Raw genomic sequence first — 72,089 nt, 5'->3', positions numbered from 1 at the left:
AGTTTTTTTACTCAACGACTTTATTCAGGCGAGATTGAGACCTTATAGTCCCTTCTTCCACCTAGCCCTTAAGCATCGCATTAAGAACAGCTAACACTCAGGCCCAAGGAGGAGAAATCCACCCAGGCGGGAATCGAACCGGCGACCTCTAAATTGGCAGGTAAGGATGTTACCACACAGTCACCAAGGTCAGTCACCTATCATTTAGAATAGAATAATGCTGAAACCTGGATTTCTCCCCTCCATCTCCTGAACATCCTACACCTACCTATTAATAAGGACCTTAGCTGTCAGTTGCCCACCCTAATAACTATTCCCACCCAGAGTAGACTGGAGTGTTACTTGTGATTATTTGAGTGATTCCGTACTTAGTGCCGAGGAGAAACATTCCATCCTGACTCCCTCATCCCTAACCCTTAAAAGTACAGTGTCACAAATTATAAATAGATCTATAGTACGAGGGTGGTACGATAAGTCCTTAGAAAATCCAAGAGATGGCGCTCGCAGTATCTAAAATAAATTTTTTCCATTAAATAACCCTCCTAACTAGTCAGCTGTTTAAGTTTCAGCTGTATCCGTCATATAGTTTCATTGTTGTCGATTGAAGTAAACAACTTTAATTTTTCTATAAAAATGGATAAAAATGAGTTTTGAGCATTAATTAAACACTTGTATTTGAAAGGGTTGACGCCGAAAGAAATCAAAGCTGAGTTGGACGAAGTTCATGGCACATCTGCTCCTGCGTTTGCAACTGTTTATAATTGGACGAATGAGTTTAAACGTGGTCGCACATCCACAAAAGATGAATGCAGATCCGGACGCCCTGTGGAAGTTTCTACCCCCGAAATGATTGACAAAATCCACGATATGATTTTAAGTGATCGACGACTCAAAGTTCGCGAAATAGTAGAAGCCATAGGCCTATCACAAGGTACAGTAGGTTCAATTTTGCACGAAAAATTGGGCGTGAAAAAAATCTCGGCAAGATGGGTGCCGCGTTTACTCACAGCAGAGAATAAACGCAATCTTGTGGTCGACTATGAGGTTGTTTTGGCGCTTTCCATCGCAACCCTGATGATTTTCTGCGTCGATATATAACTGTTGATGAAACATGGATACACCACTACACTCCAGAGACAAAGCAACAGTCAAAACAGTGGATTTATAAAGGCGAACGGGCTCCGAAGAAGGCGAAGACGGTCAAGTCGGCCGGTAAGGTTATGGCCACGGTCTTTTGGGATGCTCGTAATCATCTGCATTGATTACTTGAAAAAGGGAACAACGATAACAGGAGAGTATTATGCGTCATTATTGGAACGGCTGAGCAAATAAATCAGGGAGAAGCGTCCTCATCTGAAAAAGATTCTCTTTCATCAAGACAATGCACGGGTGCACACCTGCACAGTTTCGATGGCCAAAATTATGGAATTAAAGTTCCAATTATTACAACATCCACCGTTTTCGCCAGATTTGGCCCCTAGAGACTATTTCTAATTTCCAGACTTAAAGAAATGGCTTGGCGAACGAGGTTTACAGGTATGTCTAACGAGGTAACGGAATGTCTAACGGAAGTAATCGATCAAACAAATGCCTATTTTGAGGAGCTCCCAAAATCCTACTTTTTATACGGCCTGAAAAAATTGGAAAAACGCGAAGACAAATGGATTGAGTTGAAAGGAGATTATGTTGAAAAATAAAAAAAACATTTGCCCAAAAAAATTGTTTTTTCTACTTTTTTTCTAAGGACTTATTTTACCACCCTCATATAAATGATTACATTTACAACAATAAATTAAAAATATGTAAACAATTTAGAATCTTTCTTTTTCAATTTATTGTGAATTTAAAATGTTTTCGATTTTATACAACATCCCTCTCAATCACACTTCAAGGACCTAAGGAGAAAGTAGATTCTACAGAGATTGACTGTTGTTTTCACATCAAAATGTTATCAAGGCATAGGACTCGTGAGATTGGTGGCAGTTTGCGTGCCTGAATGGTGGTAGTATATTGATTCTCAGGTGGACCAACGCCCAAGTTAATACCGTATTATGAAATCAACTCAATATAGAGTACATGAAAAAAAACAAAGTGAAAAGAGAAGAAGAAAGAGAAGTAAGTGAGGTTAATGAAATTATTGTTATGACATATTTTTTATTTCATACATTTTTTCAGGTACTGACACAAGTCCTTCATAAAAATAATAGACAATTCCATAGTTAAATGAACCATGAATAATAACCTGGAATATAATGGGAGGAAGAAATCACCATGTGCTGCAGAGGTTTGCATAAAGAAGACCAACAAACCGTAATCGACACAAAAATGTCAGAAGTTCCCACATCAGCAGAAATTAAACAAACTAATTAAATTACCAGCTCATATAGACAAGAGGACACAATGTGGAATATCAACTTGAAGATATTTATTCAGCAAACACTGAATCAAAACACAGCTTCAAGAACAAGTCCAGCAGTAGTAACATGGAGGATTAAACTTGAGGATAGTTATCTTGAGCCAATAATTTAAGCTCAAATATCCATTTGCAATAGTTATTATGGAATAAGTCAATTTCATCACAATCTCAACAGTGGCCTATATTAAAACTTATAACTCATAAAATTTGCAGACCTATGCCTACAACCGATGGCCCATTGCTTCCTGTACATCACTTCAAAGAGCAAGGATACATGCTTTAAATTTAAATGAAATTTAATGTTCAAATATGGGTACAAAACCTGACATTTCAATACAAGCCCACATTTTATGTTGGAATGCTAACACATCCCATTTGAAGCCACACTGATCACAGAACATCGCACTGTCTGAATAACAGAACTATGTTGAACATGAATTCCAGTTGAAAGCTCCAAGCATTAACGCTGAGTACTTTTAGCTATTTGCTCCTTGAGGACCAAGATACTCTGCCTCTGCTCTGGAGGAAGCATTGATATTTGGTCATCAGAAAGCTTTAGCACCTGCATGATGAGGGCAGCCTGTTTTTAAAAGAAAGAAAATAATCATAAGAGCATTATGCATAAGTTATGTACAGTACAATCCCCTCCTTAATGGGGGAAAATTCTACATACTCGTTTACATATCCTGAAAACATAAACAAGTGAATACATAGTTTCAGGAAGTAGAAGCAAGTAGTCTAATAATCACACAAAACAAAAGTCTTCTCTTCCTGTGGTTCTTGATCGGTAGAGTTTTCTTTGAAATAAACATCCTTATGAGTCTGAGTCACAAAAGAAAATAAAGCACCAAGTCTTAAAATTTTCTATCGAAATTAAACTACAAGCAACCCTTTCAAGACCTTACTAGATTAACCACAATTAGTGTTCTATGCAATATTGTATAAAACCATCATTATTGGACTATCTGTGTTTACACAAAAAAATACATGATACAAGGTGTGGCAACATAACTTCCATTTTTCAAATGCAGAACGCTAACAACTAACTAACAACGCTAACTAGCAAAAGCAAACTTAACCTGCTCTATGCAAGATCCTCACCATCCAGCTAACCAAATTTATGATAAACTTACAAAATGAATTAAATCTATTATTTCTGCCAAAACTTTTAAAATGAAAGTGTGCACTGTTACAGTTAAAGTTGTATTACAGTGTGGATGAGTTCTTTGATGAGAAACTCAAAATGTGAATCTTCAGCTATCTATACCTGCAGTATTGTTTATTATCTACTCGTATCTGTTTTAATTTTCTTATGCAAGGTGCGGCTACATAACTTCCTTTTTTGAAAATGTTTTGGACTTGAAAAACGGAAGTTATGTCGCCACACCCTGTATCATGTATCTTTCTGTGTAAACACAGATAGCCCAATAATGATGAGTTCAATGTCTTTTGACCACTTTGAACAATAAAGTATTATTATTATTGCTACATATATATCATATTTTTCATCATGCTTCCATATATTATAAAGCATGCACAAATTCTTAACATCCCCCTCTCCTTATTCCAGCAATATTCCTATTATTAATTATGATACCACTTAGATTGAACATGTTCTTCACAATCGATGCTCACCTTTTCCTGATCAGTGGCTCCTCCAGTTGAAATAGATGAGGGCATTATTGGTCGTGTTGGTCCTGGTGGGGGGACTGGATCTCTTGAAATAGGTGGAGGCACAGCTGCATCAATGAAAATCAAAATAAGTCAGATTAATTAAACAAAATTAAAAGCAAAAGTGATTTTCACAGACATAAATATACAGGTTAATATAAAGAGGTAGACTAAAATGTATAGAAGTGCGCCTTATGAGTAAGCAATGAAGTCCCATTTAAGCAATGAATATTATATTTGTAGGAGGGTAACAGTGGTGACCCTCCTACATTTTAATATACGAGGATGGTCCCAGAAGTACCCGGCCTGACCTAGAAATGGCAGTAGTTGTTTGAAAAATATCACTGTAGCAGAAAGTATGCAATCTATAAAGCATATGTTTCAAGTTTGAAGATGCTAAGTAGTTTAGTGTTTGTTTGGCAGCCAGTTATAGTGAACGTGATGTTAAAAGCAACGGAGTAATTCATTTGGAAAACTATAATTTAAAAAATTTAATTTGAGGCTAAGTTTTTACTACATTTATGAAGCTTTCAAAATATGTAAAATACTTTGCTCTTAAAAAAAGTTACCAGAGTAATACAGTTTTAATGTTGCATAGCTCCTACCATTTTGTAACTAAAAATGAACTATTTTATACATTTTCAACATTGAAAATGTAAAGGAAATCTGCAGCTTGTTATCATGAATTAAATTACAATCTGTCTCTATATTAAACTGCTTACATGCTGAGGATATGTGAATATATCACTGTATTCTACTGACCATACATTATTAAAACAATTTTGTGGATAATTATAATTTTTTTGTTCAATTGAGCGGAACTTCCTTTTCCACTTTCTAATATATTGCTGACGTTTGTTTAAAAAACATGGTGGTAGGAAGGGAATAAAAATTTCACAAATGTACACATTGTATTTATAACATTTGAATCACCACTTCCTTCCCTCAATTTGTTCTTTCTCATCTTGCACAAAAAAAATCGATCAGAGACCATATCATCAGTAGCACCTCACTGCTAGTTAATCAGACGAATGATTAAATTAACAAATATGTCATCTTTGCGTGTCATGCCATCATGTACCTCTAGGAATATAAACCTAAATTAAATCTGATCATCAACAAAGATCTACATAATTATCATCCTAGAATATGCAGGATTTAACTGCAACACCTAAAAATATTACTTTGAAGAGTAATGGGTATTGTAAAGATTGCATGTATTGTATAATATTAAGCAGTTTACCTTCATAGTCCTATTTAAGATGAGAACAGGCTAGTTAGTTTAAAATGAAAATGGAAAAAGTCTTTACAGGATAATTGCTCTTACAGTTGTTGAATTTATGAGCTCGTAATAAATATTAGATTCTTTTAACTAATTGTATATGAACAGTTATATTGTATACTGACTTTTTTATGGTCTTAATTATGCATTTACATATCTTACATTAACAATTAATCCATTATTATTATTCCCTTGTCAAAATCAATATTTAACTGAAGTTTATTTAAACTTAATTAACAAGGAGAATATGTACCACACTACTTGATATTACACAAGATATGTTTCCTAATATTAGTGCATGGGGCTATTTATAATACTAATCCCTCCTCAGAAGATGGTTTTAACTCGAAACTTAATTCCCAAATTTAACATTGTTTACCAACTTGAACAAATAGATCGAAAGAACAAACCTTTACTGCGTGGATCAGATCTTTGCTCCACATAAGCGGGAGAAGCTTGCGGTCTTGGATCCCTGACAGGAAATCTATCTGGTGCAATAGCTGCTGCATTTCGTGGATCTCGTGGAAAACTAGAATAATAATTTTTTTGTTAAATTTGAACACAAACAAGAGGATATAAAAACTTACATTAAAAGTAGTTCGAGTAAGAAGAAAATGGTTGCGGCTTTTTCAATCATGTGCACACATCCTTGTGTAACTATGAATAATCTACTAAATAATACTAATTTTGATAAAAAGAACGATAAAATATCAAACAAAGTACTATTATTCAAAAGAAAAACCACCAATACATATTTAAATCATAAACCTACATAATGACTATCACTGAAAGGGCAAGAAAAACAATGCTTTAGAGATATACATGTGTGGAAATGTTTTTAGAAAGTAGGTAATTAATGGATGGAAAATCAATTTAAACATTATGAGCACAAGTATAGCGGGAAAAACAAAATAGCCAAGACAGTAAACTTTTAAGAATTCTTCTCTGAAGAGGCCTGCTTGGCAGGCAAAACTACTAGTGTCAGGTTTCCCCTTGCGTTTACCTATTTCCGCCAAATACCACCTTCCTTAGTGTGACTTGCAGGTGCCTGGCATCGGAGAAACCCTTGCAACCCTCAAGTGTGTGAGCAAGCGGGATTCACAAAGGTTACTATTTCCAAACACACCCGAGTGATTTGAGTGACTGAGGGCTTGTCCTTTCTTTGTGAATATTTCATTCCTGCATGATACTGATGGATATAGGAAAAATCCTTGCAAACCCTGAGTGTTTGTAAGAATGCAATTCATGAGAGCCATTGCTAATCAAAACAACCTTGTGATCGAGTGGTTGTGAGTCTGTTTCCTTTTATTTATGTTTGCATTAATTGTGTGTGATTGAGGTACACATGGGTCACTGTTTCTCAAACAGACCTGAGTGATCGAGTGCGTGATTTTCAATTTTCCTCTTACTTGTCACCAGCTTATTTTTACCTACCCCCTTCAACAAACCCAGAGCCAATCAAGTTTATGGCCTTGACTATTTTATTTTGCCATTGTTTCATGGCCTTAGGTATGTTTGTTTTACATTTACATTATACAAGCATAGTTTTCTTCATTATTTTAAACTCTAGGAGTACCAAGGCAATAAAATAGGAAAATGGGAAGTAAAGAGCTTCCACCAAAACAAGAAACTATTGATAAATGAACGAGAAAAAAAACTATACACATTCTTAGATATTAAAACAGGCCTATAAACAAGCAATATATACAAGCAATCATCAGATAATTACATCCAGGACTCACCTATCAGCACTTTCCAAATGCTGAATTCTGTACGTGAAAAGGAAGAAACAGTGTATAATTGGCCAATTAATAAACAGATACTCTAAGTAATCTCTTGGATTTAATGTCATATTTTATACACCCTAACTATTCTACACTTAAACATGATCATATTGAGCATTATTAACTACTTTTTAATTAATTTTAAACGATGGATTCACAAAGTCATACATCCTAATGAATCAAATAACAATAGTGTACTAATTAATTTAATAAAAACTAATAATTTACAAAAATTGAGCCAGATATGAATTTTTCTGCATGATTAAGTGCAATTAAACCACAAACACTCTTAAGATATAGCAGCTTGAGATTCAGAGTAATGCTATAACGAAACTATGTATTAGCAAAATCAGTAGAAAAATAGATTTTGGGTATTCTTTTTTCATTTTTCAAAATAATCTAATTTCAGCTCAATACACTTGTCCTTGTGTTTCTCTAACTTTTTAAGCCATCAAAAAAGTAGGATTTCAGAAGCTCTCCAAAATAGACATTATGTTGGTAATGGCCTCCTCGTTCAATGTGAATCTTTTTTCCACTGTGACATCTTTTCAAGCCTGGAATATTAAAAGTCACTAGGGGCAACATCTGGTGAACACAGTGGATGTTATAATAATCTGACCAAAAATGCCATTATTTTCTCCATCAAAACTGCATAGTTGTGCATTGCCTTGATGGGAGAGAATTTTTTTATCGCCAAATGATTTGATTTGGATTTTCAAAGGAGTACCAGGTACCAGAAGTATACCAGGTATTTTTAGATTAACTAAAAGCATGTATAGAGAAGACCCAATTTCAGTATATCATCAGGAATTAAAATGGGTCATTGGCCAAGACTCGAGAAAGATATCCCCATGTAGTATTTCTCCATGCCTAACTTCTAAATTGACAGCCATTGAAACAAGGAACAAATTTTCTCCCTTACACTTATCACTAAATTGCATCACCACCTACGGAAGTCTTTCTTAATATTAGGTGATGAAGCAATACAATGCCTAAATTAAGTTTTGCCAGAAAATTATGCATCAATAATAGGATATAACAACCACAACCTCTATATTTAAATTTGAAAAAATTCATGTAGTAATGGAGACATGGTTTCACATTTCTATATTAAATGGATAATTCTAGTGCCAGCAAAAAAGCATTTTGGAATATTGTATACTATGGACAAACTCTCGATTATCTGTGCTATGGATGCACAATGTGGCACAGATAATAGAAAAACATGGATGATCAAAATTCACAGCAAATATGATTGGGATATAAATGAATATATATGGGAACTCCACTTTATCACTCTCCACATTCTGTATAATTAATTAGAGTTGTTTTAGCAATGGAAAGTATATTTTTTCTTGGGTGAATTCTTCTCGGGTCTTCCACCGGGTCAATGGCTCCATAGCTGCTGACGTTTTGATTCCCGACTCGGTCATCGTCATCAGGGCTGATTGCCGTTCTGCCAAAAAGTTTCAAATATTTTAAATATGAATATATTTGAAACTTTTTGGCGGAACGGCAATCAGCCCTGATGACGATGACCGAGTCAGGAATCGAAACGTCGGCAGCTATGGAGCCATTGACCCGGTGGAAGACCCGAGAAGAATTCACCCAACTAATACGCCGGGAAAGCACCAGATCTTTCATTATATTTTTTCTGTTTTTCAACCATTTTACAAGGGCAGAATTGTAGATTTACAAGTACCATAACTATCATAAAGGGAATAGCAAACTATTTTTCACAGAAAGCTAAACCAATCTGGAAGAAACAAATGATAGGTGAAAGACTTTTTTAAAAAAGAATCAATGGTACAGATTCATCGTAAATTTATCGAATGAAACAATGCAGCGTACATAGTTCATAGACTATTTGTTGCATAGCAAAGCAATGTATTTACTTGTCTTATAGGAGAATATGGAATTCACAGTGGTAACCAATGCGAGGAAAAAAATTATGGGAAAGTATGAGGTGTGCTCAAAAAGTAAGGTGACTTTTCAAATTTTGCGGGCAACACACCTTTGATTTTCGGTTTTTTTGTTTTGTTGTGTTGGTACATATGTCCCAAACATTTGCTTAGAGTTTCAACAATATAGCATATTTAGCTTGTTATTGACAGATGCAAATGCTAGATGTGTTTTGGTGTGCTCGGCGATTTTCTGCTATCAAAATAAAATGGATCAAAGAATTTGCATCAAATTTTGTGTAAAAAATAAAGTGCTCCAAAACACTTGAAATATTGACAGTGGCATATGGTCTGTCTGCTCTGAGTAAAAAATTGTCCATTTGTGGTACAAGCTCTTCCAAAATGGCCAAGAAGATGCCTATGACGAACCTTCATCTAGACGGCCCAGCACGTCAACAACAGATGAAAACATTGAAGCAGTGAAGAAAATTGTCATGAAAAATCATCTAATCATTATTAGAAAAGTTTCTGAGGATGTTGGCATAGGAGCAGGCTCATGCCATGTACTTTTTTCAGATGTTTCAGACATGAGATGTGTGTCAGCAAAGTATGTTCCAAAACTGCTTAATTTTGACTCCAAAACTCCTTTGCAGAAGAGGATAATTATTTTAAAAACTTCATATTCAATGAAATCATCATGAATAATGCAGAAGGACTAAAACATAGACTTCATCACATTCACAGATCAGCGATGTATGAACAATGTTGGAATTCACTTTCTTCTACTAAACATGCACACCCAGAAAAATATATTTTAAAATTCAGTCAAAGTATATCCATCAAATAATGAGAAACAGCTAAAAAAAATTAACAAACTTACTGATCAGTTAGAATTTCCCTTTCTCTTGGATCTCTAATGCCTACAGGCGGCAGGGGTGGTGCCACTGGTATGGGGCTGGCGACAACTGGGTGCAAAGCCCTGAGGTCTTGGTCCATAATCATGGCCCTCGGATCCATTTGTCTTAAATCAAGATCTTGGGCCACTAAAAATTAGAAGGAATAATTAAAACACAATTTATTTGTAACGTTGACTATTATTTTGCTTAATGAAGTCACTGAGAAACTGTGTTTACATATTGTTACATATCCCAAAGTAAAATAGAAGAGGCTGGAATATTCAGCTACAAGTGACATAGATTGCAACATGTAGCTGAAAAAGCAATGTAAGAATTGTTCTATTCTATTCTTGTTTCTGTAAAGTTTGAACATGAGGCTAGTAAACCTTTCATGAAAATATTGATTGAGGCACTCAGGACTGAAATGATGCCCTGCATCACCAATGATATACAGTGGAACCTCGTTTAGTGAACACCTCACACAGCGAACAATGCTGCGAGCAAAAATATTGTTCCTGAAAACGACTCAATTAACAAGTGACTCACCGCATCATGAGTGACAAGGAGAGGGGAATTTCCATATTTATTGTGCGTCTGCTACTGCAGTTAGTCTCTAACATTTGTTCCGCTAGTAACTTAGCATCTCTATTGATCACAAATTCTTCCAAACTTATATTCAAACATATTATTAGTGATTTTTTTGTACAAAGTTTAACAATACTTTGTGCTTAGTTTTAAAATTGGCCTTGAAGAAAAAGTCATAAGAGAATAAAAATAATAGTTGAAGTGATAAGTAAAATCACTGAAAATCACCATCACGGTGTGAGGCTGGCTGATCTAGAATACACATTAACATTCATTTGACATCAACAACTGGTCTTTTCTTCAAGAACATGGACAAGACTAGAGGCTTCAAATAGAGCGCCACGAGCATCTACGCAACAGTTGCGTATTCTCAACGATGCTGAAAGGTTGCTTCTCATATGCATTAACAAAAAGCAATTTCAGTGCAGCACCATTAACAAGAATATTAATTAACGATTTATTTTGATTCCTTTTTTTGCTTTTACTAATCGAATACACAATCCCAGTTGCTTCACTCCATGACAGAAGAAAATGTGAACATGACCCAAATTCCTCAAAAATATACACACAACATTCTTTGAATAAAACTTGTGCATATTTATTTTTTTCTGCATGGAACACATTATTGTATTTTATATTAATTTATGTGCAAAAAGTTGTTTCACTAAATGTGTGTTTCCCTTAACGAGAAAGATTGTGGCCTGTATTACGAGGTTCCACTGTACACATAGAGCACGAAACTAAAATGTGCATTGAAAAACCAAAAGAGCAACCTGGCCAACTACTGCTAATAATAATTGTAAGAAAACAAATATATTACAATACAAAGAACTCAATTACCAGCTGTTGGTATCCTAGCTGGTGCGGGCACTGGAGGAACTGCAGGTGCTGTAAGGCTAACTGGCAGAATCCCAACAGCTGGCCTTGGGGGTGGTGGGACAGCAGTTGGAGCCCGCACTGGAAGGGGTACTGGTGCTGGAACAGGTGCTATTGTAGTGGGTATTGGTACACTTGTGCTTACAGCACCCACTGTGGTCTTCTCTGGAGGAAGGTACAGAGCAGTTTGTGCGGGTGGGGCCTTGTGCAGCATGCTCTGGAAATATTAACATTTTTTTACTTAGGATAGACTCTCAGATCTACATCTACATCTACATAATACCCCGCAAGCCGCCGCAAGGGCGTGTGGCGAGGGGTGTTAGGTCACCAACCGTAAAAAAGAAAAATTACGGAAAAGAAAAAATAATCTACGAAGATATAAAGAAAGACTCATCACTCATATGAAATTTGATGAATGCACTTATACCATATTACCACCATCAAAGGTATTGCATTTTATTAGAGTCAAACTTCAGTTCAAAGTCGAAATGACTGAGATAAATGAATTTGAAAACTCATTTCTTATGATTCCATTTTTGGACAGTGGAACCACAACAGTGTTTTATCTTTCCATTTAAAATACTATGCAAGTTGACCAGGAATGTTAGAAACTTCAATTCATTACACTGAAACATCTCTTTATGTGTAGAAATGAAGTACTATATGACAAGAGGAATAAAAATGCATCAAAAAAATACCCATCACTTTAGGTAACAACACCAAGTGAATACATCAAATTCTTAAAAACCTAATCAAATCTATTGCTAACCCTTCTCCAAATTCTGACAAAAAGTACATTAAATCTCTTTTTACAATCTTTAACCTATGGCTTTCCTTTTATTTAAAAAATATAACATCAATTTCTTTCTTGAACAAATCCAAATTAAAACACCAGATTCCCGGAGTCAAAGATGGTACCCTCCCCCACCCGTACCACTTCAGATATCTGGCATCTACCAAACTTATTGCCATCCCGTTGCAACAAAACATTAACAACACAAACTAATTACCTAATCTGAATCAGATTAAAGAACACTAAGCACATTTTAGATACAAAAGACTGGAACTATCCAGCATTGCCAAATATTTAATAGATACCAACTACTCAATGTTTCTCACAACCTTGCAACTCTTAAAGAGCCTCTCAGACCATCTCATTGACCCCTATAAATACATTCATCAGCGAATTTAAGGAGTTTACATTGAAACCTCGGCTCCATTTTTTCCTTACCCCTTCCAATCAATCTAAACAGATTTGAACCTACCCTTACTTACCCGTACCCCCTTCCCCTACCTTAATCCTTTTCCTTTCCCATTCTGCCTTACTTCCCATCAATCTCTTATGTGATCATTCAGTAATCAATTTTCCGGAGGAAGATGGCCTTGCCTTTATAACAGCTTGCATCTCCCTCTTTTACTTTCACCTTCCCCTCCTTAAATATGTTTCATCCCTAACTAACTACCCTTGCCTTTCATCACACTACATCCCTACCCCAGTGATAACTCATTAACTTGTACCATTTGGACACTGCAAGTGCCACAAACATTCAACTGGTCATGCAAGCACCATTCGTAGAAGGATTTTCAAGCCAGAAATTGAGCCCCATGAGTCACCATTTCCCTGTTTAATCCTCTCTCATCTCTTTTCTTCTCCAGTTCACTATCATTGGCCATTGAAATCCCTCCCCAAATAATACTTCCATATTTAGCCAGTCAGTTAGTTAGTTCAACATAGTCCATCATAGTTCATTTAGAACTATGATGGACAGAATGGAATCCTACTTAGGATACAGAAAGTTTGTTCAAATGATATACTTTTTCATAAAATGAGTAGTGAGCACAAGACCTAAAAGAGTATCACACCCAAAAATTACCGTGAGTATGAGGTGTTCAAATTATGCGTAGCATTCACTGTTTTCTCGGATATGCACAATACATTTCCCCTATCCCTCTTCTAACAAGGAGAAATACATTTTACCATTCACTGTCAGATAGATGTAGTGCCATGCTATGCAGTTTTTTGACACAAGCAGAAAGCACAAACAATACTGGACGTTAGGAAACTTTTAACGTGCTATTACTTAAGACAGTGTCCCAAGAAAATAGTTTGAAATACAATATGTTTACAAGCAAGGGTCTAGATTATTGCTTGGAATTTCATTGTAGATGTAATACAACACATAAAGTATAATTAGTCCTATGCTTTTGGTCAGGAACTGCTCTTAGATGCAAATTGCATGAAATTTTGAATTATTCAGAATAAGTTAATGGGGCATTACTATATTTAGATATTTTTGTACTTAATTAGGCATTTCCTTTCCGTAATCCTTTATTCAGTCCTCCATAGGGAATTAAAACCAACTGAACTCAAATTATGCATGATTATAAAAATGCCTTGGATATTTATCATATTATATTTTTATCAGAAATGAGCCTTAATTTAAATCTATTATCTATAATAATAATAATATATTCATGAATAATTATTTTTCCAAGACTGAAGCAAAAAATTATGTATCCTTATTTTGCACTAGTATATGATCAATATATAAATGAATGAATATATATAACTGTGTAAAATCTCAGAACTTAAAAAATAAACACCTCCATACACAAAATTACTTACCACAGCAGTGTGAGGATCAAGAACTTTCATCACAACCAGTGCTTGTAGGAGGGCATAGGTCAATTGTGGGTTTTGAAGTAGCATCTGATGTGCCTCCGTTGGGTTATTCTACAAAAGAGCAAACATAATTACTCAGTATTATTTCATCTGGAATAGCCAGGGCTGGATGCTGTCATTTCCTGATCATTGATGGTATAAAGTTAATATTGATCAGCAACCATTCACTCTTGAGAAAGATTTATTCAAGGTAAATGCCAATGTAATAAATTCCAAGAAACTGTGGGAGATGCTGCAACAGTAACTTAACAGAGTCATCCGCTACATGTGCATTAGAATGCAACAATTTCAGGAGGTAAAAATCATTCGCCTTGACCAGGATACCTACTTCAGAGCTCATTGATTACAGTGGAACCTCGTATAAGGAGCATAAATCGTTTCTGGATATTCCTTGTAAAGCGAAACACTGTTTATAGAAACAATTTTCCCATACACACTAATGTAAAATACGATTATGCGTGCCATGCTGAAAAAAAATTGCGTACAAGGTTTATTCAAAGAAAATTATATATACATTGTTTAAGATCGTGGTCTACCTTTAATTCTAACAAGGAATGAAAATTAAAAACAAAAATAACCTAAATATTACTTTATTATTTATGATTTGTACCCAATTCCTTTTTACTAGAAAGCTGTCTAGAGACATTTCTTTTCACCAATACTTCAATGCCGTAAAAACAAAACTCAGCATTATCATTTAATAAATTTCTAGAGCACATAGCCATTGCTTCAATTAGGCAACGCTTTATACACATGGTACGATGCAACAGTTTCCTATCTCCTCCATATCGCAATCAGCCTGCTCTCCTGAACTTTACACTCCATCTATGGTTTTTGGAGTTTCTGAATAGTAAACAAGCAGGAGTTTAATTTTCAAATTACAGTCTGCATTGCCAAAAAAAAGCATTTTGAGACAGTCTTTCATTGGTTTGTGGCCGGGCAATGCATTTGCTTCTGTTTTTATGGGCACAGATATAGGTCTGCTTTTTGCATCTTCTTTCAGGAGAGACCAGTCTCGTCAACATAAATATTGTTGCAGCAGGTAACCCTCACAATCTATGAGCTTCTCGAAGCCACCAATGAAGTTCTCTGCTGTATATGATTGGGAGCTTGCTTCTTCACCATGCATCACACAATGCCTAACCTAACCATGGCAAACGGTTCTTCTCTTAAACTTCTCAAAACACGCTGGGCTTCCCTAAAATACTTGTTTGGCCATTGATGATCCAGGCATCTTCTTTATGAGGTCAGCGAAAATCACTTTTGCCTTCTTGAAAGTGATATTCTCATTAATAGGATCACATTGCAATTGCTTATCGTTTATCCATATGAGAAGCAATCTTTCAACATCATTGAGAATATGTTACCCTGGTATAGATAGTCTTGTGACTCCCTTTGAAGCATTTATGTCTCCTTAAATTTGTCCATTCATTTGAGATTACAGCAAATCGCTGAAGTAGACTGATTATGAGCATTCCAAAATTCAAAACATTACCCTCTTCTTCCTATGCATCTCTGCAGTTTAATGCATCATATACCAATGATGAAAGTTATAAATTCCATACGTATCTGTCTCTACCTTAATAATGAAATCTTTCCTAGTGTGGTTTAAATTTAATAGAATTTTCTTCGGCCTGTTTAATTTTCCTTGGGAATAATTCTTTAATCATTTCATACGATCTAATTGGCCCCAATAATTTTCAGCATAATTAGGGTTGGGCAGAATTCATACACAAAAAGTGACAAAAATAACTAGCTTTTAAATTTCTATAAAACAGACATTTAGCAAAACAAATTCAGTAAGATAATCTTAACATGATTTCATTGATCCTAAATGAAATTTTAACTCATTACATGATGAAAATTTTAATTAATTATTCCTACCAAAATGATCACTAGACTAAAACAAAAGCTTTCACACCTACATTCATTGGTCAACAGCAGTTAACTTTCTCTGGTATGTAGAATCCTGCTGCAGTAAATTAAATTCAATGAAATGCAATTGCCATTTACCATATCATATTTGTACATGGAAAACCGTGAGCTATCATATGTTTAAATATTTCAACATAATACGTTAGTCATTAGCAAATATGTTTCTTCTGCAGGTGGTATAACTTAAGTTTGCCTGAGAACAGGGTTGAATGAGCTTTGCATCACTACTACTAGATTTATACAAGAAATCCGGTACAATTTTCTAGGTTGAACACATTTATTAAATAAAAACCACATTGATTCACTTGTTGTATGTAAATACATCAAATAATTGAGATAATATCACTGAAAAAGTAGCTAAAAGCACATTATCTTAGTTGATTGAAGTTTTCTAAGAATTTCTAACCTAGCTATTTTCTTAAGCCATTCAGAATGTATTATATTGAAATAGGATTTTTTCACCTTCACATTAGATGTGTTTACACTTGAGGCTCCCCATTCAGCAGAGCCATTTTTAAGTCATCGGCAATTGAGTGAACACAAAAATACTTAGTGGGGCTACATGTGTAATTTTCTTTAATTTAATATTGAGGTTTTAAGTGAAAGAAGGGACTGTTAAGTCGCAATCTTGCCCCAAATAAGTCATTAAATAAATATTTTTTTTTATTTGTCAAATCCCTCTGTAATCCGAATTTTGCTGGATCCTGGCTACCACTGGCCAATAGCTTAGATTAGTAAGGGTTTACCGTATGTATTTCTATATCATTATTATAAATGTTTGGGTGCAGCATTGAACTGCATAATGCACTGGTAGTAGAAGGTTCCAGCGCACAAGAATAGTACAGTGCTTAGTTATCAGGGACTCTTTACAGCTGGGATATTGTGGACTGTATCCACGATACTCCAACAAAACTTAATTAAATTGAACAAGCCATCTAAGCTTTCATTAGAAGTTGTTTTACCAATACTCAATTAGAAGGGTTTTAAAGTCCATTATTCATTATCTCTCACCTGTATACACAACCTCATTTGCTTCATAAGTTCATACATTTGTTCTGGAGGAAGGGAGGCAACAGCTTTGCTTATGGCCTCTGGCGCTTTCTCAGGGGCGACTGGATCACCATATGGATTCTCCACCACTGGCCCCTGCAACAGGCCTTAAACGGAAAAAATGTTTCTCTAAAGCTTACTCCACAGAAAAGCTCTTTTCTTCAGCATAAAAATAAACCCGAATACAATAGGATATTTTAGGAGAAAAGAAAAATTTACTTTAAATTAGGTGCTTTGAAATTTTTGACTAATGTCAAAAACTATTGCAATCAGGGGGGTTTTAAGAGCTGGAAAAATACAAATAATCAGACGTATTTAACACGCATATTTGAATCAAGGGGCATTTACACTTAAAATATAAAATACGTCCAGCAGAAGACTTTAAATATATTTTAATTTTTTTAAATTATTTTTCTTGGAAATATTTGATAAATTTAAATACCAATTGTCCCTCAAACAATGTTAGAGGACTACATTCTGAATATAATGGGGGGCAAGAATATTCTCCTAAGACTCCAAAGTCGCACAACAATACAATTTCAGCGATTTTCTCACTTTGCATTTCCATTCTCGATTTCTCTGTACAGGCATTATCCACTCTCAATGTCCTTCCTCCTATCTCGTAGCCATTTAGATTACGCATCGCACTTAATGCAGTTTCTTGGTCTTTGTATTCACAAAACCCATAGCCCTTGGGCTTCCCAGTCTCTCTGTCGTAGACGAGTCTGGAAAAAAATGAAATCACTAATTAGCTCCGCGCGGTATTTCCCGTTAAAAATAGGGTACCTAATGGGTTGTACTTACTTAAAAGAAAGAACAGGACCAACTTCGCTGAAGATTTCTTTTAACTTTTCTTCGGTAGCTTCATACGGAATGTTTCCCACTGTTAAAGGGTAAACCAAATTAGACTAATTTGCAAGTGTTTTCACTCACGTGCAAACTTTAAGAATCAATTCCATAATTACCAAATACTGATCTTAATGACTTGTCCATTAACGACTGGTCTGCCATGTTGAATGTATACAATCACTGAAATTACTAATTAACACAGATAAACTATTATAAGCGTCACGTAATAAAGTTATCAACAGCAAACACAATTCGCCTAAACACCGCTCCACAGGACACCCAGCACCTTACTCACGTAAACAAGATGAAAAACAGTTGAGGCTAGATTTTTATTGGCGCTCATTTGATTGAGACCGTTGCGGCAGAATGAATAGACGAACCTTGGTTAGCGTTGTAGGACTACTAACGATAGCTTTGCATGAAAAATAAATACAACGCAGAAATTATGCATATTTCATTTGTAGAAATTTTCCAATCACATAAAAATTTGCTCACACTATGTTTTGAACAGCACTGGGAATTAGGGATTTTTTTTTCAAATTAGGTTGATATGTTCCCACAATCGGCTCGACTACAATTTGGGGCTGTTAAATTAGAGAGTGGAGTCACTCTGTCGGGCGGAATTTACTGATGCCACACTTTGTAACTCCACCACCCCGTTATTACGAGTGAGGAGGCCGGAATCTGACCACCTGTCACTTTGTTAACTTTAGGGGTCGGAGTTTAATTAGTAACTTGAAGCTTAGTATCTATGAAAATTGTCGCGTTCATACAGTCCAAAAATAATTTAAGCCTATGGTGATTAGCAGTTTAATTTACAGACGAAATAGTGCGCGGGAACTTTTAAAGAAATATATTTATGCATAATAATTATTAATTAGGTAAAAATGAATGACGTGAGAAAGAATACCAAATTATCACTTGTAAATTTGTTGATTAACGAACGCGGTGGAGTAGATAGTAAAATGCATTGACTTCTTAGACGAGAACATAGGGACTAACATTTATTTTAGGCAAAAGAACCAAATGAGGTAAAGTGAACTATAATCATGCACCATCAATTGTCACTTATATGGTTCATAACATGTTATTTGCACAGACTCTGGAGAGAAAATGTGATTTTCTAGTATTTTAGGTAATTTCCTAGACATTTTTGAACAATGCTTTCCTAAAAAAGTACTAAACCCTATGCCCACTAAAAATAAGAATAATCTCTGGTATACTGGGGAATTATTAGCTCTTAGAAATGATTAGTTACTATCTGTTTTTTGTTGTATCTGCTACTATTCTTAGTTACTATCACTCTTACAAAACCAGTGAAAGCCTGCATGACAGAGGCTTACTTGAAATACAAAAGAGATAATAATATAATTCAGTTAGGTGTGCAAAAAGTAAAGCTTATAAGGATTTTATACTGAATGCAAAAAATAAACAAAAGGCAGCATGGAGAGTAATCAATGAAGAAGTTAGTCATAGTAATGGAAAAGAAAATCTTCCTTTTACCCCAGATGCTGTAAATAATTTTTTCTTAAAAGCTGTTGAAAACGATTTGTTCTCTTGAAACGTTGATGCTGCCAATATTGGAAGTTTGCTGAAAAATCTTTCTCTGAATAATTTAAATTTTAAATGGAATTTTGTTACTCCATTTGATATTATATTAATTGTTAAAAAAATTTCAAAATCTAACTTTAAGGATATTTATGGTCGGTCTAATTACCCTGTAAAGGACATTATTGTGTTCATTGCAGAACCATTAGCAATGTTAGTCAACTTATGCTCTGAGACAGGAGATTTTCCAACAGCTCTAAAATATTCCAAAACAGTATCTGTCTATAAGACAGGTGATAAAGATGATTTAGCTAACTATCGCCCCATTTCCATAGTCCCAGTTTTTGGTAAAATTTTTGAAGCTATCATAAAAGATCAAATATGTAATTTTTTTGAGTCAAATAATCTCTTTTCCAAATCACAGTATGGCTTTTGATCTGGGAAATCTACAATTTTGACAGTAGAGTCCATAGTTAATTATGTCATTAATGTATTTGAAGAGAAGGAGTCAGTCTCTGTGACACTATGCGATCTTAGTAAGGCTTTCGACTGTGTTAATCATTCACTATTACTCTATTTAACATATGGGTCATTCCCCATATGTTAAACAAATTTTGCTACTACAAAAGAGAGCTACTCGCTCTCTTGCTAATATACCACCACATGATTCCAGCAAACCTTTTTTTATTAGGTTTGAAATAATGACTGTATTTAGTTTATATATCTTTAAGGCTCATATTCATGTGAATGTCAATATAGAAACTTCCCAATTAAGATCTAATATCGATAACTACTCCCCAAGAGGTAAATCAAATCTAAATACACTTATTGTAGATTGTCATCAACTTGCAACACATTTCACAATATGAACATATGACTGTATAACTATCTGCCTACTCAGTTGAAATCAGACGGTATCCAGAGTTTCACGAATAGGGTATATACCTGGTTACTTGCTCACTCACTTTACTGATTGGATGAATTCTTTTGTGACAATTTTCATCACGTTTAAGAACTTATGTTTATATGTTAAATAATATTTATATTGATGACATTTAATATGGTTGTACCATTTTTCAAAATGAATAAATTATTATTATTATTATACTTTGTTCCTTGGGATAATATATAGTATGCATGATAATATTTATTATGTTTATTATTAAGTTGAATTTTGATCTAATTATCCAATTTAGACATTTTTCTCTCATTTTAGGAACATATTTGTGGTGGCTATCTATCTTATAAAAGTTCTCTTATTAACTTAATGCCAGTTTTTATTTTTGCTGACTCGCTCAACATCAAGCAAAATCCATCAGTGGTCTGAGAGGCCAGAGTCCGTGGTATTAATATAATAATTATCTAAATTGGTCATCACCTGATCTATTAATGTTCTGCTAGTAGTTTTTACCCTAGTTTCTTCGGTTACTACTGCATGAATGTTAAAGAAGTCCATTACTGAATAAATTTGCTTCACTTTTTTACTACATTAATTTGAGAAGTTAACATTGAAGTCAATGCATAAAACAATGAGCCTGGTAGCATTTAAATATTCTCAAATAAAATCATTAAATTTTCCATTGAAGTGTCAAAATTTCCATCATGGGATCTGTACAGACAGACAAAAGTAAATTTATCCTTTGGTATTTGAACAATGGAAATTTCGAAATTTTTTCCCCCTGAAGGTTGGTCTCGATGGGTGTTCCTTGATATTTTTCCATGAAGTTCAAATAACCATTAAATTTTACAACTGATCCACTAAACTTAACTCACAACTTACCCATCGAACATTTTCATGTCACGGGTTCAAGTCTGAGATATTAAGATGAGTCTGTTTAGATGTGGCTGGACTTGGACTGATATAAATGAGCAAGCTGGTCAGTGAGTCCACTTATTTTTAGAGGAAATAGTATCACTTTTCTATAGGCTACAGAAGCAGCATTTTCCACATTTTCTTTGACTCTTACAGAGGGGAGTGTATGTGGCAGAAAGAGGTGTAGCAGTTGTCCCCCAACTCTAACCTACAATGACTATCTACATAAGTCTGGTGAAAACTTTCAACATTAGTTTCAGAAGAGAGGAAGGTATTAAATGTCTGGCCTAGGCATAAAATTAAATGCTACTGCTATGCCAGTTAAACCTTGCAGTTTTACTCAGGACATGGATGCTATAGGTGAGAAAAATTAGGAACTCACAACCCTTTAATAAATTTTTCTTCTCACAGTTCAAGATCAACTTTTCTAATTCTTCATCTCCTATCCTGCACTCCATTAATTGCTGCAATATTCCTTTCAATAACACAGCTCCACGCTCTGCCATCCTCTCACTTGCAATCTGATCTCTCCCCCTCCAGAGCTGACTCATTTTACTTTATACTTCAGTCCCATTACATTTCAAAATACTTAATGCTCCTCCATGATTTTATATGACTCAAGCTGGCAATGCTTTAATGCTCATGCTCAACTAACACTTTTGCGATGAGGCTTAGCATGGAATCCATACGAAAAACACAAAAGTTGCATTTCAAAGTTAATCCTTTGGAAATCTTAAATGAGATTTAAAATATTAAACTCCTAAAAATATTTTTGTATGCTCAAACTCTTTACCTTATAGCTGAACTGAAGACAATTTGGGAGATTATTTATTTACTATTGTATGTATCATTGCTTTTCATTTATTAATATCATTCTAAATATATATTGCAATTATCATAAACTTTCACAATTACTTTTGAAGTAAATAATTTTTCATATTAACTGTGAATAGCTCATTTCCATCTACAATCACAAGTGGAAAGTCTCCTTAAAAACCTAATTAGTTAAGTGAATTACTTACTATTTCAAGTTTCTGTGAATTTTGAACAGAGTATAGTTTTAGCATGACAACATTCATGTGCCATGTCATCAGCATGCTTTGTTCCCAACCCATTAATTAGGGAAGTAGGCTATGGCACTGAATGGAAGGCGTAATTCAGCAAGCTTTCACATAATGTGAGAGTTCGACAGGAAGTTGGGTGTGAGAAATTGTAATCCCAAAATACAAGTGAGGCACAATTAATTAAATGATCATGGCAGAAGATAATACAACAACAATTGTATCATAGTGCAGAATGTTGGCCCCTGACTATTGATAATATTTCAAACACATTTTCAAATTTGGCATACACTTCTTCAAGGAAAACGGGATGTGATTATTAAAGAAAAAGGGCGTGTTTTCGGAAAAGTTTGAAAGAATAAAATCAGAAGAAGAGAATTTTCATAGTAACGTTTTACATGCTCAAAATTTGGTCAATTATTCATTTATTGTAGTAAACGTTTTCTAACATGCTCTTAATTTTCGAACAAATCAATTCAAGTGTGTTATTGTAGACCATTAAATACATTTTTGGCATAAAAGAGGTGATTTTAACATTCATGAAGCATCTCATATCTGTTTATTTTTGTGTAATTTGTTGAGTGCTTCTTCTGATTTGTTTTATCTATTTGAGCTACACAAAGAATAATCATTAATATTTGCTGACACCAGATGGTTGTCCGCAAAAGAAAAGTGTAGAAAAGTGTAGTATCTTATCTAAATAAGCTGAATTTGACGACTGCCGGTTATCATGCTATCGTGTTGTGATGAATAGTTATTTCAAGTCACAGAAAGAAGCTGTTATAAATTAAATTAAAGTTTATTTTGTTTAGCCTACCACGCATATTAAAAAATAAATATAAAATAAAAACTAATTAATTTTAAATGAAAAGCTTCCACATATTTCAAATTTTTTAGGAACAAAGAGCAGCAATACATCATTTTTCTTCGCATGATAAACCATTTTTATTAAATTGAAAGAGACGAAGGAATGTAACCTTCAAATTCATACTCGTTGATAGGTATAAAAATCCCGACAATTTTGAGTTATCAGTAATATAAGGTTGTTTCGGGTGTACTTTACTGAAAAATTACTCCAGAAATCAATGGAATAGGGTTAATATTAAATTTTAACATCTCATTTGGTTTTAATGTCCCGCCGTCGGCCATCTACCGTGCAAATTCAATACCTCAAAGACAGCTGTGATACGTGGCCGGTGTTAACATTTAAGGAATTCTGGCTGATAAATGTTGTTTTTCTTCTATACGTGATCAAAGCAGACATAGCGTCATGTTACTGTACAGAAGGTGCTGTAGTTGCGTTTAACGGTTCATTCACTATAGACAGTCACAATGGGTTTATGTAAGTGTCCCAAGAGGATCGTCACGAATTTATTTTGTTATGAGCACCGTGTTAATGTTTGCGAGCATTGTATGGTAGCAAGTCATGCTAAGGTAAAGGTTTTTATCTCCGAGAGGATCTAATTTGCGACATTTTCAATTGTCCGCGTTGATACATTGTATTCTAATATAAAACCTACATTTTCAGTGCATTGTCCAGTCTTATTTAAAATGGTTACACGATAGTGATTACAACCCAATTTGTGAATTGTGCTCTAAAGATTTAGCGAGCGAAGATTGTCTCAGGCTAAAATGCTATCGTAAGTTCATTTCAACTCTTTTAGACTCAGAAAATATTTTTCTTGAGTTTAACTCATCCCTGTTAATTACTCTTTCAGATGTTTATCATTGGGCATGCTTAGACCGTTACGCTCGGCAGTTACCGCCCACCACAGCTCCTGCAGGTTACACTTGCCCAACCTGCAAAGAAGCAATATTTCCGTCACCAAACTTAGTATCACCAGTTGCTGACGTCCTGCGCCAAGTTCTTGCAGGTGTCAACTGGGCGAGGACAGGTCTTGGTCTGCCATTAGTATGTCATTTTTACGGTTGTAAGTAGTGTTTATTTTAAATACAAAAAAATGTGCTTGAACTGATTATGATTTTACAGTTGAGTGAAGAAAGGGAGCAAAAGACTCAAGTTGAAGTGAATGAGGTTTCGGTCGGTGAAGATAGAGATGCTGACAAGGATGCTGCAGTCAGCGAAACCCCTCAGAATGCAGTTGCACCTCAACTGACTTACACGCACCCGCCGCCTAATAGGCAAGCTACTGGCTCTAATTCTGCATTTAGTTCTGTTCACTCAGACTCTCCACCGGGAAGCTCCGTGATACATGTGGACGATGGCATTTCTGAATATATTAGATCCGACAGTTTTCCAGTCTCTTCAGGTTAGTATTTCGTGCAATATTCTTTGATCATTTACATGTGTATTTATTTACCATAAATTTGTTAGAGGAAGAAATTTAAATTAGGGTTTTCAAATTGTTCGGTATAAGGTAAATGACTCAGTTTATTTCAAATAGCTGTGCATGTGAGATTAATTTTTTAGCTACCAATTGATATTCGGATTGACATGATATTAATATTATTCCACTCGGACGAAGTTATGCCTTATATAATGCATGCGGTGTATATAATTATTCTGCCATTGGTATTCTGGCCCTTCCAATTTTATTAGTGCTGCCTAAGGCTCATATGAATAATTAGGAAGTGTAAACTAATGTTTGGCAATTTACTGTAAAACATTAAAAATATTTTACTTCATCACATTGGAAGTGTTAAATATTCATACCAATTCTGTTATGTGTGCTGGCGTAGTTTAATATTTTTTGTGCACACTAATATGATTCGTAATTCAGGAAGTGTATTGCATAAATACCCATGGTTTTAGGATAGTTTTCTGTCCACTTATGAACTAATGGTGAATATTTGAATGTTTCGGCTTATGTCGGACTTTAATTCTATTCTGTGACGATTCTTGTCTGCCCATTGATGTTTTTGTAGATATGGCTAAAGTTGAGTATTTTTCAATTGATGACTAGCACATCATTGAACATATAGCTGCTGAAGACTTCAGAAATGTGATTAGGCATGCAGATGTAGGCTCAGCAATGATCTCTTGACAACAGCTCACACATCTGTTTCAGTACAATTACAAGCACATGCAGTCACATATTACTGTGTGTAGAAAGTCTGAAATTGTAGAACAATTCTGAGAATCTTATTTTTCATTCTTCTGGTACTTCACAGACAAAGCATAATTGCACAGCTATTCATAGTTAATACTTGGGCTCTTTTCAGATCAGCCACCAAAACGTGTTTTTGAAGCATTAGATGTCTCCAAGGGAGAGCAGTTTGATCATGATGAGAACAAATATAAAAGGAGATCGGCTATCGAGTGGTTTTCGCGATGGTGGAAGTAAGTTTTTAATGAAATATTTAATGTTGAGTGTATGCACCTGATGGCTGCTACATTATCATTCTTGTCTTACAAGGGTGGTCTGAAAAGTTTTTGACAATTTCAGAAAAAATGTCTGTATCTTTGTTAGGTTGGAAACTTTTCAGACCACCCTCAAAATTATGATATTGCACCATAGGGTCCTCCACAAAGTACTTCGATTAGGGATCGAGATACCTCTGAAAATATTCAACACTGCCGGGATTTGAACCCAGGCCCTCTGGGTAGGAAACCAGTATGATAACCACCGCTCCAACTTGATTCCATCTTATTTTTAAGGAAAACTCATTGGTTTCTATTTACATGACCCCAAAATCATGAATTGAGAAAATCTATAGAAAGTTATCTAATCAGTTGAAATACATGAAAAGTGATTGTTTATCGGTTTGGTCATTGAACACCTTATAAGCTTTTGATTTAAGTATAAATTGACTTAAGTAAAGATTTAAATGAGAAATGCAAAGATTGCTGTGTTAGCTATAATTAAAAAAAAACAGAGGTACCACAGGCCTCAATGGTCAGTCAAGTCATTATAGAAGATATGGTTAGGTAATGATATTTCAGGCAACTAGTTGGCCCTTATCAGAGAGGCATATTTTGAGGGTGTTGATTGGTAAAAAGGTGAGTGAACCTTAATCTTTAGTCAACTGGCTGTACACCGACCTCAATCATGTACTTTCTTCTTTTAGGCTATAGAAATTATATTGTACAGAGTAGGCAATTTGGGGGAAAATGTGCTCTGTGAGTGTTTTCTGAGAATTCACCATGAGATCTTGACTTCCAGTGCTACTTAGGATTTACATAGGCATTTTTAGGTTTTTCAGATTGATACTCCTGTTAAAATTAATACATTCTGAAACTATGTGTTGTGGACTATTGTTAGCATGTTATTGAAAGGACCCAGAATATTGAAGGTGCTAATGGAGTAAAGCATTCAAACTAGATTCGACCATCTATTGAACGGTAAAATGTAATGCAGATTGCAAAACTTAGGGTGGGTATTATTTAGCAAGTCGTTAATGTTCATTCCATAGCTCAATAGTGTTCATATTCACGTTCATGATGCATCATCCATGGAAATACCATATTCTACACTTTTCATTAACTTTCTTTTTCTGAAAATGGATCCCGTGCAAATGACCACAGTCGTCGAGGCACACATAAATGCAATAACTATTAAAAGTTTTAGTGGTAACATACGGCAAAATTATCTTTGCCAATATTGGGAAATATTTATTATGCATATATTTTTTTGTAAATGCATCCCCAATGCCTATATTCTTCAAAATTGTATGAATCTCTGCTTTAATAACTTGTAATTCTTATTATCACAAAAATTGAATTCATATATACCAACTAATGTCGCTAAGCCTAATGCTAGAAATGAGTCTGTTTGCTTTACACTCATAACAACTGAAGTGTTAACCTTAAACAAGTTCAAGACATTTATGCCATATTACTAACTCATTTCTTGGAAGTCTAAGGAGCATTACAAGTATTATTTGTCTGCTATTTAAGGTGGGTTTCAGATGGACACCCACTTATCGCTTTATTTCATAGCTTCATCTATCTGAACAACCCTACACCCCACAATGCAGCAAACCATTGATCTTTATACCATATGTACCACACTGATTTTCTAATGCAGTTAGTATTGATTATAATGCCTTGTGTGACTAGCTAATGATGAGGGTTTTAATTAATTTTAATTAAATTTAAACCATAAAATTCGGAGAATTTTATGGTTTAAATTTGTCTTTTAAACAGCACTGTTCTTCCTAGTTGATATTACAGCTCATTACTTACTAAGTTCCAGTGCTTCTTACAACACAAAATCCATGTACCTTGTAGACTTGACCTTGGGGCTTCTTAAAGAGTTATGCTTCCAGATCTAACTGTACACTTGAATTACAGGAACAGGCAGCCTGCAAGGAATTCCAGGGGTGGTGGACATCTATACCGGCGATACTGGATGGCTGCTCTCCTCTTCGCCATTGGTCTACTAACCCTTGTCGTCATCTTTTCCAAGCTGGGGAGAATTGCAACTGCGGACGACCCAAATCTTGATCCCCTTCAGAATCCCAATATACATATAAACAACAATAACAACAACAAGTGAAATAGACCATCATTGCATGTTTGAACTTATTTCTTTGAGAGGGGATGAAGAGAGTTACATTTGAAATATAACATTGATGGTGCGATTTCCATTTTTATGTTGTGAAAAATTGGCTGTAAGTAAATGAATGAGGGCACTGGTCATCATGGAACCTCAAATGAATGATAAAATCATTGTCTTTAATCTGAGTTCTTTCTTGTATGTGTCAAGGGAATGATTTTTTCAAGGGCAATTTGCCCATAGTGCTATTGCATTCCTTATTAAATCTCTGTAATCAAAGTAATGGCTATGATGCTGAATCCTGTGTAAAATTCAATATAAAAAAATCAAATCACCATATATTTTTAAAATATTTTTATCATACCTACAACAACACCATTAATATAAAAATATCATTTTTAAGAATATTAAACCTCAGATAATTCTAACAACAGAGGTACATAAATGAGTAACAAGGAAAACTATAAACTGTACAATAATTACCAATATGAAGTAACATTTTGGATTGCACAAGGTTCTTCTGCTTGAAGCAGAAATAAATGCAAATCTGCTGCAAAACACTATATGGGTGCCTTAATACATAGATAGTAACAGCCTTGCTTAAAACTAGACAATGCTATATTAAAATGATTCCTATGAAGTGGGAATGCATAGATCTCAATTTCAGTGTATGCATGAATGCACACGTCAGAATACAGCATGCAGAGTAGGTTAATTATTAACAGTAGGAGATACACCATTTAGGGTTGATGGGATTTCCAAAAAATCCCTGATATGTAAACATCTAATAAAATAATAAACGTAGGGGATTAATTTTTTTTGCATTCAGCGCTAATAGACACTAAGTAAAGTGTACTTTTTATCACACTATTGCATCCTATATGCTCCAAACAATATTATACACAGATGCTTCACTACTGTATGCACAAGTCGTCTACGTATTATTTTATTTATCCAAGAGGTGACTGATGCAAAAAGGAAGCCCTAGAAACTGATATAACTGCATGCCACAAAGCCAAAACAGGTTAGACTTGAGCTAAATTATGATAAGTTTACTAACTGTGTCGCTTGAAATGATATGCAGATTTTATCTTGACATGGTTAATCGCAATGTAAGTTGTATGATAAATTAAGAACTTCAATAGTTATATTTTAATAAAATTATTTTGTATCAAGTGAATTTTTAAAAATGCATGTATAAGATACATGATAAAACAGCATGCCTAATGTTAAAATAATTCCCGAAATTCCTTAAAAAAACATTACAGATTACTAACTCCTAATAATAAATTGTTCATGCGGTTAAAAATTCAAGGGCTACTTATCCAAATTCTATGAAACTGCAGGAGAAGCTGCAACAGTAATTTTGAACAGAGTCATCTGCAAATGAGCATCACAATGCAACTATTTTGAATTGTACAAATCACTGCCGGGCATCGAGGGATCTGGTTTCAAATTCTGGTTAAAGTGAATAATTTTTGCGCCATGAAATTGTTACATTATAAATCAATCCCTTAAAACCTCACATATTATGCCTAAAGCAACTCTGGATGTAAAGTATCCCACAACAGCAAATTATGTCGCAGTTCATTTAAAAATCCTCAATTAAAAATTTCAGTTCATGATTTCAAAAATTTATTTATCAAAAAATAAAATTACTTCAATGGATTATTTTGTTATGTGATTTTTAATGACAGTTTTAGGAAGTTGAAGTCATATTATTTCAGAAAATCCATGCATCCTCAACATATCTCTACGACTTAGGTTTTTAGGGCGTGATTTCAATATACAAGACAAGTCAGTTCTTTTTAAATAACATATGAGGGCTGTCCAGAGTGTAACCTCTTGTTTTTGGTTAATGTGAGGGTCAGTACGCCTCGACCTGCAGTGGTTGCAAGGTCACATCACTTTTTGTTTGTTTACTATAGCGAGTCAAAATGAACAATTCAATTGAAATCCTGGAAAATGTGTAGTTCGTTCAATGATAAGGTTTCTACTGATAACAACTTCAGAGCTTCTGACATTCACCGGGTAATTTGTGCTCTGTACAGACCAGATGTGATGAGTGACAAGAGTTGTACATCATTGCTGTCATTCGTTTAAGAGTGAACATAAATGTCCATGATGATAACAGAAGCCGCCTGCCATCTGTGGTGAACGAAATTGCACCTGAAAATTGACGAAAACCGATGTTTTATCATATCTGAAATCTTTAAAGAGTTTTCCAGATCTGAATGACTCTCTTGCACGGAAACATGACTGAGAAGTTAAGCTACTACCATTAATTTTGTGCTCGTCTCGACAAGGAACTTCAAGTTGCTGTCATCAGTTGGCGGCGATCTCAAAAGGCAGAATTTTATGCTGAAGGAATTAGAACACAAATTCAGAGTTATGACAAACATTTAAATCTGTTTGGCGAATATGTATAAAATAGTAGAGATATGTAGTTTTAAGGTGAAAATAATAAATTTTCTGCATCTATTCAACTGTATTTTTTTAAAGCATAAAGTAGGTTACTTTCTGGACAGCCCAAATATAATCATATTTTATGGCATGTGGCACCAACCCCACAGCTAGCAAATGAATAACTTGAAGGGTGAAATGCAAAAAACATAATTTATGCACTTATTAAAAAATGCCATGACAGAGTATCCATTGATATTACCTTTGATTGTATTAAATTCTTAACAATATAGCTGCCAAGTCTTGCATTAACAAACAGATACATAAGTATTCTCCAGCTTATGAAAAGGTGCACACCAAAACTAAGAAACTAACCCAGTAACAACTTCAATTCAAAATCAACTTAACATTATTTTCTGCATGATAAATTTGTGTTGAGCTTCCAAGTTTTAAAGTAAAAGCGATGAATAAGAGAGCTCTATAAATGAATAGCCAATTAGGGTCACTGAGGTTTTGAGAGAGAAAGTACAGTCAAAAGGAAAAAATATGTTCTGATGATACCATTATAGTATGTTTTCAGTTCTGTCAACAATTGAGGTTTTCGAGGATGTTGTCATGAAAAATTAAGCGCATACCATTTATATTTTCAGTTAGTCATTGTACAGCCATAATACCAACTACTGTGGAGTTAATTATCACACACATAACGATCCCTGCTGTAAAGGAATAACTTTCGAGTAGCCTTTTAGATTCAAATGCATGTGAATGCTGAATGAAAAAAATGGATTGCATCAATAAGTTCTTGAGCTGATTTAGGAAATTTTGTTTATCAGGAATAATGTACATAATTCTCTCATCATCAGACACTACAAAAATATAATAAAAAACACCCAAAAAAATATAATACATATATATATATATATATATATATATATATATATATATATATATATGTATATAAAATCAACAAGGAAAACAAATGTGTACTCAAATTGCACACATTTTTTACGGGCCATCATATTTTCAAAAATGTTACACTTGGTACATTTTTTTGTGTGAATTCTAATATTAGAAATAATAACATTCATCTATATTTTCCAAAATAACCCATTCTTGTACATACTATTTTAAACCAGATCTTGAAATATTATTAAGCGTTTGATATCAGGAAAAATATTTGCAAGAAAATGCCATGATCTCAACATAACATAAGTGGAAGCAAGAATGCTAGGTATTGCTTTGCAGCAGTTAATCATGTTTTTCAAAGACACCTTATCCTTCCCTGGTATTGCCTAATTTTCACTGATGGTGAGCGCTCTGTCATGAAATCTAGAGTAGAATATGCAATCCTAGCTAACAACTGAGAAACAGAAACCAATACTTAATTAATTAAAAATAGCAATTTTCCACAAAAATAATTGTGGAAACACAAATTTCCACAAATTTTTGTGGAAAATTGCTATTTTTAATTAATCATGATATTCCACCATATCACGCCTGAAACGTCTCTTTTTAGAAACCTATACGTTTTGGGAAGTGATGTCTCAATAATGATTTTGGGAACCTAAGCTGCACTGGTGATAGTGCACTGTTGCAAAACTAGTGAGAAAATGTAACAATTAACATCAGTCACTCGGATTTATAAGTTTTCGCAACAATGGTGAGGGATCTTGATTCCTACGTACATAAAAAATAACCATTTGATACATTCTGCAATTCAAGACTACCGAGACGAAGTAGATGAGCCGGAGAGTAACTGACGCACAGACTCTGGAATGCGGCTGAAATACCATGAGTGATCCTCTCCTGGTGCAGTAGCCAGAACACCACGACTATTCCTGTGTTCTACTTCAGCATGGTAATGGTATGACTCCCCTTGTACCATATCTGTCAACTTTCCACCAATGGCATGCAGAATTGCTTCAGGTGCACACGTGTCCCACTTCTTACAGCCACCACTAGCAAACACATATGCATTTGCTTTCCCCTCCAATAACAGCATTACCTAACAAAAATGACACAAAAAATATGAGCTTGATACTAGTGAGGATAAACAAAAATGAGTAATTGTTCCAATTGCTCTATTTTTTTAATGTAGGCTTCTGGTTATGACAATTCTATTTGCAAGAAAAACTACATGAAATTTATTAGCATAAAAATCTCTTATGTTACAAACTGTACAATGAAGCCCTCTAAAATGAACATACATCTGAGTTTTATCCCCATAGTAATTAAATTGTATGCAAATATACCTCCCAATTTTGAACCCACCCTCCACAGGTGTTTTAGATCTGCTACTGGCCCTTCTGAGAGTTCAACGCTGAAAGTCCAGTAACTTTCAAGCCAACCAATTTGACCAAGCAAAGAAAATCAAGATTATAATAGCATGTCTGCACCCAGATAGCTAAGAGAGCGATTGACAAGATTAATGTAGATTGGCATCTGATGTAAAGCTAAATTTTGAACTCTTTCTGGGTGCTTTGCATTCAGTTGAACTGCTGCTGGTAGGACCCACCAAAAGAATTTAAAAAAACTTTTTGTCTTTCAATTTATAGCTAAGATGCTGATTTCCTTTCCATTATCTCCATTGATTTTACTTGGTGACTATTAGCCATACAAAAGAGAAATTGCTTGTTTAAGTGGGAATAAGAGTTAAGTTTTCTTTTGTGAGAAACCCAATGCCTAGAATTTACACAACAAACTTTGCTACAAACATATACTTATAAGTTGGGGAAGATTAAAAAAATATATAGATGATATTTTTGTGACCACAGGACTTCAAATTTCCTTAAAGACATTTCAATTTATCTATGCTAAAAAAACAATGCTTTTGGCTCTGCCAATGCTCAGCTTCAAAATATATATTTTGAATGAAGTGGAATTGAAATAATTAGAATAACATCTCAGATGTTCAGACAATGTGAATGGAAAAAATATTCATACTATAAGGAAGACTTCATTTCCAAGAAGATAGCATGCTCCCTGAGTTTCATGGGATATAGTATTTTGACGAGGTCCATTTGTGGTACATTTTATTGATAAACACACAAACAAGTTAATAAAATACAATCATTTCATACATGTTTATCGTGTCAGTTTTCATTAGGGGAAGGTGAAAACTCCCCAATAAGTTCAATAGCTGGAAATTTGGTCCATATAATGTACATTTTTATGCTGAAACTAGCATATTCAATTGATTGACTGTGCATCTTGATATGAGAGCCCAATAAGTATGCTTCACTGCATGGATTGCAATTCACATGGTTATGCTACTTGCAGATTAAAGATGAACCTCCATGTAATAAACATCCCCTTTTCTTGGTCTGAGCAACTTTGTAATATGGAGTTTTAACTGTGTTTACTGTTTACCAGGGAATATTTTTGTCCCCACTGTAGTCTTTTTAAGGCTAGAATATCTTTTTATAGACTTGCAGTTTATAAAAATAGTTCTCATGTCACATATTGGATATAATAGTTCCATAGGCAAATGAAATCTTCAAATTTTTAATAAAAAGACATATGAAAAACGTCAACAAAGACCTATATAATCAATAAAAAAACCATTACATCTCATTTACTTGACAATTACATATGAGTCACAAGTTAACCAAAAAAATCATTCTCACTTGAATATGCTAACAGAAGAAATGCTATTTTTATCATAAATTTCATACAAGTTTTTCCCAAAATTAAAATATCCAGTAAATTGCCATAAATGGTAATACCGTAAATATGACAACTCTTGGGTAAACTAATTGGTCGTGAAAAGCAACACCTGCAGCACTGCTTACAAAGTGGTCGCATGCACAGAATCACATGAGAGGTAATGTGATATTTCAACATTTTTCAACACCTTTTTGATCAAGGTACGTGAAAATTTCTTCATCCACTACTGAGCCTCTGTTTAGCTTCTGGATGCATGCCTCATTGAAAGACGTTTACAATCAAAGCAGCAGAATTTTAAACTTTATGATGAAATGAATATTTATGAATATTAAACCATGGTTTCACCTAACCTTCTCATCAATTTAATTGTTACTGGGGTTTTGCAGTTGAAAATTCAATGACAACTCACTTTGTGGCCAGCTCCACCCACTCGGAGCACCTCGTCTGGAGTCATGGCATCAAGGGCAGATTGAACGGTTGCATCTAAGTGTGACCTTGTGGTGGTGATCACCCTCCGGTCCTTTGGGGCAGACCCTATTGTGAAGCCTCCCCAACCACACCCAATGATGCCCCATATGGTGCGGCCCAATGGGGCACCCTCCTTGAGATAGTTATAATAAGGCTGGTGGATAACACCACCTACAGCCTTGTTACCCACTGCCACACCAATAAGCACGGTCACATGGTCCAGAAGGCCTAACAGATCACACAGAAAGCAATTAAGTTTGGACAATTTCTAAGACATGTTTCAAAGATCAGGGCATGCACAACTCATCAGAATTGCAGAGAGGTATCACTGGAAATGGCATCCAATGCCATCATATTTCTAATCTAAACAAAAATCTGCTCCTTCAGCCAAAGGCCATGCAGTGCAAAATTTGACAGGATTAGATTGAAGTGTGAAGCAGTAATTATTTATTAGAAGATGTGAGTATTTATTGAAACAAAAAATATTATATGGTCATGAGCTTAAGTTGGGCATTGACAAATGAGCATGAAAAGGACAAAAATGGCACAGAAAAGTTGACAATAATGCTATCATGAGTAAAAAAAAGTACTTCTAAGGAAGCTGCACATGACTTGCGACCAGCAGACTTTCAAACTTCTCATATGCACACTAGTATGTTAAAATGTGTGTGGGTGTGCACAGTTGTACATGTATGCATGATGATAAGTTTTAAAACTTAATAAACCATACATATGGCAATACAGAGAAGCTCAGGCATGATAAATACTAGGAAGAAATAAAAAGGGCTATAACCATATAACCATTACAACAGCCTGAATAATGATGGTGAAAGAGAAACAAATGGAATATATTTTTTGACTAAAATAAAATGTGACCAAATGGTATGTTTCACAGGAAATTTTTCCATACAAATACTATAAAAATTTTTATCAAGAACCTTTATCATCCAATAATGAACTATTTTAAGCAATTAATCTTCATTGAATTTGAAGCATAATATTTCCATATTTGTTGGAGAAAAATAGATAACAAACATCAACTTTCAGAGACATCATTTTAGCCAATAACTAAGCAAGAATTAATGTTTACTTTTGAGTGATAAATTCAAAAGACATGAGTCAGTGCAATTATGTCACACCTATTATGCATGCATGCTCATGCAAACACACACACGAAATAATTACTGCTGAAATGTCATGTGAATTTTTAAATTAAAACAAACATCTTCTCTATCACTGTAAATGGATGCATTATTGCATTAAATGAACACAAGAAAATCAGAAGACAGTTACATTCAAAGTAACTGCATCTATCAGAATTCAACAAAAGCTTTACCTATTCTGTTAAGTTGTGACAAAGGTTAGATTGCAATAACATGTGAGCCAGCACACTAAGGGTTTTTATCAGATCATCCACGTGAGGGATAATATCCCTTTGGAATGAAAGTACAATGTTGATTTTGTAACAATAACAGGTCGCTGGTTTAATAAATGGGTACATGGACTGCTGACATTTCATAAAGCTTTTTTTTCTTTCTTACTTTTATAAAATTTTTAAAAAAGTAAGTCATCATTAATAGTCTTAGTAATAAATGAAAAAGAAACACTTTGTTCCAATCCACCAATTTATAATAAATGAAAAAGAAACACTTTGTTCCAATCCACCAATTTATTACAGGTACGACTAGTTTCGACGCTACGGCGTCATCCTCAGGTACAAAGTTTAAAGTCACAATCATTGTATATATACTCTCTTCTGGAAAGGGTGGGGGAGTTGTGGGAAGAGGGGGCGGGGAGGGGAGTACGGGGGTAGGTACGAAAGTATGTGGGAGAGGGTAGGAAACACCAGGAAAAGCGTTAGTGAGTGGGGGGGATTGGAAGGTGGGTTAAGAAAGGGGAAATTAGGGGAAAGGGGAGGGGATTAGTAAGCTAGGGATTTCATTGGTCAGTATAATTTGAGTCAATGGCTAATGGGGATAAAGGTACGGGTTAGGAGTCAATGGGAGTTGGGGGGAAGGGGTTATTGGTTCTGTTTTTCTGTTATTGCTAGGGAGGCTTCCAGGAGAGGTGATACGTTTTCAAACAGAATGTCATTGAGTAAAGGATGTTTCTTCATTGTTCTCCGGATCTCCAACTCTTCCTTCTTGTCCATCCTCCTCCCTTTTTCTTCCCGATGTAGTATTTTGGGGATGAAATCGCTGGTGTGATTTTCCTCCCACAGGTGTTTGGCAAAGTGGGATTGGGCTAGGTTACACTTCTTGTAGCACCTCTTGTGTTCCTCCGCTCTTGTCCGCACCGCTCGACCACTCTGCCCGATGTACCTCGCACTGCAATCCCCGCAAACCATTTCATATATCCCACTGTTTTCCAGTGGCTCAACTTTATCTTTAGTTTTGTTTATGAAAATTTTAAGATTTTGTTTGTTATAGAAAGCAATTCTAAATTTGTCTTTCGGGAATAATTTGCTAATTTTTTCGGACGGGACACCATAATAGGGCAATTTTACCCACTTAAGTTTTTCCTTAATAGTTACCCCTGAATTGTAAAGTAGCTGTTGGGCTCTTATGGAGCGTTTCTTGCGGAGCATTTTGTCCACCATTTTTTCACTGTAGCCATTTGTAGTTGCTATAGATTTGATTTTCATCAATTCCTCGTTAAATTTTCCTATCGAGAGGGGAATATTAAGTAGTCTATTCAGTAGGAAGTGAAATGTGGATAACTTTTGGGATAAATGATGGCGGGAGTCAGCAGGAATTACATGGTCTGTAGTGGTGGTTTTGCGATATAATTGAAAATCGAATCCTTTTTCCCTTTTAGTCACTGTAACGTCAAGAAAACTTAGTTTTCCTTCATTTTCTTTTTCACACGTAAACTTAATATTATTACACTGAGAATTTAAAACCGACAAAAAACTGTGCAGTTGTCTTACAGTGCCAGTCCATATTGCAAAGATGTCATCCACGTAGCGGACCCAGAAGTAAATGTTTTTTGTGTTAACTGAACTATTCGTAAACAATTTTTGTTCGAACTCGTCCATGAAAAGGTCGGCTAGGAGCGGTGACAAAGGTGACCCCATGGCTAAACCTTCCGTTTGTCTAAAATAATCACCATTAAATTTAAAATAGTTTTGCTCCACACACACTTTGGCAAGGGTCACTAGGTCACTGACGACGTTTGTGTCCGTCACTGTATTTGATAAAACTTTCTTTGCCACATTGACTGCTTCCATCGCCGGGATGTTGGTAAAGAGGTTCACCACATCAAAAGACACTAAAAAATATTTGGTGGTGGGGGGTTTTATTTTGGAAAGTTGTTCACAAAAAGCCACAGTATTCTTCACTCCATATCTTGGCTGGAAATTAGTCAACTCTCTAAATCTAGAATTCAGCACCGCCGCGAGTTTTCTGGAAGGAGAATTCACACTGGAGATGACTGGTCGGATAGGAATGTTTAATTTATGCAATTTAGGGAGGCCGAAAAAGTTGGGAGCTCTTGGATTCATAGTAGTTGCTTTGTAAATTTCGCTGGACTTTAGAAAAGTTGGAGTGGAGGAAAGCGATTTTTTCACAATTTCCTGGAATTTTTTAGTGGGGTCCGATGAAAGCTTTACTATCTTGTTATTCTTAATGAAGTCGTAACATTTATCCGTGTAGTCCTCTCTCTTCATCACTACCATTGCGTTCCCCTTGTCCGCCTTTTCAATGATTAAATTGTTCTCTCTCAATCGCTTCTGAATCGCTTCGCCATCATTTATCCCAAAAGTTATCCACATTTCACTTCCTACTGAATAGACTACTTAATATTCCCCTCTCGATAGGAAAATTTAACGAGGAATTGATGAAAATCAAATCTATAGCAACTACAAATGGCTACAGTGAAAAAATGGTGGACAAAATGCTCCGCAAGAAACGCTCCATAAGAGCCCAACAGCTACTTTACAATTCAGGGGTAACTATTAAGGAAAAACTTAAGTGGGTAAAATTGCCCTATTATGGTGTCCCGTCCGAAAAAATTAGCAAATTATTCCCGAAAGACAAATTTAGAATTGCTTTCTATAACAAACAAAATCTTAAAATTTTCATAAACAAAACTAAAGATAAAGTTGAGCCACTGGAAAACAGTGGGATATATGAAATGGTTTGCGGGGGATTGCAGTGCGAGGTACATCGGGCAGAGTGGTCGAGCGGTGCGGACAAGAGCGGAGGAACACAAGAGGTGCTACAAGAAGTGTAACCTAGCCCAATCCCACTTTGCCAAACACCTGTGGGAGGAAAATCACACCAGCGATTTCATCCCCAAAATACTACATCGGGAAGAAAAAGGGAGGAGGATGGACAAGAAGGAAGAGTTGGAGATCCGGAGAACAATGAAGAAACATCCTTTACTCAATGACATTCTGTTTGAAAACGTATCACCTCTCCTGGAAGCCTCCCTAGCAATAACAGAAAAACAGAACCAATAACCCCTTCCCCCCAACTCCCATTGACTCCTAACCCGTACCTTTATCCCCATTAGCCATTGACTCAAATTATACTGACCAATGAAATCCCTAGCTTACTAATCCCCTCCCCTTTCCCCTAATTTCCCCTTTCTTAACCCACCTTCCAATCCCCCCCACTCACTAACGCTTTTCCTGGTGTTTCCTACCCTCTCCCACATACTTTCGTACCTACCCCCGTACTCCCCCTCCCCGCCCCCTCTTCCCACAACTCCCCCACCCTTTCCAGAAGAGAGTATATATACAATGATTGTGACTTTAAACTTTGTACCTGAGGATGACGCCGTAGCGTCGAAACTAGTCGTACCTGTAATAAATTGGTGGATTGGAACAAAGTGTTTCTTTTTCATTTATTATAAATTGGTGGATTGGAACAAAGTGTTTCTTTTTCATTTATTAAAATGAACTTCCACAAAGTTGAGGCTGAAACTATTGAACTAATTAAGAACGCAAGTATAGCGAAAAAGGCCAAATTATACCGGACTGTGACAATTAAATCCAGGATAGCGTCGTTAAACATCTACTTCAACAGTAGATGTCTCGCCTTAGGATGTGTCCCGAACTACGTCAACGTGAAGACCAACAGCAGATCGACAAGAGGACGTCATGCAGTCCAGGAAGCGCAACGCATATGGGTTAAGAAGGAACTCCAAGGATGGTACGCAAAAAGGAACAGCATGGAAGAATACAGGTTCCTACTCACAAGGGAACTGTGGCGGGACCTTCACTGGACGGAATGGACCTTATTAGACGACTATGTACGAGAAAAGAGCAGTGTGATAGCACGTAAAAAGAGGTTAGTCATCAATGATAAACTTAAGCGCTTGCAAGAGAAAAAATTGGTTTCCCATCAGGAACCTCAAAGGGGGAACGCTCCCATAACCTTCCACGACAGAGTGATCAATCTTTCGGACGTAGTGTTCGACACGAAAGAAATAGCCCTACTGGAAAAAGGACTCAAGTTTGTACCCAGTACTCCAGTCGGAGCAAAGGAGGTCGAGAATCTGGCACTAGACTGTGATGTGTCCTTGGAGAAACGGGATATTGGTTTGAAAACTATAATCGCTCAAAAACTCCCTAGCTTACTAAAAGTCCCAACGAGAACCGAGTCGGGGGGAGCGCAAAGTTATTAGTTCTATTCAGAAGCGATTGAGAGAGAACAATTTAATCATTGAAAAGGCGGACAAGGGGAACGCAATGGTAGTGATGAAGAGAGAGGACTACACGGATAAATGTTACGACTTCATTAAGAATAACAAGATAGTAAAGCTTTCATCGGACCCCACTAAAAAATTCCAGGAAATTGTGAAAAAAATCGCTTTCCTCCACTCCAACTTTTCCAAAGTCCAGCGAAATTTACAAAGCAACTACTATGAATCCAAGAGCTCCCAACTTTTTTCGGCCTCCCTAAATTGCATAAATTAAACATTCCTATCCGACCAGTCATCTCCAGTGTGAATTCTCCTTCCAGAAAACTCGCGGCGGTGCTGAATTCTAGATTTAGAGAGTTGACTAATTTCCAGCCAAGATATGGAGTGAAGAATACTGTGGCTTTTTGTGAACAACTTTCCAAAATAAAACCCCCCACCACCAAATATTTTTTAGTGTCTTTTGATGTGGTGAACCTCTTTACCAACATCCCGGCGATGGAAGCAGTCAATGTGGCAAAGAAAGTTTTATCAAATACAGTGACGGACACAAACGTCGTCAGTGACCTAGTGACCCTTGCCAAAGTGTGTGTGGAGCAATACTATTTTAAATTTAATGGTGATTATTTTAGACAAACGGAAGGTTTAGCCATGGGGTCACCTTTGTCACCGCTCCTAGCCGACCTTTTCATGGACGAGTTCGAACAAAAATTGTTTACGAATAGTTCAGTTAACACAAAAAACATTTACTTCTGGGTCCGCTACGTGGATGACATCTTTGCAATATGGACTGGCACTGTAAGACAACTGCACAGTTTTTTGTCGGTTTTAAATTCTCAGTGTAATAATATTAAGTTTACGTGTGAAAAAGAAAATGAAGGAAAACTAAGTTTTCTTGACGTTACAGTGACTAAAAGGGAAAAAGGATTCGATTTTCAATTATATCGCAAAACCACCACTACAGACCATGTAATTCCTGCTGACTTCCCGCCATCATTTATCCCAAAAGTTATCCACATTTCACTTCCTACTGAATAGACTACTTAATATTCCCCTCTCGATAGGAAAATTTAACGAGGAATTGATGAAAATCAAATCTATAGCAACTACAAATGGCTACAGTGAAAAAATGGTGGACAAAATGCTCCGCAAGAAACGCTCCATAAGAGCCCAACAGCTACTTTACAATTCAGGGGTAACTATTAAGGAAAAACTTAAGTGGGTAAAATTGCCCTATTATGGTGTCCCGTCCGAAAAAATTAGCAAATTATTCCCGAAAGACAAATTTAGAATTGCTTTCTATAACAAACAAAATCTTAAAATTTTCATAAACAAAACTAAAGATAAAGTTGAGCCACTGGAAAACAGTGGGATATATGAAATGGTTTGCGGGGATTGCAGTGCGAGGTACATCGGGCAGAGTGGTCGAGCGGTGCGGACAAGAGCGGAGGAACACAAGAGGTGCTACAAGAAGTGTAACCTAGCCCAATCCCACTTTGCCAAACACCTGTGGGAGGAAAATCACACCAGCGATTTCATCCCCAAAATACTACATCGGGAAGAAAAAGGGAGGAGGATGGACAAGAAGGAAGAGTTGGAGATCCGGAGAACAATGAAGAAACATCCTTTACTCAATGACATTCTGTTTGAAAACGTATCACCTCTCCTGGAAGCCTCCCTAGCAATAACAGAAAAACAGAACCAATAACCCCTTCCCCCCAACTCCCATTGACTCCTAACCCGTACCTTTATCCCCATTAGCCATTGACTCAAATTATACTGACCAATGAAATCCCTAGCTTACTAATCCCCTCCCCTTTCCCCTAATTTCCCCTTTCTTAACCCACCTTCCAATCCCCCCCACTCACTAACGCTTTTCCTGGTGTTTCCTACCCTCTCCCACATACTTTCGTACCTACCCCCGTACTCCCCTCCCCGCCCCCTCTTCCCACAACTCCCCCACCCTTTCCAGAAGAGAGTATATATACAATGATTGTGACTTTAAACTTTGTACCTGAGGATGACGCCGTAGCGTCGAAACTAGTCGTACCTGTAATAAATTGGTGGATTGGAACAAAGTGTTTCTTTTTCATTTATTATAAATTGGTGGATTGGAACAAAGTGTTTCTTTTTCATTTATTAAAATGAACTTCCACAAAGTTGAGGCTGAAACTATTGAACTAGTCTTAGTAATCTTTAAATAAAGAAATCTTACTTAAAAAAAAGTAAGTAATCTACCAGTTAAGGTAGGTTTTGGATGGCTACGACGCAACTACCAAATAAACACTTGGTGACCCCTAACAAAACAAAATCCAGCAACCAACTCTACATCAAGTCCTTCTTCATCTCTGTGTACTTCCTTCCACCCTTCATCCCGTCCAACATGCCTATCCTGTTCCTGCCCTTTCTTTGCTTGCCTAACATTCACCCCTCTATTACAAGTTTTCAGCATCCCACTGCCGATCAATACGCCCTTCATCCACTTTTCCAGTCTCCATAGGATTTCTCCCCACAAACCCTTCTCTTCGCCCACCATACCAAGTACTTCCTCATTTGTTTTCTTCTCTGTCCATTTCACCTTCTCCATTCTTCTCCACACCCACATTTCAAAAAGCCTCCAATCTAAATCTATCCTCCTCCTTCAGTGACCACGTTTCCGCGCTGTACATAGCTACGCTGCATATCAAAGTTTTTACGAGTCTTTTCTTAATATCCTTACTCAACGTCACTGTCATAAACTCCCACCTCCTTCTGAAAGCCTCCTTGCCTAGTGCAATTTTTCTCCTTACGTCCCTATTACTTAGACCATGTTGGTTCAAAACCCTTCCAAGATACTTGTTAAGTGCTCTATTTGTTTCCCTCCTATGTTAATGTTTAGCTTAGACTTTTTCTTTCTGGAAAATTCCATACCCTTTGTTTTATCAATTTGGCGGACTGACAAACTAAAGCTTGGTCATCGCCAAACATAACTGATTTTACAAATTTCCCTCAGACCTTCATTCCTACCTCCAGTTCTTCCCATGCCTGTTTAATCATCCTCCATATACTTTGAACAGCACCAGTGATTATGGGCAACCCTGCCTTACACCTCTTCCTAACACTAGCATAGGAATAAGTTAGTAAATAAATGAGTATTGAAACATGTAATAAAAAGTAGGATTTTCAAGACTGGTTGTCACGAAGGATTTCTAATGAATAAATAATGTAGAAGGATAACTTCAGAGGAATAATGTGATTTACAGAACAAGATTAGTTGCAATGCAATCCTTGGAACTACCCACATTAGATCCTGATGACAATGACTGCAATATGTACGGACTTAAGAATAAATCCTCCTATTCAAGATTCAGTATCCTAAAAAAGCTTACTTATTTGGCAAATCTAAGAGCTCAACAAGTTTTAGGGATTTTGTGATGTTACACAAACACTTGTTAAAGTCATTAGAGTGATCTTAATTCATAAACTCTACAATTATTTATAACCAAGGGCAGAGTAATCATTGTTAGGTGGGTTGATGCAAAATCAAATCTGGTAAAGGATTTTCAGAAAAAATCGGATGTGATGTAATTAATAAAGTTCACTGCTTACTTGTCACTTTAGAGATCCAAGCTTTCAGAGACCGGCAAATTGGAGAAAAGAGAAAGATTCACATAAATGTGAATTGAATGTTAATTGAAATGTCATGCAAAATTCACAAGAACTACTTCCTGTGACAAAAGTTCTGTGAAGTATTTTTTAATAGGTCAGAAAGATCGGCTCTGTAGAAGGAACACGATTTCTAACAATTCAGAGAGTGGATCACTTACAAATTGATCGAAAATATTTTCAATATATCCTCGATACAGTGATGGCCAAACAATTTCCATCCCTGGGGGAGGCAAATGTCCATCAAAGTATGTTCATTGGATTGCAAAATCTTTCATCTATGTTCAATGAGTTCAACTAATCAATGTCCATATAAATAGGATATACCAACCATAAAAGATGGATCCAGGCATCAACTTATGAAGCATGATAGGAGAAAAAAATTATACTTTTTGAAACTAATTTATTACCAAAATGATGTACACTTTGGAAGGATATCAGCAAAAATAGTAAGACGAAGAATGTTAAGGTAATGGGCAGATATGTTTTCTTTTGATCGTGAATGGCCTTTTATTTTGCCACCATAAAAAATCTCCCCTGAAAACATAGATTTCTGCCCAAATAAAAAGTGAAATTTGGAAAGCCTTTTTCCATCTGAAATGTGGTTGTTTAAAAAATTCAAATCATTGGTTTTACGGTAAGGTAGCACATTGAAAATATGAAAGTCAATACATTGAAAATCTTAATTTAGGTAGGAAATAAATTTTGGAAACATAATTCACCGTAAGTACTGATTTGACAGAAATGTAAAAATTTAATCACAGAAAAGTTACCTTGGGTGTATTCAGAAGTTCCATCAAGGGGATCAACCCAGATTACCAACTGGAAGAAAGGAAATTGATTATTAGAGCAGCCATATCTTTTTCTTTCAGCTTGTTGTGTATATTACCCACACAACATTAGCATGAAACATGTCTCAATACATTCAAATAAGGAGAACTTTTCCACACTTTCAGACACCAACAAAAAGAACTGAACATTACTTTAACGTGGATCATGTTTTCTTTTATCCATACAATGATCAGGCAATAAACCACACCAACAATCAAGGAAAATTATATCATGACTAAGGATTGAAATCAGGGGGATTGATTTACCATTATTTGATGAGGAAAGAGGACAATGGATGATAAGATATTTCTAGTATATGCAAGTCAACTTACCTATAAAATATAATTAGCTACCATAAACGGTTTAAGCAATGAATATGAATCTTTTTCAGAGAACTAAATTCACCTAGCAAATTGATGATGATTTGTTATGACACGTAGGTACCTATATAAAATGTGTGATTTTGAGAATTACTGATGGCAGAGATCTGCTAAATCATCAGTCAACTGATTATGTACAATGGTGGGCAACCCCAAAGGAAAACTTATATTTAAAAGGTATTTATATAATATTAAAGATATATTATATAAAAGATTTTTAGCGTGTGAGACAGCCCAATGAATATCAAGTTGTTCTTAAAACCCAACTTACACCCAGAGACATACATATATTTGCTTAGTAGTCTCCTAGTTGTAAAAAAGGAAACTTCTGTTGTTGTCAGAATTAAAGTTGAGAATTGCTATTTTGTAAGATGTGTACGTAATAATAAGGATTTGAATTTAATCCTAATTCAAAGAAGCTACTAAAGACACAATCCTTGATTTTATTCAATCATACACAAAAAAATGTTCTATAAGGGAAGGTCAGAATATTAAAATATGACTAATAGCAACACCTAGAAATATTGTATCCATACGTAGTATGAATACAATTAATGGAAGCTGAAATGAATGCATTAATAGAATCAATGGTTCAGTGTGTTGAATTTTTTCACTTTAAATTTGATGAATAGTTCAAAGTCCATCAAGTGTCCACAGACTTTTTTAGAAGGCTTCAATAATTACATAAGAAAAGATACAGAAATGTATGAAGAATAATTAAGTATGGAGGTTGTTTCTCTAAACAGAATTTTCAAAAACTGTGGATCTTGAAATTCTATCTACACACAGTTCTGATAGGTAAGACATGAAGTCACAAGTGAAAATACTACCTGCAGAAAAGTCATAATTTCATGAATTATTTGGTCCTGGTTCTTAAACTTCACAAATTATTAATCAAAATATATTTATTTCCCAAAAGTAATAATCCATCCAATCAGGTCATTTAGAGCAACACATTATGCCAAGGAGAAATCTCTGGCCAGTGAAAAGAACCATTCTTGTAACTCCTTCATATCCTAAAAGGCTAAGAGACAATTTGGTACAAATTATCAAGAATTCCACCCTTCTTAAATTAAAACAAGTTGTTTAAAAATCTCACCTCATCTTCCTTAACAGATTTCAGGTTATCAGGACACTTCAATGCCAAAACACTTGGGTCACTGTCGGTGACATTCCAGTCAGAGGGAACATCACTGGAAACACTATCACCCTCCTCGCCAATTATTTTGACTCCTGGAAACTGTGAGCTCAGAGATGCAATTATGGAGCATTGAGCAGATCTGTCAGCTTCTGTCTGCAGGTCATTCTTCCCCTGACAAAGTAAACAAGAAGTTCTTTTACCCTCTTGTAATTGTAGTGGAGCAGAGGGGACTAGGAAGTATTAATTACACTAACTCATGAATTTCATGCATAGCCTTAGTGACCAAAAAATAAACAAATTTTAGCGATAAGTATAACAATTGAGGGTTGAAAAAATACAGTGTAATTTGAACAGATGACCATATGTATAATCGATTCTGAAAACCAATTTACAAAGAAATAGGATTCAAAATATACATATTGCAATGATTTCAGACCATCTAAAAGCAATATTTTGTTCAGAACAGAAAATTGTGCATATTTTTTAAAATAGTGATAAAACAGTAAAATAAAACACCAATCCCTTGAAGAGCTACCAGGAATGTACACTCTAACAAGAATGTACACTTAGGGTGTCTACTCTCCATTCATCAAGATATTTCCCGTGATTTCCAAGTTTCCAATTCTCCAGGGGGTTTTGTAAATGATACATGATGACAAGAATGCCAATAACGGTAATAAAAACCCCACACATCTAGAGAGAGCCTAAAAAATTTTAAAGCACAGGACCAAGAGATACAGTATTTTTTTATAGATTGGCCAAACTAAAGAAGCCACTCAAAGGTTTTATGAAACATTACTTAAGGGAAGAAGAACACAGGAAAATGGTTGGCAACTACTGTAAACCATGACTTTCCAGCAATGAGGGCATGTGGAGAAAAAGAATATGAACACAATCAAACTCTTTCACTACCATACATGAGTTTCTCAAGAAATACTCAACTTAATCTTCATTGTCAATGTTTCAGAGACGATAATTTCAAGCACTCCAACTACAGAGGCTATTTTAATGCTGTCTTTTTTTATTATTTTAACTGAGACTTGCACAGGATTCATAACTAGGCATGATTTGAATCCGAGGCTTTGCCGGAAGGCAAGTGAATTGTATAGGAATTAACCAACCCAGTAGATTTAACATTACCAACTCACGAGGAAATTGTAAACTGGGTCAAAAACATTGTAGTGAAATGGGTTTCCCAACTAAGATACATATATACTTACACTTTTTAGGTATCATGGAGCCTAGGAAAAGCCATATTTTATGAACTATGGGACCTACACGTTTCAATATTTAAGATAAAGACTAGAACCGTCCACCTTCTGCTTGCAATTTGTAAAATGCATTTCAAATCCTTTGACTCATCAGGCGTATTCATTGTGTCATCATTTTCAGTCATGGGGAGGGCGTTACCTTCAATTACCGGCAAAGCATTGCATTTCAAATAAAAAATTGGATAGAAATTCTATGGTTTCCTTGAATTTTAAGACTAGATGAGGATTTTTGATTAAGGTAAAAATGCATAATAACAATACCATGGTAAAAATAATGAACAAGATGCCAAAGTTCGTTAATGGAAAAACAAAACAAAATTCGAGTTCCAAATTGGATGAGAAACTCAGCAGCTAACATGTCCCACAAAAAGAATCATACCAAGTATGAGCCATAACTTTAAAAATTAAAAACATCCCCGGTTCTCCAACTAAAGCAGTACGCTAAAATGAGTGATAGTGGTAATTGAGTGACAGTGGAACAGCAATAATTGAATAAATGTTTGTGCATCTCTGCAGATTTTTAACATGTTTCCTCCAAATTTGAAAGCATCTCCCTCAAATGTCATCAAGCGTAATCTTAAAGTATATTTCTTTGTCAAAACTTTGTACTCTGCGGACGAAAATTGTGCATTGTGTAAAGAAAATCTAAAATGATGTTTTGTTAAATGTCCCTACGTAATGTAAATAACCCTTTTAAATGTGATGCATACCAAAATATTGACTCATATTTTATGTTTTTATGACGAAACCATGCTGAACCGGTCTATTGTGAATAAAACAAATAATTTTACATAAAAGTAACCTTTATAAAAATGAATGAACACCGTTAAGTGATGAAGGAAAATTCGAGATCACCTATATTGTTAGTATACATACAACACCCATCACAGTAATTCTAATTAATAATACCTTTTCTACTATCCCTAAGTCTCCTTTGCTCATAATATCTCGGATTATTTCGCCAGCACGGTTAGCCACAACAACGGATGTCGCAACGACTCGAAGAATCAGCGGAGAAGTCGATGCCATTTTCAAACTTGTTAACTAAAAAAGAACAAAAGGCCCAGGTTTAGCAGAATTGATGCAATAAAAAGTTTCACGGCGACTTGAAAATCGCCAAAACGAAGATTCGATCATACTATTTTCTGTGACTTTCAAGTTTATCACTCGATTTAATATGAAGTTCTAGCATCCATCCGACAGCAGTTCGCATGGAATCTGGTTCTTAGCCAAGTTTAAGCCGTACTTCTATTAAATCACTTAGATATTAGACCAATAATATATCAAGATATAGAAACTATCTATTGTGACACGTAGTTAAGCGAAATAAATTATACAATATATACATTATCTAAAATTCACCGTGATATTTGGACTCATACAAAACTTCACTTCTAACACAGAGCAAAAGTTTCCTTGCTGACGTTATCTCTAATGCGGGTGAACAATTACTTCCGGGTCATTAAAAAAACGACTGATTTGGTTTCAAGGATAACATTCAACGAATAGAGAGCGGCTAATTTAACAAGCAAAAAACATGGCATCTGGAACACTACAAAAGTCAAAACTACTAGCTTTCATGTAACGCTAGTACTACAGCAAATAAATTAAAAGACAAACTAATTGCTCGAATGAGTGATTCCGGTTTTTAACGCTGACTCTTGAATCTGTCGTGCGATAAAACTTTGTTTTTCATGTTTAGAAAAAAGAACAAAGATAGAAATGCAACATTATGATTCAAAATGTAACTTTATTTTCAGTACCTATCACAGACTGACAGTAAGCAATTACTTCATGAAGCAGAAGTTTCTTAAACCAGTTTATACACAAAGAGAATGGCGCTTTTCCATTGTTTGGTACTTGTAGTACACGTTCAATGCGGTAGGTAGCGTGAAATATTGCGCAGAATAGTACCACATGCCTTCTAGTTGGCGCGAGTTTGAACCTTGCATGCAATATTACTTATTACTAATGCATAACTTGATGGTATCAGAAAGAGCTATATACACGATCAAGTGATGGGTATGAATTTTATGTCATATATCTCTTTTTACTAGCACATAATAACAACAAAACACCCTAAATTAAAGAACAAAATTGATGTTAAACGACTTGGTCTGAGTATTCATGAGTATTCTTGTTTCATAACCAAGGTAACGTGATATTGTGTTTATAAAATCCTACTCAAATAATGGAAGATAGATGAACTATTCTGGGTGCTAACAGAGCAAAGTACTGCCTTAAGAGCTTTTAAAAATACTAATTGAACTTGGCCCACGGAGAGCTTGCCCACGACACCTTAGCGGCCGGTGATGCTATGGACTTTTCCGTCACACCAGCATAAACAATTTTGTAAGAAGTAACTAAGTAAATCTCCTAAACCACTGCAATTATCGCACTACATTGGACTTAATATACTCAGTTTTACTCCCTGTAATCACTACCAATGGCAATACCGATATTAATTACATAGTATATGGCATACGGCCCTAGAAAGATAACTAAACTTTGCCCAAGTGGTAAGTCGTATTTGATAGCACAAGGCAAACTTTTGAGACAACATCTCCTGAACTAGAACATCTTTTTTCTTAAAATTATGCTTACATTCAAAGCACACCTTCTTCTGTCTTAAGGCCCACGCTTACCCCATGCCCATTGCCTAGTTTAAGATTCAGGGCTAACTATTCGTCACCAGAGTCGTCATTTCACACAAAAAGTCAGAAAGTACTTAACAATATCTCCTAAACTGGAACGTTTTTTTCTTACATTTTGGCGGAATGCTTATGGTGATTTGTGGTGAATTATCCGAGTGTTAGTTAAAGAATTAAATTTCATTAGTAAACTCACGAGAGTATCTGAACTGAGCGGCACATATATTTACAGCAGCCACATATAGATTTTACGACAGTATAAAAAAAAGCTCATGGAACTAGTCTCAATACATTTTAAAGGTTTAACTACACTAACTGGTCACCTAGTTACCAGATCAATCAATACAGGTACTCAGGTGTTGTTAGAGTCGGCGACTTTGTGGGGGGACGTTAGCTCCTGCATTCCTAATAGCAAATCATGAGGCAAGGACCATTGAAATGGCCATATTGCCCCTCCCCCACTTACAATCGAAATTTAATCCCTTTATTTTTGCTAAGCCAATAAAATCATCCCCAAGGCCACAATCTGCATCACCCTCTTCTACGTATACTTCCCATTTATCCTCGTCGTAATCATCATCACCCCAAAAATCAAAATTCCACCACACCAGCACTAAAATATCCCTATCCCCCGATTCTCCTAGCAAACCACCTCCCAACTCTTCTGCCACCTCTTCTTCAAACCTGCCCACAAACTCACCCCCAATATCACCTCCAAAACCACCCCTCAACTCTTCCATCACCCTTCCTCAAACCCACCCTCTACGATATTTCCCAAAACACCCCCATAAAAAACCTCCCAAATCACCCCCCAAATATCGCCCCATCTCACCCCCAAACTCACCCCCTAAAGTACCCCCCCAACTCCTCTTGTTCTCCATGACTATTTTTTAAAGCAGCCTCAAAATGCAAGAAAGCGCATTATTTTAAGTGCTTTTATTAAGCTTTCATCATTATGTGGCGAGTATGCGACATAGTATTACTTCCCTGGTTCCTCCGACTCTCCCAAGGGACCAAAGATACAATGTTCCAAGAATGCGACATAGTATTCCTTTGTTGGTTCCGCGTGTTCTGCCATGTGATTCACTGGCCAAGTTGCCTACCCCCCCCCCCTCCATATGTCCTCGTCTTCTTTTTGCCAAAACGTTCCCTCTTGACGCTTGGCTTGCAGCTGCCCGATGATTTAATCATTCAGCTGCTGCGTTTGCGGCTTCTTAGCCCGTCGATGAAGGAGGGTCCGATCAACTCCTTTTCCTTTTCAATGGTGGTTGGTCGTCGTCCCGTCCCGTTGCTGCTCTTGGGCGTTTGTGCCTTTCCCAGGAGACAGGTTTTAAGCCGCCGATCGACCGCAAGTGCTCTTCTTTTTTGCCTTCAAGTTCCTCATAAAAGGCCGTCGCGCGAGTCTTGATGACATCTCCGATGAGCGCAGTTTCAGTTAAGGCGTGGAGAATTTCTGCGGCATAGTTCCAGCCAAGCCCAAGTACACTGTTGAGTGCCCCTGACTGGTGCCGAAGGAATGGCGTGGGTCTGAGCATCCGAGTCACAGCTGGTGACTCGCTGTGGACTACGTACCAGTGGGTGATGCCGAAACCCTTTCCCCCCTTTATACCTGGAGAGGTATGGTGATAACGACGACGCGTGACTGATGTAATCCCAAAGAAGTCAGTCAGGGACTCGCGATCCGAGAGGAAGGTTGGGCTGGGCCCCTCTGGTTGGAAGCGCCAAGCGCCACCTTAATGCATTACTGTATACTCTGTTCTTCCTATATTATATTAAATTTGGGTTAAATCGGGACAACCGTTGTACTCTCTTCAGTTCCTTTTTCCCCCATTTATATAGACGAACTCCTCTCCACGTCATCACCCACCTAACTTAAAGCCCCCGTTTACCCACGAGGCAGCCACTCGACTCGTGGGGTACTTTCTCGTGTCGCCAATATTCCCTCGAAGACGCGGGGATACGACATAGAAAATCTGGTGTCCGGTGTGGGGTTTGTGTTTGGCTCTTTTTTCCCTTGGGTTAAAAGTGGCGTGTTGGGTTATTCTTTATAAATTTGAGGTGGAAATATCGGAATAGCGTGCTTCTGGGAACGAGTTGAGACCGTGCAGACCACCAGCGAGGAAAACGCAGGCGGACGCCCGACGAAGGGAACGCCGACGCACCGCTGGCGGGGAAAAGTCGCTGACGGATCGTGCATCGGAGGAGGCGAGCCAAAGATGGCTGGTCGATTTCTCAACTAAAGTGTGCTGCGGACGGGAGGGAATGGCTAACCTTGCAAGTAAACCACACTTATTCCCTCTACCCTCTCCTCAAAATATTGGGCGAACTGTGAAGTGTTACTCTTGTGGAAATGGCCAGAAACGGGGAACCGAGTGAAAGTCGTGACTAATGTGGAATTTCGGAAGCGATGAAGATAATCAGTGAACATTTTAGCGTAGGGTAAGCTACGTGAATTCATAGAGACCTTCGACGTAGTTTTTGATCTTTTTGACTCTGCTAGGCATGATAGGTTGTTGAAATTCGTGAAGGCGACGATTAAGGGTGATGCGCGTTAAAAATTTCAGCTAAGGTTAACACGCACACGTGGCCGTAGGTTAGAGCTATACTCAAAGAAAATGTTGCAACAAGGCGTATTTTGGACTTCTACGCGTGTACCATGTTCAATTCTAAGCATGGTCCTAGAGAGAGCTAGTTGGGGGAGTCGAATGGATTGCATGCAATCCGATCTCCGTGAGGTTGCTAAGAGGGTGTCAGCTCCTGAGGAAATTAGGGGGGCCGTAAATTTAGTTGACCACTTGGCTAAGGCATGTTTCATACAAGGGTTGGCAAACGAGCTCATCCAGACTATTGTTAGGAGCAAGGGTGATTTGATTATTTTGCCCTCTGCTGTGGAAATAGCACTGGAAGAGGAGAGCGTCATCTTGTCTTTGAAGGAAAGGGGTACTCTAAGGTATCCTTTGAGGTGGGAAAACTGTGGGCAATCTGGTCACATCTCGTCACAGTGTTTTCAATAGGGGCCTAAGTCAGATCAAGCCAAGGGCATACATTTTGTGGGAGGAGCAAATAATCCTGAACATGTGGGAAATAGAACGCGTGTAATACTATCAAATCACTCAGAAGAAAAAGGATGTTACTGGTCGGCCGAAAGGAGTAAACGTTTCCGGTGTGGAAAATATGGTCTTTTCGCCAGGGATTTTCGCAGTAAGGCGAAGTGGCCCCAACTTTTGAAACCAATTCTGAGAGGAGATAACGACAAAACAGATGAAAAACGGGGTTTTAAACCAGCAGCCGTCAAGCAGGTAAATAAGGCCAAGTTTGATGAGAATGATAGTGGAGTTTCCGTTACCTTTGAATGCATGAAAGTCAGAAGGGCGAGTTGTGCTTACTGTTGGACACGGGGGCCGACGTAAGTCTAATTAAGGGGAATATATACAGGAAAGGCACCAGCTATATCCCCGAGGAGAGAATAGCTCTAAAAGGAATAACAGATGGCCTCATGCACACCGAATGAAGAGTGAATTTTACGTTTAAGTGCCAGGGTAAGGAATGCACCTCCGTTTGTCTCTTAGCTTTGATGGAATCATGGGAAGAGATATGCTTGGGAAATTAGGGGCTGTGGTGTATGTGGAGCAAAAAAAGGTAAACATGAGGGGACTGATGATGGAGATGGATCAGCGACCGGAAACAGAAAAGGAAATGAGAAGGAAGCTGACGATTCCCACCCGCTGCGAACGTTTAGTGAAGATCCCAACCCCATCCACAGAGGAAGGACTATTGGCAAGAGAGAAATTGCAGAAAGGGTTTATCTGCCTAAGGTTTTGGCCGTTGGAATCTCCGGGGAATGTGTAGCCAGCATAATTAACACAACCGAGGCGGAAATAGGCTGTGAAATACCCCCGAAATTATTGGAGGAAGAGGAAGCTGGGTGACAGAAATTGCACTTGGAGAAGGTGCAGTGTGATGCAAAGATAAAGAAATTGGAAGAAGATTTAGCCTTGAGTGATGACACAAACCAGAAACTCGTCAAAGAGAAGAAACTCCTTGAGGAGCGAACTTCAGACATCTACCAAGCTCTTGCTGAGGAGGAAGAAAAGGCCAAGCATTTATCCAAAGTAAAAACAAAGCATGAGGCCACAATAGGGGAACTGGAGGAGAGGCTACTGAAAGGGCGTGAATTGAGGCAAGAGATGGACCGAGGAAAAAGAAAAATGGAAACTGTGTCGCCTGGTTGGCGGCCGCGACATCATTGGTGGGAGCTTAGCACAGAATGAGGTAGTCGTATTCGGTTTATGAGTCTTAATTTCACCCTTTTCAAGCTATGGGGTTCAGGCTCCGGGGAGTTGGGATGAGCGGGCGGGGCAAGGTTGGACATCTTTAGTGTGGTCGTAGGGTCGACCAACTGACTCAGAGGCGGCTCGGGACATCTGGAGAGTTGCAGGGTAAGGCTTGGCGTCTCTGGTGTAGTAGTAGGCTCGACCGACGGACTCAGAGGCGGTACGGAACGTCGGGAAAGGTGCAGGGCAAGGCTGGGCGTCTCTGGTGTGGTCGTAGGCTCGACCAACGGACTCAGAGGCAGGGTATCGGGTAGAGGAATGGGAAGGGAATTGGACCCTGCTCCAGGATTGTCTCACTTTATTAGGCATCGAGATAGCGTGGCCATCGCGCCTTCAGGGGGACGGATAACTTCAAAGTAGCTACATTGTAGCAACAAGGGCATTGGGTATCGGACATCGTCTTGTGTTGGTTTCCGAGAAACCTGCACTACATCACCATACATTGTCTGGTATGCTGGGGGGTACTCCTCTTTGGGAGAGATAATCGTTAATGTGGGTTTCCGAGAAACCCACACTACAACTGAACTCAATGACATCAAAGAACATCCCAATGAGCGCAAGTCTCAAGCGGAAGAACTTCAGTTACAACTGGCTGAAAGAGGGGAAGAGTTGACACTAGCCATGACTAAGATAGATGAGGAGGTTGCTGGCAAAGCTCAGTCACAAAAAACCTGGAGGGAACTAGAGCCACAGTTAGTAGAGCTCCAAGAAGATTTGGATGGAGAAAAAGCAGCTCGAGACAATGCTGAAAAGCAAAAGCGAGATCTGAATGAAGAATTATAAGATACAAATGTAGAGTTAGAAGACCAACGGGCGAAATTATTGGAACTGGAGAAAAGCAGCGGAACATTGGCAAAGTATTAGCTGTTCAAGAAGTGATAGCTAATGAGAGAAGTACTGCAGAGGGGGAGGCACGGGAAAATGGCGCGGAAGGTGCTGTCTTTTACACGAGAACTGGAACAGTCTGCAGAAAAAGTCGAAGAGCTGGATAGAGTGCGGTGACAGCTGCAGTCTGAACTAGATGAGCTTGTTATCTCTCAGGGCACGGCTGATTAAAACTTGATGGAGCTGGAACGTGCCAAGAGAGTTTTATAAAGCCAGCTGGCAGAGCAGAAAGCCGAAACTGAAGATATTGAAGATGAATTGCAGTTCACAACGGATGCTAAGCTGCGATTGGAAGTCAATATGCAAGCACTCAGGACCCAGTTTGAGCGTAATCTTCAGGCTAAAGAGGAGCCAGGAGAGATGTTATAAGAGGATAGGCCTTTTGAAGCAGCTGAAATACATTGAAGCTGAGCTTGAAGATGAAAGGAAACAACGACCTGCAGCACTAGCATCACGTAAGAAGTTGGAAGCAGACTACAAAGACCTGGAAAAGCAATTGGAGACGCACAATAAAATTAAAGAAGATGCACTGATACAATAGAAAAACTGCAGATTCAGGTAAAGGATTCACAGAGGGATGCTGAAGAAGCCCGAATTTCCCGTGATGAAATGGCCACACTTGCCAAGGAGTCTGAGAGTAGGCTAAAATGGCTGGAGGCTGAGCTGGCCCAGTTGAATGAGAGGGCTCGACGAGGAGCTGAGGGGGAGACGGATGAGCTTCAAGAAGAAATAGGAAGCACTGCAAATAAGTGAACATTGATGTCAGATGAGAAGCGTCGTCTTGAAGCTCGTATTGCTGCCCTGGAAGAGGAGTTGGAAGAGGAGCTGACTAATTCTGAAATGCTTCTGGATCGAGCTCGTAAAGCTAATATTTCCTTGGAGCAGCTTACCGCGGATTTGGCCAATGAGCGGTCATCCACCCAGAAATTAGAAAGCCACAAAATGTTGCTGGAACGCCAGAACAAAGAACTCAAGGCCAAGCTCGCAGAATTGGAAAATTCACAATGGACTAAATCTAAGGCCACCATTACTAGACTTGGGTCAAAAATCAGCATTTTGGAAGAAGAGCTGGAGGCTGAAGCTAAGGAGCGCCTAGCCCAGCAGAGAGCAAATGGTAAACTGGATAAGAAATTAAAGGAATTGGTTATGACTTTTGAAGATGAAAGTCGGCAAACGGATCAATATAACGATCAAGTAGAAAAGGTAAATAATCGTGTGAAGAAACTTAAGAGGCAGTTAGATGAGGCCGACGCGACTTTTTATACAGATAAGATAAATCAACTCGAGAAGGAACGCTCTCAATCCCTTACTGACGATAACAGCTAATGAACATTTGACCTTATTAATCCATTCTATGGATGATGCGATTCATCAATACGAGACCATCTTGGATGCAATCGTTGGTGCACATGAGGGGGTGTGGCAGCCACAGATAATTCGCCCTGACGATGTGACTAATATATATTTAAGATGGAACAACCAAATTAGCCCAAAGGACTATCCCTTCCTTTTCCCCCGAGTGTGGTTTACACTAATGCCATTGTAAAATTGTTAAAATTAGATGTGTTTTTATCCAAAGATTTTTTGGGGTACGTGTTATATTTGCCCCTCTGTAGTGAAATCAAATTTAATGTGTACCATGTGTTGCCTCTACCTACTCTAGTGGAAAAAACTAAAAATAAGTTCATTTTTATTCAACTTAATCAACCGTATTTGTTAGTAGATGAGATGAAAAGATATTTTTTGAAGCTATCCCTGGAAGAATTTAAAAATTATAAGGAAATAATGAACAATTGGAGAATCTGTAGACAGCTATGTTCATTACAACTATTGCAGATCCGCAAGGATTGCGGAGCTGGAATATTGCAACCAATTAATGCAATCCCTTCGTTTTGCAAACATAATTTCCTTGAATTAAACCAAACGGTATGGATACCACCGGTTCCAGCAAATGGTTATATAGTACGTATGCTGCGCTCCAGCCCGACAGTGTCTCTTCTTTGCAATGAAAGGGATTCCAACGATATAGTCGTTCATGGGACGATAATATTGACCTTACTCACTTCTTGCAAGGGATACGGCCTAGGAACAGTTTTGCAAGGAGAATTAATTGTGAAATCTAATTACACTAAGAGGGATTTCATTCCTCCTCTAACCCTAAATTTTGATTGCTGTGTGGAGGAACGAGAGCCTACCTGGGCTGAACTAGAGGATCAATTACCATTGAGAGCTTTGGTCCGCCAAGCGGCGGATTTGCGTGTTGCAAGTGTGAAAGTAAACACTACTGAAAAACTAATTGAAAAGACAAAACAGGAAAATATTCACAAAAGTACCCGTTCTCATCTTTCTGTGATGGGATACCTATGTATTTGCCTAACTATTTGTTTTCTCGTATATTGTTGCACATGTAAATGTTGCTGTAAAAGGGACTGTAAACGGACGAGAAAGGGAACGATTGTAGAGGTATATAGTATGCCTCATCTTCAAACCTAAGATTATAAGCAAATTTCATGTTTCAAATGAACAATTACCGTCTACCTTGGATATGCCTGAGGTAGATTCTAATAACGATGCCATGGAATTATGCGCCCTCAATCATTCAACAGGAAATACCCAACCACCACTGCCTCCAAATGTTTCTGGCAATATAAGAGGTGGAAGATAATTGATTAATGTGCCTCTGTACTCTAAAAATGTAATACTGGGGCTATCATGCTATATGTACTCATAGTGAATCCTCCATAAAATTTTGTTTTGTATCTTTGATTGTATTTTATACGTGTGACATTTTAAACAGGGTGTTGCTATGGGTAAAACCTCTGGAGGCTAGTGCGCCACTAAGTGTTTGGTGTCGAGAGAAACAAAATTCCCCTATTTTTCTCTCTGGTGATGAGGGGGAAGTATTGCATCCGCGTGTTCTGCCATGTGATTCACTGGCCAAGTTGCCCCCCCCCCCAATATATGACTGGTGTCTAAGTAATGGCGTGGGTCTGAGCATCCGAATCACCGCTGGTGACTCATTGTGGACTACGGACCAGTGGGGGATTCCGAAACCCCGCCCCTTTTCACCTGGAGAGGGATGGTGATAACAACGACGGGTGACTGATGTGATCCCGAAGAAGTCGCGATCCCAGAGGAAGGTTGGGCTGGGTCCCTCTGGTTTGAAGCGCCAAGCGCCACCTTAATACATTACTGTAATCTCTGTTCTTCCTATATTATATTAAATTTGTGTTAAAAAATATTCAGCTAATATTTTTCAATATACCATCCTTGGAACACTTGGTTATTATTTATTTATTATTATTATGAATCAATATTATCATAGATGGAAAAAATAAGAACCTCTCTCTTCAAGGATATGTGTAAAGTAATATGGTTACTATTAACTGAAAAGACGCCCACCATAATTGCTAAGATGATTGATTGTATATCCGAGTAATATTATCCCCTAATGATATTCAATTGTTCCCGGCTCATCTTTCCACTGTCCTTTATTCACGTACAACTAGTTTCAACGCTCAAGCGTCATCATCAGGTACGTAAAGGACAGTGGAAAGATACATTGTATTCTTCATTTATTGTCCCCTAATGATGTCTGATGCAATAACTATTATCACTTCTTTGGATATACTATTCGTCATTATTAAATGTTTCTTCTTGGTTTGGCAGCATAATGTCGAGTATTTTTTTAGGCAATACTATGAACCACCTCCCACGTGATGATATCCTGCGACTTTGTTTTTTAAACTTCGGCAATTTACTACCAATACAGAAAATGCTTCCTTGACATTACGGTTTTATGAATTTTTAACGAGGATCGTCTTCTTATTAATATTGAATCCCTTACAAAATTTTCCGTCCGACGCTATCTGATTCGTCTTAAATAAACTATTGCTAACACTGAACCTCACTTCATTTAAAGCTACATAATTTGGCAAAGAAGATTTTTGAGACCCGCTATTTGACCTACACTTTAATATAAAAAAGCTCTGCAGTGCTCGAATATCCTACCCGCTACACACATGGCGGCATCAGACGTGTAGTAAACACCAGAACGGTTAAGGGGGTTCCTACGCGAATGGATCGGTGGCTGAAGGTCGACGGACTCCCCGATATGCCTGCAGAAAGCACGCAACCTCTGAATGATGCATAAAAAGAGACGTTTCATGCGTGATATGGTGGAATATCATGATTCATTAAAAATTCGCAATTGTCCACAAAATAAAATTTAATGTGATCGGTTTCAATGTAACTACATCATCATCAGGTAACAGTCATCACTCCGGGTCCTTTATAAATTATGCTGAAAATCAAGTAAGGGGGGTAGTGGAAAAGAGGGGAAGAGGAAGGAAAGGTGGAAGGCAGCATGGGTAACTATGTAAGTTAGTGGGGGAAGGGAAGAGGGTAGGGAAGACAAAGTAAACTGGTCCAAAGCCCTTCAAAGTCCGGAGAGAACGTCGCAGCTGAATGGAGGGGGATTTCCCGTAGGGGGTGTGTCCCACGGAGCGGCGCCATACTCCTTTGGCCGTGGAGAAAGCGGGTGAGGTCGGGGGTTTTCACCCCGTGGTCGTTGACTGGGCGCATGGTATCAATGCACAAAGGAGCAAAGTGCACGAAGCACGACCCTTTGTGGCCGCAGCCGCCGCTCCAACCGCCGTTCATCACCTGGAGGACGCCACCCCTAGGAATGCACCATGTCGTCAGGCGCTGGCTCACACCCTCCTCGTCTGCCCTCTCCCGCAATGTGACTGACGTTACTGCTGCCTATCACCAGAATACCCCGATTCCCCCTCTTGACGGTTCCTTCTGGATGGTGCTCTCACAGGGGCGAAGGTAGGGGCTGCAGATACCGCCGGGCTATCCTCCGATAGCACCTGATACCTGTTGGAGACGGGGATGAGGTTTGCCTTCGCATCTCCCGTCCCTCGCCGCAGCGTTTACTTTGTCCCGCTGATGCGCGAGACAACCTTCCAATCCTCCGGTTTCCGGAATGGCACCTCTCCCTTAATGAAAGGATCGGACTCCGGGCGGCCTCTCGATCACTCCTCCGCATGTTGCATCCGGAAGAATCCGTGCGGCCCCATTGGCGTGGTGAGTTTTTGCAACTCCACCCAGAGTCAGGCCCTTCTGCGGAAGAGCAACCTTCCCGTCAACCTTAGACCGAAGCTCAATCACGATACCCTCCAACGCAGCGATACGGGCCCTTAGAGCCACGCACTCACCGGCGCAGGCGTGCATCGCGACAGAAGGCCCAGTGGAAGCCATCCTAATTCTAACGAAAATGTTGAATTTATAAACAAGGGGTAGGTTAAAACAATGAGCGTTATAAATTAAATGAATAAAAAATTTCTTTAGCCTCAACGAAGGCTACTTTATCGTGAAAATTGATGTCACTGACCTGCTGAACTAACAAAAAGAAACATAACAGTTTCAGGTTTAACTTTGTGGGATTCCTTCATGATGAGGGTAAAAAAGAAACTTTACACTTCCACAATAAAGATTTAATATTTCACGACCATGGTTATGCTGCGCATCATCATCAGGTAGCATACATCAAAATTTTTCAACTTATATAGTTTGGCTCCATGAGGGGAGTAAGGGAGAGGGGGTAAGTAGGATTAATTACCAGCTAATGCGTCTCAATTCACTTCCCTAACCCCATACCCTGCCTTTTCTTTTTGAATCGATCGCTGCACTTCATAGCTACTAAATTGTGAATAGTCCGTATTCGCTCTCGGGAACATGTGCAAATTAATCACGCTGTTCCTAAATCTTTGTCTAACCACAATGCAATCCAACTGTTACCTTTCAGAATAACCCATTATTTTCCATATATCCTTACGTCTTTTGGGGTGTCCAAACTAAGTGTTGGTGATAACTAACCCCTGTCTCATGCAGAATTCAATTGCTTTCTCCCCGCAGTCATTCCGCTTACCTAAACCGCAATAGCCTCTTTACTAACCATATTTTCCTTCGCCTACTGTTGCATTCTAATCCCTCATCTCTATAAAATGCTTCCCTCCTGGAACATCCGCGATTATATCCGCCAACTGATCGTATACCCTATCGAATTCTTCCTCCTTATGATTGCTTGGTGACATGCGTATGGTATACCTGAACAATGACCGAATTCGTCGGTTCTGCTTTTAATTTACCCGGGTAAAATTCTATCCGTTGCTTGCTCTTTGTTGACTACGATCCCTCCTACCTTTTTATTCAATATTATGGTAACCCCTAGTCGGCTCTCGTCCCCTCCGCTGTAAATTATTCTATAATTATTACTCCAGTAATCCCCGCTATCCTTCCATCTCACATCGCAAATGCGTAGTCATGAATCACAGAAATGGAATGTTTAGACTCGATTAAATACCTTGGTGTTACAACCTCTTCTGGGTGAAACACATACGGGGAATATGTGGACAAACTTACAAAAAATTAGGGTTTATTAGAAGAGTTCTAGGTTAATGTGATGAAAAGGTCAAAGAGAAACGTAATCTTTCGCTGGTTTGGCCTCATTGAGAATATGCTGCAAGTATATGCGATCCTCACGAAGTTGGATTAATTATCAAATTGGATTGCATGCAGCGTAGAGGAGCTAGATATGTAAAACGTTGTATTGATAAACTTATTCGCGTTAAAATATTAGAGCAGCTAGGCTGGATATCACTCGCGAAGCGAAGGTTAAATTATAGAAGAAATCTCTAGCATAATATGGAAGGACGTCTCTTTAGTATTGATGTGGAAATGTACGAGGGTCATCCGGAAAGTAGTACCCGTTCGTGCCGCATGAAGTGCTGACGACGCGAGTAGCCGCTGGACGAGTTCAGATAGCTTCAGTGGCTTGTCTGCCTTCTCTGAGCCAAGTTGCGTGACGCTAGCATTGCCTGTGTTGTTTCTGTGATTGTTTACAATGTTTAAAAAAATTGAGAACGCCGCCAGTTGTGAAGTGAGGGCAGTGATTAAATTCCTCAATGCAAGAAACGTTCGCCCATGTGATATTCATCGCCAATTAAAGGAGGTGTATGGAGACAATGTAATGGACGAGTCGTCTGTTCGGCGGTGGTGTCGCAACTTCAACATGGGGAGGGGGAACACACACGACGATGAGCGTTCGGGGAGACCGTCTGTCATTACAGACCAACTGGTGAGCTCAGTTGACGAATTCGTGAGGAACGATCGGCGCGTCACAATTGATGACATCTGTGAGCATTTTCCCAATGTTTCTCGAACAATTGTTCATGAAATTGTTAAACACCATCTGCATTATGCAAAAATTTGTGCAAGATGGGTCCCTCGCGTATCTCAATGAGCTGGCGGCGAAGGACTATGCAGCAGGAATACAGAAACTTGTCACACGTTATGACAAATGCCTTAATTTGCTTGGAGATTATGTTGAGAAGTAGTTTAAAGTATCCTCTTTCAAATAAAATTTTTTATGTTTGTTAATATTTACTTTTGTGTCTTTATTTCACGAACGGGTACTACTTTCCGGATGACCCTCGTATTATTACCCGCATCGGACTACGGTAGGATAGATCATGCCAATAAAATTAGCGAGATAAATTGGAGAATAGATGGATTTAAGCTTTAACTTTTTGCCTCGAACGATTAGGGATCAGAATAAAATTGTTCGACCGCGGTGCCATTTATTCATCAATACTAGCATACAGGATTACGTAATTCTTGCTCCCAGGCTGTAAAGTATGCGCCGACAGTCTTCGAAATGGCTGGGCGCCTCTTAGGTAAAAAACACGACTTTAACAATAAAGAAAGTATTTCCTCCACCGCTGAATAAATTTAGACCTCCTCGATAGATTAAAAGATGATAAACATGTAAGGATATTTGAAAGGTGGTAACCTTAACACTTTAAAAAACAGATTGAATGAAATAAAATTTTTTGAGTTAAAAATTAAATTAAGGTAATTAACCAAATGTCATCAATCATCTCTAGTTAAGAAAACAGTGCAGTGTCATCGAGGAAGTAAAGATTTTATTAACGTGGAAATAAGCCTGCAATGCCTATTTGAACCTCTCACCGGAAGAGAATGGCTTAATTCCTGGAGAACTCCGATGGAAAAGGCAATCACAAATATGCGGTCCTCTCAAAGTCCTTCGGGGAAACCTAAATATTGACCTAAGATGCACTGTGTTATGGTGCCGAGACATACTCCTCGCCTAGTTTTAAGTACAAAGTTTCACCGAAAATTACTAGCAATATTCCGACTTCAACTCTCCCGCTTTTGATACAAGTGTCACGATGAACTACGGTCGATCCGACTTTGGATTAGCAAGCCATAATGAAGCATATTAACTGTTTCCTTACACTCTAGTTGGTGGACAAAGGGCATGTGAGAGCGTAATGGTCTCCAAGTTCTCACATTCAGACCAATGTGCTCTCTCTTTTACTTGTATAAAACACTGTGAATTCTGATCTTGATAGAATTGTAATGGGCATAGCACAATTTTATTCATTCCGTTCTTCGTATCATACATTGGAATGTTCAGAAACGTTATGCTCGGTTTTTGAAGCGAATACTTTGGAGAACCAAGTGTAAGAATTTCGGAAAAAAGGAGTCCCACTTCCTTACCTTTCTTCTTTCAAAATATTCGTATTAACGTGACAAATGCCAATTGACTGGGAGTGAATAGGCCCCGGAAACCCGTTTTCACGAGCGCTCACCCTGCGGGATTCTCTCGCTTGCGGGTCTCCAGGCGCGGCAAACGCCCATGTGGATCGCAGGCCGAATGGTATGGCCGTACGCAGACAGCAAATCCCTTATATAGCTGGGAAGTATCCGTTTCTCACTTGGAGTTAGCTTTCGGGTATGTCTCCCCGGCTTTTTGGTCGCCTCTTGCGACAGGCGGGGAGAATTGCTTCGGGAGAATTCTCAATCACCCTACCCGTATGGGGGTAGGGGGACTGAGACCAACCAAAGAGATGATAGTCATCGCGAATGAGGAGTTGAATGCTACCCAAGGATATCCCAGTACACTCCACAGTCCGTCGGATGGGACGCAGTTGACTCATCGCACTTCCGAGGTGGGATTGGCAATGCTGCTTCACCTGGGTCTCAACCCTCCCTCCCCCTCAGAGGAGAGTGGGCGGGAGGGCAACCTCTGCCTCCTTTTACATTGTCCCGATTCCCTTTCACTCTCCCTGCGCATAATCTCCCACCCCATAAACCCCCCTAGCCTCCGCAGCATTCCCCCCATCACTTACCGACGGGCATTTGGTTTCGCCAGTTCGCTTTGAGAGCCGGGATGAGCCAGGCGTTCGAAGCGGATGGACACATCGGTATCACGGAGTTCGTGGTTCCCGCGAGGGCATATCGTGGAAGTACTCCGGAGAAGACTAAGCGGCCGAAATCAGCTCTATATCATTGATAAGTGGCGATTTCACTCAAGCCCCCCTGCAAACATACAGTGGTAGATCTCTTCATAAACGTGTTCAGTGTAACAAGTTTCTAATTGTCAGGCTTCGATTATCTAGACCTAAGGGCCTCTTTGCAAAGTTGACCGCTACATGTTGGTACGTATGTAGTCAGCCTACAAAAATTATTTTGAAATGTGCTTTCTCTTGCTGGCATCTGTATAAATGTACATACACTGAGCAAACGGTTGAAGCACTCCGTAAATCCGATCTTCAGCTTGGCTCAATTGTCGTTGGTTATTGCCGTGGGATGTATTAATGATGGTCCCGTTATTATCATCTCTGGGGATCGGGATGTTGCGGTGGGTTAAGTACTGGCTTCCCATTCACAAGGTCCTAGCTCGAATCCTAGAGATGGCAGGTATTTTTCTGTGGTGTCTCGATCCCTACGATGATGGTGCTGCCTACGTCGGGGTTTTCTCCACCCTTCCTCCTTTCTCATCTACCCCCAGTGACTCTAATGTCCTCGGCCTTCGGCCACCTCCCCTTAAATTACAAATATCAGGTTGCAATCACGGCCGCGGTAGCTTCCAAATCTTGTGTGCGCACACATTGAAATTTCGATTTGCGACGTCCATTCCTTCGTCATTTGTAGACGCTCCATAATTTAAAATCTGATTACATTCTGGTCTACCCCTCGCTTGGCATACGATTCTTAATAGGAAGGGACTGCAGATTCGATCGCGTGTTAAGTGGATAAAAATTAAACCTGAATTTTGTATGTTATTCCTTTGTACGCGACTGTGGCACCCTAATTAGCATTGCGCTCGCCAACCAAGCAGTTAGCCTGTGCGCTCTACCCCTGCGTCGGGTTTGTGAGCGGCTGCAATGGATTTCCCAGGAATCCCGGTAAGGAAAACAAAGCAACCGTCCCGGCGCGTTAGAGCTCAGTGAAATTAGCCACCAATTTCTTAATTTTGTCAGTCTAAAAATATCTATTTTGAAATTGCTTTAACTGCAGATGCGCTTCAGATGAGGTCACTCCTAGACTGATACATGTCAAGCTTGCCTAACCATTTCATCTAAGGCCTGCTGGAGGAAAATCACCTGAAAAAATGTCCACCTGCTGTCGAGAGGAGAAAATATGGGTAAAATCTTATAACTTAACGTTGCTCTGGCTCTGAGACAATTTATCAAACAGTTTCACTCACTTCCCAAGTGTTATAAGTACGATGAAGAATTATTTATATTTTGTCTTGGCTAGTAGAAATGGTGTAAACGTTGACACTGAAATAGAGTAGAGAATAAAAGATTACTATGCATTTTACACAAAACTTTAAATTTGTGAACACTAGTTTCAATTCAGTCATAATCCTTGGGTATCTTAAGATGACGCCTGTGTGTTTCAATTAGATATAGCGAATAAAAGTTTTGTGGGAAATGCATCACATTCTCCTCTCATTACAAAATAAATTTACCGGCAATCAAGCCTGATATTGAGTGTACTAAAGGGAAAAGTTTAGTCAAAACAGGTGACTGTAGGAATATACTATGGATGTTGGGTGGAATGAACGGAGATAGGATGAATGTGGAACGGACGGATTTATTGTAGGGTGTGGTGTCAGATATTCTTTTTTGGCAAGGTTGATAAGTGGTGGCTGTAGTTCAGTGTTTTTCCAATAGAAACTCGAAACTTTCTTTACCGATGAACTGATGTATTCATTACAAGATAGTTTTATGATTTAAGGAATATTAGTTAAAACTGTTTAGCCTTTTATTGTATAATATATTACCTAATTAAAAAAATCATTTGGCAATGAAAACTTACTTACAAAATATGGAAACAATGTGTGGTGGTAGTTGGAGGTGCAATTACAGATTCAAATTAATTTTTTTGAGAGTAGAGTAGCCCATGTTGAAAGCAATATCTGCGGAAAAAAATCCAAAAAGTAACCAAAGAAGCCCAATTTGTAATCATCACAATGTATCAGGATTGTTGATATCTTATTATTGAAGTCATTTTTCAAATTTCATCATTAAATGAACCTAATCTTCTGTGGGAAATTTAGTATGCAATTATTTTTTCTGGTAGGTGGTGTAGTTAAGGGATTAGATATTTGTTTAACTCTGAAGGGTCAGGCCTGATTCTTGGTGACTTTGGAAAATTCCCAGCTTCACCGTAATTCTATCATTTTTAGGGTGCTCAACATGCAAACCACAAGCAGCCCAAGAAAATGAACTGCCTTATCTCAGTTCCTTAATTTAGACATGATGCCCTAATTTGCCAAACATATTTGCAATGGGTATGAGGTATTCTGTCAAACTTCTGAATCTCGCATGCCTTAGGCCTAGGTTAGTTTGATTTTCAAATTGTTTTCAAATTTGACTAGTACAGTTTATGGAAAGTACAAGAAAGAAAAGTTCAGTTAATGGATTTGGGTGAAACCAAAGTACATACTAAGCTTATGCTTACTGGGATGTTATTTTAATTTTATCCCACAACATTAAGAAACTCATAGGTTGGTGTTGACATTCCTCACCTAGTAATAAGCTGAATTTTTTGACATTCACTATTGAACAGGGTAATAATGTGTGCCAGTTCCTTTTCTTGTGCCACTTTGTGGTTTCCCAGGAAGATTTGGTACCCAAAAAATCCCACAGCATGGATGAAGGGCAGAGGGTGTCAAGAGGCATCACTTTGAATCAAATCCAAGCCCCCAGGGCAATAAACCAAGACTCAACCCATTGGACTACCACGCCCCCTACTTAGTTTGTGTAATATATTTTTAAATTAGTCAAGTTAAACCAAACTAAAATTATTTCAGTAAAATCAGAATTACTTTTAATTCCTCACCTTAATTTAACAAAAGTATTTTTACCCACAGTAAATGTTATGTCAAGAACTTGATCAATTTCTCTAGGAGATAAATGAATCAATATGAAAGCTAATGAAAATTTTTATTCTATATAATGTGAAAGTATCATGTTAAAGGTGCTTCTATCATTCTTTCATCTTTTATTTGTATTGAAAAAATATTTCAATAAGAATCACGGTTTGTGAGATGGATTAATAATTAATATGCCAATTTTTGCCTAGTTCTTCCTTATAAAATGCATTTTGACAAAATATCAAGAGTAAAATAAATGAAATCACTAAAGGTTACTCCATCAAGTAAAGTTTTAACACTTTCATTTTAGGTGAAACTATCAGTCTCAGCATACTTATGTACTAGTTTTGCAAAAAGACAGGTACTTGTATTTAATTGTGCAATATTGCAGTAGGATATTCATTTGTCTCAACAAGAAATAATTATTTATACATTCAATCCCAAGGTTTTAGGTCTACTGTTTAATAAACTGGTGCATGGAATATTGATGTTAATAATGTGTCCTGAACTGCACACTGTGATGTATGCTATTTGACTCCTGCATAAGTCTCTAGAGATATTAAAACTAATGTATCATTCTACTTATATCACCAGGGGAATCAAATGGAAGTGTGTTCTGGGGATCATCTGTATGCATATTGTACAGTTATCTTCAACCATATAGGCCCTTATTTAAAAATTTTAAATTTTCTCACAATTCCTTCTATGTAATATATATTTGCCATGTCTATCTTAATCGTAAATATTTTTGTATTCATATTCTCATATTCAACTAGAAATCCTAACATCCACACAATTTATCATAAATCAGCAATTTCATATAAAACCCCATTCGTAATGGGTGTAATAATTTATAACAGAATACCAAACTCATTGTAAATGAGTGGTAAAATATGTGGCTTCCAATTGAAACTCTGGAAATTGCTTCTAATGAAGTTATTTTCCATTGAATATATTTTTAAATAACAAATAATTGTAATGCTTGTCTTTGCATTTCCAGGATTTCCATCCACGTTGGTTGTCTTTTGGTGATGACAGTTTTGCTGGCCATCCTGCCTGCGTCTTCAGGTCAAGGTATTTTTCGAAGCTTTCTTGTCCAAGACAAAGAAATATCAACATGGACGATGAATATATATTAAAGAGTACGTGTGAAAGGATTATCCCATCAGAGCACGGTACTTGAATACCAAATACTGTTACGTCTCTTTGCAGGAAATACTCTCGGCAAAGGCTCTAGATTCTAGACTGTACAATAAAACGTTCCAAGGCTGTGGTCACCCTTGTTCACAATGAGACCTAATGAAATGGCCCACATCACCATCCCCCTAAAGCCTTGTATCAAATTTAAGGGCAGCTACCCCCACTCACCCCGTTTGGAAGGGCAGCCTACTCACTTGGGACTCGGCTTGAACCGCACTGTCGTTGCATTTTCATTGGTCGAATGTATCCGCACTCATAGAAATCACTCCCACCCATCCATTCATATCCCCTCCCACCTGTGAAGCCATTGGGTAGGTCAACGTGAAAGACTCCAGCCCAACAAACTTATCCCCCCCTCCTACACTCATTTCACCATTCCAATGCACTCATTGGCCTGGTCATCTAGAGTGGATGAGTTTTTCCCCTCTTTCATTCTTGTCTCCTCCTCTGTCATCCTAACACTCCTCCCTCACATCCCCTCTCTGTCTCAGGCAGGCCTCATAGTCTCCCATTACACTTCCTTTCTCTCCGCCATTTCCCATGCCAGCTCTTCATTCCTGTCATTCCTCCATCTCGCCATTTTGCCTGAATTGCTTTCTTCTGTTCCTTGCAGCCTTCCTTCTCTCGAGCAGGGTGTGAGTGGAGCTCTCTGGAAGCATTCTGTTCGTGGCTGCAGAGGGAGGACAAGGAGTGAATGTTGGAGTGAGGGAAGATTGAGCTGTTCCAGTGGGTCAATGGAATTACTGGACACTGCTCCGCATATTCCAGGTGGGCTAGAATGACTTCCACCAACTCTCACTGTTGAGTGATATCTTAGTAATCGATCTAAGGGGATTTTTTGAAAGAGGACTATGAATGTACAGCTCACAATGAACTCTTATCCCACGTGAAACTCTAAGAATCCAGGGAATGGTAACATTCAAATCATATCTTTGCCATATAATATAGTTTTCCTCAATTTATGAATACCAGATAATATTCCTATTTTAATTTCAGATTTCACCAAATATATTGACCAAGATTTCATTCCAGGGACCACTTAAGAGTATGTACAATTTTGATTTTCTAGACTAGCAGCTGGCATCATTCTATTAGGAATGTAAATGTAATACATGTAACAAATGTTTGGAGCAGTTACTTGGCAAGGAAAGATCCAGGCAGATAAGTTGCTCATTCTTGTCTCCTTTCATGTCCTTAAGTTAAAATTTGTTCTAAGTGAAGATAATTACTTGTATTAGAGTTAAATATGTCATTTAAACCTGATGCCATGTAATTGTGACCTGGTAAAAATTTTGTAACTTATGGAAATAGTTACATAATATCAAACTTTTTAGAATGTTTTTGCATTCTTAGTTACTAGCCAAATAACATGACTTCAACGAAGGAGATCAGGTCTGTATGGCAGCTATAAAAGGCAAAATTAAAGTTTTAATGGTATATTTATTTTATAAAGGTATTAAACAATTTAGAGAAAAAAATCCAATACTCCCTAATCCTACCCATTATATCAATCTTCATTCAAAAATCTTATTTTTCTTACTCAATTTAGTCTTATTTCTATCTTGGCTGAATTCATTTAACCATCCGCCATCCAGTTGTGATGCCATGTACAGAAAATGTAAAATTAATAATAGTTAAACCACACAGATCCACAACTAGATTTTTTAACCAAAATTTCCTAGTTCCGTAACTTATTGTTGAATTTTTTCTTCATTGCCTTGGCCCCCAAACTGTTCATGGTTGAATGATACCTTTTTTAAATCACAAACTCTCCCATGCTCTCACCCCTCCCATCATTGTACTTTTCTAAATTTGTACTTCCTATCTAGAAAAAATATTGATGGACCTTAACTCTTATCCCAAGCCTTGAATGGACTATTCTTTGGAAGAAACTGTTTTTTGATGTCTGCAGCATCTCCTATTCATCATCAGCATAACTGTGGTGTCACCATTTGCGTGCTCCTAACTAAAAGGAGCCATGCTCTGATGTGTGCTCGACCACATGAGGTCTGCTGAGGCAGAAGAGGGAATAGAAAAGAGAGAAAGATTCATCCTGTAAGTAGTGATGTACGCTCTTTTAAATTTTTATATATATATATTATCCCTTCTGAGAAAATTTGGACATATTTGACTTTAAAATCTTGGTAGTGCTTATACAAGTAGTAGTGAGTGTTATATGCAGTTAGTGGCATGTCTCAAGCCAAAGTAGACTACTTGTTCTTCAATAAATTGGAAATATTTCATTTCATTATGCAACTTTTGATTGAGGTTTCTTTTTTCTTTCTCAAATGAATCTTTCAATCAAAGAAAACTTTTTCAAATCAATTTTGTATTTCTGGTTGGATAAAAGTCATCAAATGTGCTCTGTAAAATGGAGTTTTCCTTGAACCTTGGCATAAATTTAAGTTAGAACACAGGTGTGTTACTGTCTTTCTTTTAATTTATTTTAAAAAGAACATGGAACCTTATGTTGATTGAGGAATTGTGGCTAGGGTGTTTTCTCTCCAATGAGTTCCAAGGATGGTTGGGGCACTTGTTCCAAGGAGCAAGAGAGCAGGTTAGGGTGAGGTATTTTTAGAAAAAGGTTAAAATAATCAGAATATATATTAAATTCAATGGCCTTCATGGAGCCAGAGTGATGTGAAGTTGGTGTGTCTGGTTTTCCTTAGTTTTGGCCGTTTCAATTTTCACTTCCATGAGTTTTGGTGGGCGTCCTCCGTTGAAACTCTTAGCTTATTTGTATGATTTCTGTAGCTTCTGTGATGATTTCAAGTTAGAATCAGCTCTCAATAGCCATTAATTTTGCCTCTCCAAGTTACATGTTGAGCAAAGGCCACTCCACACACATTATGCAATCACCAACAAAGAGAATTGCTTGTTTTTTCAATGTCTCCGTTGTGCTATTGCAAGTGACCATTGAGTTCTATATGATTGGACAATGTGAGACTTGCCACATTAAACTTTTGCATTGCAAATGCCTCCTGGGATGTTTTTATGATCTAATTCTTTGGATTAATTGCAAAACTGCTTTCAGACCAGATAGACCCAAGCAGTGGAAAACCCAGGGCAACTAATTCATCATTTCCCAATCATTGCCTAACCCTCTGTTGCTACAATTAATACGTTTAACCCCTCTGTTACCTATTTTCTTACCTCTGTATAGCCCCAGCCCCCTCACTCCACATCTTTATTTCAAATCTTTGCTTTTTTTCTCTGTACTTGCCTATTTTTCATTACCTTGTTTTGCTTGGTCATATTGTCTAAGAGAGGCAGTTCACCTGCTGCAGAATCTCACTGGAAGGGAATCTATAATGAACAAGATGTTTTGTCTTTCAGGTGATGTTTCCTGGGACTCGCATGTCTGCATTGAAAGCAATGATTAATTATAGCTTACTTCTTTTGAAATTTCACTTATGAACAAACTCTACTCTTACTTACATTCATGCTGACTTGCCTGGAGTGAAAATTTTTACTTTATCTGAGTTGAGAGAATTATTCAA

The 72,089-nt window shown here is 37.5% G+C and overlaps 3 protein-coding genes and 1 pseudogene across 7 annotated transcripts; 2 read left to right on the top strand and 2 right to left on the bottom strand.

The window, feature by feature from the left end:
• Window positions 1-2,131: 2,131 nt before the first annotated feature.
• Window positions 2,132-18,205, bottom strand: CstF64 (cleavage stimulation factor subunit 2 CstF64). Of its 2 annotated transcripts, XM_071597652.1 has the most exons (11): window positions 18,045-18,205; window positions 17,884-17,962; window positions 17,635-17,804; window positions 17,041-17,186; window positions 14,038-14,145; window positions 11,376-11,628; window positions 9,935-10,097; window positions 7,112-7,138; window positions 5,780-5,898; window positions 4,052-4,155; window positions 2,132-2,996 (listed from the first exon to the last, which is right to left on the bottom strand). In XM_071597652.1, exons 1-11 carry the CDS (start codon window positions 18,088-18,090, stop codon window positions 2,877-2,879), a joined length of 1,335 nt encoding a protein of 444 aa, XP_071453753.1. In that variant the 5' UTR covers window positions 18,091-18,205; the 3' UTR covers window positions 2,132-2,876. The 2 variants fall into 2 exon arrangements, with proteins under 2 accessions (XP_071453753.1, XP_071453754.1); XM_071597653.1 differs by lacking the exon at window positions 7,112-7,138.
• Window positions 18,206-23,547: 5,342 nt separating this feature from the next.
• Window positions 23,548-28,360, top strand: LOC139698749 (zinc finger protein-like 1 homolog). Its single transcript, XM_071597655.1, has 6 exons — window positions 23,548-23,784; window positions 23,879-23,990; window positions 24,069-24,262; window positions 24,341-24,620; window positions 25,534-25,651; window positions 27,605-28,360. Exons 1-6 carry the CDS (start codon window positions 23,683-23,685, stop codon window positions 27,807-27,809), a joined length of 1,011 nt encoding a protein of 336 aa, XP_071453756.1. The 5' UTR covers window positions 23,548-23,682; the 3' UTR covers window positions 27,810-28,360.
• Window positions 28,361-31,188: 2,828 nt separating this feature from the next.
• On the bottom strand, window positions 31,189-49,096 carry LOC139698738 (3'(2'),5'-bisphosphate nucleotidase 1). Of its 4 annotated transcripts, none has more exons than XM_071597638.1 (7): window positions 49,024-49,096; window positions 48,170-48,304; window positions 45,948-46,160; window positions 44,411-44,459; window positions 43,581-43,601; window positions 34,288-34,574; window positions 31,189-32,217 (listed from the first exon to the last, which is right to left on the bottom strand). In XM_071597638.1, exons 2-7 carry the CDS (start codon window positions 48,287-48,289, stop codon window positions 31,936-31,938), a joined length of 972 nt encoding a protein of 323 aa, XP_071453739.1. In that variant the 5' UTR covers window positions 48,290-48,304; window positions 49,024-49,096; the 3' UTR covers window positions 31,189-31,935. The 4 variants fall into 4 exon arrangements, with proteins under 4 accessions (XP_071453739.1, XP_071453737.1, XP_071453741.1 ...); XM_071597636.1 differs by lacking the exon at window positions 49,024-49,096 and adding an exon at window positions 48,623-48,738; XM_071597640.1 differs by lacking the exon at window positions 49,024-49,096 and adding an exon at window positions 48,607-48,705.
• Window positions 49,097-52,583: 3,487 nt separating this feature from the next.
• Window positions 52,584-56,456, top strand: LOC139699037 (myosin heavy chain, non-muscle-like; annotated as a pseudogene).
• The last annotated feature ends 15,633 nt before the right edge of the window (window positions 56,457-72,089 follow it).

This window comes from Hetaerina americana, unplaced genomic scaffold, assembly GCF_022747635.1.
Source record: "Hetaerina americana unplaced genomic scaffold, ioHetAmer1.1.p SCAF_9, whole genome shotgun sequence".
Lineage (NCBI taxonomy): Eukaryota > Metazoa > Arthropoda > Insecta > Odonata > Calopterygidae > Hetaerina > Hetaerina americana.
Note: the sequence above shows the minus strand (reverse complement) of the source record. Positions and strands in the feature narration are given on the sequence as shown.

Bases quoted from the DNA above. Each gene is read 5' to 3' on its own strand.
- CstF64 (XM_071597652.1), bottom strand. From the start codon at position 18,090: ATGGCAGACCAGTCGTTAATGGACAAGTCATTAAGATCAGTATTTG. The intron at 17,187-17,634 runs GTGAGAAAATCG...TTTCCGTTTAAG, and splicing joins ATCGAGAATGGAAATGCAAA to GCCTGTTGCAGGGGCCAGTG. The intron at 4,156-5,779 runs GTTTGTTCTTTC...TCATTGATGCAG, and splicing joins ATCTGATCCACGCAGTAAAG to CTGTGCCTCCACCTATTTCA.
- LOC139698749 (XM_071597655.1), top strand. From the start codon at position 23,683: ATGGGTTTATGTAAGTGTCCCAAGAGGATCGTCACGAATTTATTTTGT. The intron at 23,991-24,068 runs GTAAGTTCATTT...TTACTCTTTCAG, and splicing joins TCTCAGGCTAAAATGCTATC to ATGTTTATCATTGGGCATGC. The intron at 24,263-24,340 runs GTATGTCATTTT...ATGATTTTACAG, and splicing joins CAGGTCTTGGTCTGCCATTA to TTGAGTGAAGAAAGGGAGCA.
- LOC139698738 (XM_071597636.1), bottom strand. The intron at 44,460-45,947 runs GTGAGATTTTTA...CCTTTCTTCCAG, and splicing joins AATCTGTTAAGGAAGATGAG to TTGGTAATCTGGGTTGATCC. The intron at 34,575-43,580 runs GTAAGCAGTGAA...GTGATCTGTTAG, and splicing joins TTGGATCTCTAAAGTGACAA to GCCTTCTGGACCATGTGACC.